Source organism: Vitis vinifera, chromosome 6 (assembly GCF_030704535.1).
Source record: "Vitis vinifera cultivar Pinot Noir 40024 chromosome 6, ASM3070453v1".
NCBI classification, from domain to species: Eukaryota; Viridiplantae; Streptophyta; class Magnoliopsida; order Vitales; family Vitaceae; genus Vitis; species Vitis vinifera.
In genome coordinates this window covers 5,153,354-5,223,962 of record NC_081810.1, presented here as the reverse complement: position 1 = coordinate 5,223,962, position 70,609 = coordinate 5,153,354, and the positions used below count along the sequence as shown (strand labels likewise).

The 70,609-nt window shown below is 33.4% G+C and overlaps 8 protein-coding genes across 15 annotated transcripts in view; 2 read left to right on the top strand and 6 right to left on the bottom strand.

The window, feature by feature from the left end:
* The window catches only part of LOC100258812 (probable histone H2B.1), an 847-nt gene extending 531 nt beyond the window's left edge, over nucleotides 1-316 (bottom strand). Inside the window, exon 1 of the mRNA XM_019220518.2 lies at nucleotides 1-316. This exon is cut by the window's left edge and continues 531 nt beyond it. Coding sequence (XP_019076063.1) covers nucleotides 1-95 — 95 coding nt within the window. The 5' untranslated portion in view covers nucleotides 96-316.
* Nucleotides 317-1,828: 1,512 nt separating this feature from the next.
* Nucleotides 1,829-7,317, bottom strand: LOC100248346 (histone H2B). The gene is made up of 3 exons (XM_002284321.5): nucleotides 6,776-7,317; nucleotides 3,422-3,426; nucleotides 1,829-2,458 (listed from the first exon to the last, which is right to left on the bottom strand). The coding sequence occupies exons 1-3, from the start codon at nucleotides 7,206-7,208 to the stop codon at nucleotides 2,033-2,035; spliced, it is 864 nt and encodes a 287-aa protein (XP_002284357.2). The 5' UTR covers nucleotides 7,209-7,317; the 3' UTR covers nucleotides 1,829-2,032.
* A 4,362-nt stretch (nucleotides 7,318-11,679) lies between these two features.
* On the bottom strand, nucleotides 11,680-16,152 carry LOC100265672 (uncharacterized). Of its 3 annotated transcripts, XM_010652748.3 has the most exons (3): nucleotides 15,616-16,152; nucleotides 12,758-12,876; nucleotides 11,680-12,044 (listed from the first exon to the last, which is right to left on the bottom strand). In XM_010652748.3, the coding sequence occupies exons 1-2, from the start codon at nucleotides 16,095-16,097 to the stop codon at nucleotides 12,774-12,776; spliced, it is 585 nt and encodes a 194-aa protein (XP_010651050.1). In that variant the 5' UTR covers nucleotides 16,098-16,152; the 3' UTR covers nucleotides 11,680-12,044; nucleotides 12,758-12,773. The 3 variants fall into 3 exon arrangements, with proteins under 3 accessions (XP_010651050.1, XP_002281389.1, XP_010651051.1); XM_002281353.4 differs by lacking the exon at nucleotides 12,758-12,876 and having other exon boundaries at nucleotides 15,616-16,148; XM_010652749.3 differs by lacking the exons at nucleotides 11,680-12,044; nucleotides 12,758-12,876 and adding an exon at nucleotides 12,883-15,035 and having other exon boundaries at nucleotides 15,616-16,151.
* Nucleotides 16,153-21,150: 4,998 nt separating this feature from the next.
* LOC100243217 (ras-related protein RABE1c) lies at nucleotides 21,151-31,184 on the top strand. Its single transcript, XM_002284329.5, has 9 exons — nucleotides 21,151-21,454; nucleotides 21,603-21,698; nucleotides 28,632-28,704; nucleotides 28,798-28,898; nucleotides 29,901-29,966; nucleotides 30,212-30,309; nucleotides 30,573-30,635; nucleotides 30,715-30,807; nucleotides 30,914-31,184. The coding sequence occupies exons 2-9, from the start codon at nucleotides 21,626-21,628 to the stop codon at nucleotides 30,995-30,997; spliced, it is 651 nt and encodes a 216-aa protein (XP_002284365.1). The 5' UTR covers nucleotides 21,151-21,454; nucleotides 21,603-21,625; the 3' UTR covers nucleotides 30,998-31,184.
* A 1,181-nt stretch (nucleotides 31,185-32,365) lies between these two features.
* LOC100260456 (uncharacterized) lies at nucleotides 32,366-37,415 on the bottom strand. 3 transcript variants are annotated; one of them, XM_010652751.3, is made up of 6 exons: nucleotides 37,184-37,415; nucleotides 36,800-37,018; nucleotides 33,165-34,178; nucleotides 33,017-33,082; nucleotides 32,743-32,941; nucleotides 32,366-32,604 (listed from the first exon to the last, which is right to left on the bottom strand). In XM_010652751.3, exons 2-6 carry the CDS (start codon nucleotides 36,800-36,802, stop codon nucleotides 32,540-32,542), a joined length of 1,347 nt encoding a protein of 448 aa, XP_010651053.1. In that variant the 5' UTR covers nucleotides 36,803-37,018; nucleotides 37,184-37,415; the 3' UTR covers nucleotides 32,366-32,539. The 3 variants fall into 3 exon arrangements, with proteins under 3 accessions (XP_010651053.1, XP_010651054.1, XP_059593434.1); XM_010652752.3 differs by having other exon boundaries at nucleotides 36,800-36,990; nucleotides 37,184-37,386; XM_059737451.1 differs by having other exon boundaries at nucleotides 32,366-32,941; nucleotides 36,800-36,990; nucleotides 37,184-37,391.
* A 4,266-nt stretch (nucleotides 37,416-41,681) lies between these two features.
* LOC100265533 (zinc finger protein ZAT11) lies at nucleotides 41,682-42,597 on the bottom strand. The gene has a single exon (XM_002284348.5). The coding sequence runs from the start codon at nucleotides 42,315-42,317 to the stop codon at nucleotides 41,838-41,840; it is 480 nt and encodes a 159-aa protein (XP_002284384.1). The 5' UTR covers nucleotides 42,318-42,597; the 3' UTR covers nucleotides 41,682-41,837.
* A 4,753-nt stretch (nucleotides 42,598-47,350) lies between these two features.
* Nucleotides 47,351-58,284, top strand: LOC100255377 (methyl-CpG-binding domain-containing protein 7). The gene is made up of 6 exons (XM_002281378.5): nucleotides 47,351-47,660; nucleotides 50,772-50,861; nucleotides 54,778-54,915; nucleotides 57,292-57,381; nucleotides 57,496-57,732; nucleotides 58,068-58,284. The coding sequence occupies exons 1-5, from the start codon at nucleotides 47,370-47,372 to the stop codon at nucleotides 57,712-57,714; spliced, it is 828 nt and encodes a 275-aa protein (XP_002281414.4). The 5' UTR covers nucleotides 47,351-47,369; the 3' UTR covers nucleotides 57,715-57,732; nucleotides 58,068-58,284.
* A 1,219-nt stretch (nucleotides 58,285-59,503) lies between these two features.
* Nucleotides 59,504-67,792, bottom strand: LOC100250208 (protein ALP1-like). Of its 4 annotated transcripts, none has more exons than XM_002281389.5 (3): nucleotides 67,529-67,792; nucleotides 67,111-67,261; nucleotides 59,504-60,817 (listed from the first exon to the last, which is right to left on the bottom strand). In XM_002281389.5, exons 2-3 carry the CDS (start codon nucleotides 67,217-67,219, stop codon nucleotides 59,772-59,774), a joined length of 1,155 nt encoding a protein of 384 aa, XP_002281425.1. In that variant the 5' UTR covers nucleotides 67,220-67,261; nucleotides 67,529-67,792; the 3' UTR covers nucleotides 59,504-59,771. The 4 variants fall into 4 exon arrangements, with proteins under 4 accessions (XP_002281425.1, XP_010651057.1, XP_059593432.1 ...); XM_010652755.3 differs by lacking the exon at nucleotides 67,529-67,792 and adding an exon at nucleotides 67,357-67,528; XM_059737449.1 differs by lacking the exon at nucleotides 67,529-67,792 and adding an exon at nucleotides 67,439-67,510.
* Nucleotides 67,793-70,609: the final 2,817 nt, after the last annotated feature.

Genomic DNA, 70,609 nt, shown 5'->3' with positions numbered 1-70,609 from the left:
GGCTTCTTCTCCGCCGGCGCCTTCTCGGCCACCGTCGACTTCTTCTCCTCTGCCGGCTTCTTCTCGGCGGGCTTCTTCTCTGCCTTTGGCGCCATCAGATATTCTAGAGAGAGAAAGCGGGGGTTTAAAAGGCGCAAAGAGAGAGGGATGCTGCTGTGGATCTGAGAAAGATTGTTATGTAAAACTCTGATATTGTCATGGATTATATAGACCCGTGTACTGGAGTATCATTGGTTAAAGGCGTTTCACGCGGATCGATGACCTGGCGCCATGTGAATCGTTGAGTCTTTCTGAATGATTATGCCAATCGACGGTCGAGATGCCGTATACATTTTTTATTGAGAAGTGGAAATTTCAAATTTTCCTATTGGCGCCTTCGTTAGTCGCCGTCCATTTCTTATGGCTTGGAAATAAATTTTGCATTTTTACAATAAAAATTAAATTAATATATTTTTACTACTTATTAATTTTGAAGACGAATCCACTAAAAATTCAATTCGAAAGCCCTATAAGAAATTGCCTATGTAAATTTCATCAGATTATTTCTTAATTTTTGTCACATAAGTTTCAAATTTTACAAAATTAAAATTCAATATTAATCTGAAAATTTGCATCTTGGTGTTTTCCAGGTGGTTGAATGAAAAGTTTTGAGTTTGATTTCGTATGTCAAGTAGAATTAGAACTTTTTGGGGATTTTTGTGAAGTGGTTAAAGTTGAGGTTGATTTTTGGGGCTGAGGATTTGATTGTATGAATTTTAAGGTTTCAGTGTTTTGGACGGACTGTTAGGATTGACGCATTGTGGACGATCAAAATCCACAATTCGTGAAAATAACAATTTTTATTGTAATTATTTGAAAGGATTAAATTTTTTTGTGTTTGAAAAAAAATAGATAACTGTGTTGTTATTGATATCAGGAATTCAGGATTGGGTGGTAATGGATCATTAAAATTAAGATATTTAAAAATATATTATTATAAATTTAATAAATAATTTTTAAAAATATAAATTAAACTGATTTTTTTGTACAAGTTTTTTTTTTTTTTTTTTTTTTTAAAAGCAATGATGAAGAATTGAAATTAAGGTATAGAAAATTAGAATATTTATATAGGTTAAATGAATTATAAACCAATTATGCTGTAAACACGATTATATTTATCATATCAACAAATTATAATTCCTGATATCATGAATCAAGCAAGGCTATAGTCTGAGTTTCAGAAGAACTAACATTTGTATTTGGGCTGGTGGACTGGGCTTTGAAGCCTACAGCCCATCTCTCCCTCTCCTAAGTCCTAACCAAAATTCCACAATTAGATCCCACAATCTATGGCACTGGGTATGTTTTTGTGCCGGCCTACACTGGGAAAGGGGATTACTTTGGTTCAATTAATCTGAGGAAGTGAGGATAAAAGAAATTCAAACTAATTTCGTTTAAGATTTTTCCACCCAGACGAATCTCAGAAAAAGAAAAAATGGAAATTGATTTAGTTTCATACCTATTAAAGTTTGGGAACTGAGAAAATGCAAGATTCCTCCAGCTCTGGGCCTCCGGGACCTGGCCTTTTGCACGCGGGGAAAGACTGGAATGAATGCAAGCCACGATCCCATTGCGACAAAAGTTATAAAAACAAGTGTCGATGAAAATACCCGTGTCATGAGTGGCACTAATCTTTATAACACCTCACTACCCCACCTGGATTTTCCCTCTTGTTCCCTTCGTACTAAAGGTTCCATCATGGGCAGGAAATATCTACAACACCGATCTAAGCCAGGAAAAATATCATTCTACTCATTTCTGATGCTACTTGATGCAAAAAAAAAAAAAATATGAAAAGCGTTAAAAGAGCTTGTATTCATATCTGCACTAAACACATGGATCCACCCGACCCGAATTCACATCCGAATAACAAACAAGAACATCCAAAAGAGAAAAAAAGAAAAGGAAAAATCCTTAACCCTAACCCTAACCCTAGACAAGTTGGGAATAAGTTTCTGACATGATAACCAATCAATTGAAGCTATCTGCTGCTTCAAGAACTGGTGAACTTCGTTACGGCCTTGGTTCCCTCCGAAACAGCGTGCTTGGCCAACTCGCCGGGAAGTACCAATCGTACTGCGGTCTGGATCTCCCGAGAAGTGATCGTCGGCTTCTTGTTGTAGCGCGCCAGCCGCGATGCCTCCTGGGCAAGTTTCTCGAAGATGTCGTTGATGAAGCTGTTCATGATCCCCATGGCCTTGCTGGAGATCCCGATGTCAGGATGGACCTGCTTCAGCACCTTGAAGATGTAGATCTTGTAGGTCTCAACGCTCTTCTTCGTGCGCTTCTTCTTCTTGTCACCGGCGGCAGCACCGGCCTCCTTGGGCAGCTTCTTGCCGGCCTTGGGCTTCTTCTCCGCTGGAGCCTTCTCGGCCACGGTTTTCTTCTCCTCCGCTGGCTTCTTCTCGGCGGGCTTCTTCTCAGCCTTGGGCGCCATCGCGAATTCTAGAGAGAGAAAGCGAGGGATTTGGTTGGGGGAGGCAAAAGCTAGAAACAATCGCGAAAGCTTCGAAGACGGGTTGAGAACTTGAGAGGAAGAGAGGGTTTGCAAACCCTTATATCGAGAAGACCAATGACCTCGTATTGGCCCTCGAGCCTTCACGCGGATAGATGACCTGGCGTTGAAATGAACCGTTAGATTAAGCAAGACCACTACATCATCTATCGACGGCTGAAACTGAATCATTTTCTTCTCTGTTTTTAGTTATTTTCCTTTTTGGCATCAGATTGATGACGTTGCTCACCTTCACAGTTCAAACTTCAAAACCCCTGAAGCTAATAAAGAGAGAGGTTAATTAAAAATAATAAATTGTTTATCAGCATGGATATATTCCTTCCAAAAATAAATAAATAATAAATACTAATCATGAATAATTCAAATACTTGATTCTATGGAATATCTTTTTATTTAAAATATAATTTCACATTTCTATTTTTTTATTTTCTAATTTTAAACCAATCTCACAAATGATGCTCTTTTTAATTTTAATTTTACATTGGGTCCATGCTTTTTTATCATGATTTGACATGTCACCTTGGTCCATGCTCTCTATCTCCTCCATAAACCTTAAGATTAGACTTTTCTAAGGGTATTCTCAATTGATACTCTCATCATTTAGGTTATGTTTGGTTCCCGGAAAATACTAAGGAAAGAAAAAAAAATGCAAAAAAAAATTATTTTTTCATGTTTGGTTGTCATATGAAAAATATCAAATAAAATCAAATATAATTAAAACTAATTAAAAGCTTATATATTTTTAAATTATTTAATCTTTATATTAATGAGTTAAAATAAATAAAATGAGTTTGAAGTAATAAAAAAAATAATTTATCAACTTTTAATCTATTTTTTTATTTTCCTTCACTTTTTCTTTCCTTCTACTTTTCCTTTATATTTTCTTTCCCTTGCATTTTCCTTCAAATTTTCTGGGAACCAAACATAGCCTTAAGGTATTATACCATTCCGAGGGTCTTCTCTATCAAGACTCTCATTATTCTTCTTTATACTTTCGAATCAACCTTTACAATCACCAACAAGGATTCATTAACTTCTCAAACAAAAGCTCTCTTAAATACAAGGTTACGGCGTGGCAATTTGTATTGATCAAGTATTTTATTAAATAGGTCAACCAAAATACATATAGATTATAATTGGGCTTAAAATATAAATTTAAATATTATAAAATTATTAAATAAATAATAAATTATATGAATCTATTGAACTTATTTAATTATTAGGTTCTCCTATTTAATGGGTTGTGTAAATCATACAAATTTAACTCAAATATAATTACACTCAACCAAAACCCGAAAAAAATATTTTGGATTCTAATTTATGTTGATAAATTGTACCAAAATTTGTCACACCTATTCAATGTGTATTGAATAGGTAAAACCCTCATCTTTAATCCTATATTGAACATGTCAACGGCTTGGGTCAATTACTAGCCAACTATTTAAAAAACTTAAAAAAATGTTGTATAAGTGATTTTTAATGATTCAAGTTGATTCAAATTGAAAACTTTAGATTGAAGAATTTCTTTTGACAATGAAAAAGTATGTCAAATATGAATTTTTATCCTTGAAATAATTGATCCTCTTTTTTTATATACAAGAAAATTCACCAATAATGTATAAAATGAGTTCTTTTAAAAATCTTTATAAAAATATTATTCTTTTTCATTCCAAAAAATTTTAAATTTTAAGGCCTCATTTATTAGCACTTTGACATGACTTTACAAGAAAATTTATTTTTTATATAAGATCGAAAAAAAAAAAACCATAACATTAGGTTACATATAGCATTTTTTTGTTGTCTAAGGGTGGTCTTCTTATTTGTCTCACTTAGTAAACAAAGTCATATACTTAATATGAATGAAGGTATATTTATTAGTTAAATATTTAAAAAAAAAAAAAAAAACCTTTAAGTTGATTCTTGTAAAAATCCCAATACATAAAGTAAATTGTTTTAATATTTAAGATAAAACTAAAAAAAAATTACTTTTTTCCATTAAGGTAAAATTGTTTAAGAAAAAGTAAACAATCAATTTTAAAAATAACTTAAGTCTTAGAGCAAGTTATTGTAAGACAAGTTAAAAAAAGTAAAAACACACAACATAAGAATTTTTTTTGTTGAACATGTGGCCTGTGAGTACTGTATAAGGATTACGTTATTTTTCCTAGAGTGTTTACTAATAAATTTTGATTACCACAAGCTTACGTGGAAAATAGTAATAAGTTGTTGACGTGTACAAAATGCAAAAATTGCTGAAGTATTCAATAACAGCTGTTAAGTAAATAAGTGGTAAAATTGTAAAAGTGGTGATGAGAATAACATCACTCGGTTTGTAATTCTTCGGCATCGCTATTTTTTCTCCACTTTTATGTCTTTTATCATAATAATAAAGTGCCGACTGATAATCGAAAGAAGAAAAAGTGAAATAAAAAATAAAATTTTTACATATATAAGAGCCCAACCCTACCTGTAGTTCCTACTTCAAGAGCGCCTAAAGGCCTATTTGATTCCTGTTTTTAAGAACCGTTTTCTATTATTGAAAATAAAAAAACACAAAAAACTTATTTAAGAAAGGGATATGTTTTTATTTTTTGTGTTTTCTGTGTTCTCGAAAACCACTTTTTTTAAAACAATAAAAAGATATTTTCCTTATTTTTTTACTGTTCAAATAATAGATTATTTTTCGTATTTCTTTTCCTTTTTTTTGTGTTTTCTTAATTGTTTTTTATGTTTTCACAAAGATGAGTTTCATCCAACCACCACACCCTCGCCCGTAAATTTTTTTTTTCTTATTAAATTATTAAAATTAATATACTTACACTTGATAACAAAATCATCATTTATTTTAAAAAATTATAACTAATGTAAAAATTTCAAAATAGAATAATTTTTTAAAAATTTAAATGAATTATGCATATAAAAATTATTTATATATTTATAATATAATGTTAATGGAAGAAAACACTTTATTAATTAAAAAAATAACTTTCAAACATGCTTTTTTTTGTTTTTGTTTCCGGAACAATTTTCGAAAACAACCAAACAAAGGCCAAACCTTGGTTAGCACTTGGGTAGGCCGAGGTTGTCGTAAAAGCTCATTAGAGCCGTTGGTTCCACTTCCACCCATCTCCCATCTCAGAAATCCACCAGAGGGTAACCGAAATCTGGATAGTCGCTCTCCAAACTGGTAAAAACCAGTATCTTGATTTATTTGTTTATTTAGAGGGCCTAAATCTTCCCCACACACGTTCAACAATTCAAATTAAGATCATAGCTTAGCATTTCCATCTAGTATTAGTAACAATCATCCTTGAATAGAACACCCATTAATGCTGATACTCCCCCTCAACCCTCCAGTCAAGAAAGATGTAATTGTACCATACGAAAATCCATGGCCACTTGTGAGCTCAGTCTCAACTTTGAAGGCATTTGTTGATTTCTAGAGGAGATTTGACCAGACCTTAGTAATAAACTTTGCCCAATTTAATGGTTTCAGTCAGGTCAGAAAATGAATACCCCTTACCCAGGATGAAGATTACATTTTGAATACAAGCGACCTCCTATATCTGTAAGGGATGACAACATGCAGTGTTTTTTGAGCAAAGCGATCCGGTTACCAAACTTAGCATGACTAGAAAGACGATAAAGAAGCCAAGGGTGAGAAACAGGAGATGGGGCAATCAAACGCATAGAGATTATAAAAACAGATCTTTATTTTCATTACCTGCACATCAGGCCTTATTTTCCTGCAGACAAACTTCAAAATGACACAATCAAATTAATCCAACAATAACCATTAGCAGGTAGCAATAGACAGTACGAATCTTAGCAATAGAGGCAAAATCCAGTTTATGCATTCAGTAAAACAATTGGAGATATAAACCATCAACAGTTACAGTAGGCACCCAAGCACTGATTTATTAACTGCGACCAGTCCTTTGCAATTCATAAGGAAATCAATACCAGAAAATCATCGATTATGAGCTGCACCTAGTGTGGATTGTATTACTCCTCAGGTTTTCCTCCCGAATACACCCATCTGGGCTTTCACTTCAAAAACCCTTAGTGCATTATGTCATTCACATTACCAGCACTTTGATTTTAATCATCGGGATAAAAAGACAGAAAAAAAAAAAAAAAAAACCCTAACCTAGACAAATTGAGAATGAAATCTTCCAACGTTACAACTGGCCTATTGAAGCAATAGACGGCTTCAAGAACTGGTGAACTTCGTTACGGCCTTGGTGCCCTCTGAAACGGCGTGCTTGGCCAACTCGCCGGGAAGCACCAATCGGACGGCCGTCTGGATCTCCCGAGAAGTGATCGTCGGCTTCTTGTTGTAACGCGCCAGCCGCGATGCCTCCTGAGCAAGCTTCTCGAAGATGTCGTTGATGAAGCTGTTCATGATCCCCATGGCCTTGCTGGAGATCCCGATGTCAGGATGGACCTGTTTCAAGACCTTGAAGATGTAGATCTTGTAGGTCTCAACGCTCTTCTTGGTGCGCTTCTTCTTCTTATCAGTGGCTGCGCCGGCCTCTTTGGGGAGCTTCTTACCGGCTTTGGGCTTCTTCTCCGCCGGGGACTTCTCGGCCACGGTTTTCTTCTCCTCCGCTGGCTTCTTCTCGGCGGGCTTCTTCTCAGCCTTTGGCGCCATCGCAGATTCCTAGGATGAAAAGATGAGGTTTGGTAACGGTTGGGGAAAACTGAAGCGAAAAAATCTCGAAGTCTTCAGTGATGGGGTGAGTGAAGGAGAGGGTTTCTGAACGCCTATATGAAAGAAGAGGGCTCAACTATTATTGGCTCTTGCGCCTTCACGCGGATAAGTGACTTGGCATAGCATGGACCGTTAGATTACGTGAAGCGACTCTACTCTCTATCGACGGCTGAAACGCAATCATCATTTTTCCTTTCAACAGTTGGATTGATGACGTGTTCTCTGCCCCAACGCAATCGTTTTTCTATAATTTCTTTATTTCCTTCGTATTTTCTATGAATAAAACATAACCATGATATCTTTGGTTTTCGGAAAAATTTCAAAGAAAATTAGGAAAATAAAAAATATATATCTAAATTTATTTAACTTTTTTTTTAAAACTTTTCTATATATATAAATTAAATAATTTAAAAATATATAAATTTAGTTACATCTAATTTTCTTTTATATTTTTATAATAGAACAAAATAGGATAAGATCAATTTTTAATATTTTTTTTTTCCTTTCTTTATATTTTTAAGGAAAAAACATAGCTATAGTAGGTTAATATCAAGAAAAATATTATTTACCAAACTACATTTCATGGCTAAAAAGGTTTTTAAATAAAAACATGAAATTACAACATTAACTCAATTATATTTTTATTTTAATAAATTTAAAGGCATGTAAAATGGGATCATGATTGGAAGATAATCCAAAAAATATATAATACAAAATAACTCAAGTAATGTTAATAAATAATTCGTCCATTTCAATGTCATTTTGATACACTTTTTATTTTTTATTTTTAAATTTTAACAATACTAATAATTTTTATATAAACTATAATATATTTTTTATATTTACTTTAAAAGGATAATTACTTTTAAAATATTTAAAAAAATGAAGGTATTACAAAAAATTTACCACTAAGCTATTTTTCACATTGACTTATCAAATCGCCACTAATTTCATTTTATGTTTTTTTACATGTCAATGTAGTAAATAATCAATACCTTTTCATCGTTCAATCTCCAAACATAATTTTATCCCCATAAGTTCGTCCCAAAATCATGTATCTCTAAAATGATTAAATAATTATCATTTTTAATGTCCCTATGTATAATTTATGATATTGACATGTCAAGATAAAAACTTTAGTGATATTGACATGTCTATTTTGGTTTTTTTTATTCAGTTAAAAGTGTTTTGTTGATATTAATCAACATAACTAAAGTAAATTAGTTATCAATAAGTTTAGTTTAATTAATATTGGTTGATGTTAATGAGTTACTTTTACCTTAATATAAAAAACCAAATATTTTTATTTTTTCAATTCAACCAAAAACAAACATTACCTTCGATAATTTCATGCCAACATGACAAGTAATTTTTGGATTCATTGTTTGTTTAACTACTTTTAAGTCTCCTATAAGTCTCTTGTTCATATCTGTCTTTCAGATACGTTATTCGATGCTTATATGAAAGACACCTCACCCACTCGAATGAACATTCACATATTTTTCTTGCATATATCTATGATAATATTCTTAATAAGTTGAAATATTATATTTATTGAGTCTTTCATCTTGCAAATAAAGCATAATAAGCAAAATTATCGAAATGATAATCTTTTTTGCATGTCCATAAGTACTCTGTCTCATACTTTAGTTTCATATTTTGTCAAGTATGTATGCAAATTATTTCTTAATTGTAATTAGAGTCACCTTTTTTCTTAAATCCATTGCACATCGATAACTCAACCTTTATCACTTATAACTTATAAGTAGTTTCAGGTAAATTTCCTTTGAAATAATGAATATTTCAGTACATAAGTGAGAAAATAAATGGTTAATCTAAATAGATAAAAACACCAAAGAGGGAGGGGGAGTTGAATTGGAGTTAAAAAATTTCTCTTTAATCACAATAAAATTAAGCATAATAAGCACAAATATAAAAAGATAAGGTTACAGAAAACAAACTCAGATTTATAATGGTTCGATACTTCCTTACCCACATCCACTCTCCTCAAGCTCCTAACTGAGTAAGGGTTCCACTTACACTTGAAGGTTCAACCAAGCTTATAATCATTTTTTACACTTGGATTCCGACTCCAATAGACTCTTACACAATCTCTTCAAATTTCTACTCACTTGAAGGTTTTAATATTTAATTAACAAGTTTGAATCTCTCAACCTAGCTTAACAATGGCTCAAATACAATTCAAGACTAGGATGAATCACAAAGGTGCACTAAATAATATGCAAATAGAGATTCAATGTACTAAAAAAAGAATGAGAGTTTTTATGGCAAGAACAAATAGGTAAACAAATAAATGCATGTGTTCTCTTACTCATAAATAAAGTAGAGCTCTTAATTTATAAGTTTTAAGCATCGAGAGCCAAAAAACCAAAAAACGGTATTGATTGGTTGAACTAGGGGTTGACCGGTTCACTAGCCGTTGGAGCATTAACTGCTTGGCAGGTGACCATTACCCTCGATCGGGAAGGCAAATACCTCGACTAGGAAAGAATGGCTACTGGAATAGAGAAAATGTTTTTTTTCATATCTCGACCGAACCTCGATCGGGAAGGAGTAATCAGTCGATTGATACCCTAATCAGCTGAGCAAGTTGGCTAGTGTCTGGATCGATTCACCATTTTTTGGCCCGAAAACCTATCTTTTTATAGTATTTTTTCTTCTAGCACTTAGACAAGGTTTTTAGGTAAAATAATATGTCAATTTTGAAACGTTTTGCCTAAGATTCATTTGAGATAACTTGGATTTTGATGAAAATGTAACTTTAATGCATAAACCGAGTTTCCAAATATGCATAAAATGATATGAAAATCCTAAGTACACCCATGCATTCATCTTACATATATTTCCTATGATTAAAAGGTCTTTTAAAAGTCTTGATCTTGCATCTATTAGGTCATTGATGGATTTCAAATTAACACTTGAAATTTTTAATAATTCAAACCAATTAATAACTTAATCATGATTTGTTATCATTAAAACATGATTAAAAGAACCTTGGGCTAACAATAAGGTTTTAATTTATTTATTAAAGTATCGTTTAACTCTACTCAAAATCCTAATATTATAATTCTACAAATTGCAAATAAATAGGTTTCTAAATGTGTTTCATAAGCGACCTTTTTACCGCCTTAACTTTCATGGATCTAAAATTTATGTTTTTCATGTGTGAAAATAATAAAATACTTAGAATATATTCATCACATCATAAAATAATCGTCATCAATATCAACATAAATTATTATTCCTCATGTTTAGTCTAATGAAACCTGATTTTAAAGTTGTTTATTGTTCCAACCCAATTGGTGAGAAGAAATTGGGATTAGAGATTAATATAGTTAAGAAGGCTCTACCAATCAAGTGGTACCACATATATATTTTTTTGTTTCATTATTTCTACTCCATTTTTATTTGTATGCACTTATGCATCTTAGTTTTATTTGTTTTTATCCTTATTCAATTGCCTAAATCTCACAATACACATTCAATGTGTCAAAACTTTTGTTCATAGGTACCACTAGATTATCTTAACATTTTCCAATATTAAATTATATCACACAAGTTGAGGGTAAGAGGCTCAATAATGTCTAAAAAATACACGCCAGTGATGGTGGATTATTGTCTTATTCAAGATAAAGAACACCCATTGATTGTTACATTATAGTAGTTTATTTCCAAATAATTTTAGGATTTTTGAGTAACTAATAATTTAACATAATATTAGAGGTTTAACAGCCAAATTCCGGATATCAATAATTATTGAGTACAATTTGAAACACGATATAATATGAAAAAACCACTTAGTAATTCCTAGGTATAAAAAAACCGCCTAATAACTCTTTAGTGTCAAAAAACTATGAATGATGTATCAATTACAAATAATCCACTAAATATAGATATAAAAAGTAGCATACAAATTCACCTAACCGAATGTGCCTATTTCTCAAGACTTTTTGCGAGCTTAACCTAATACATCAATTGTCAACATATCACATATTCTCCTAGAAGGGGTCCAATTTGACATTGCTAGTTTGAATAATCCATGCCAAAACATTTTACATGCAGACATTTAGATGACATAATCAAATTAATCTGAAAACAAACTGGGTAGAAATAGTAATCCTGCAATGCTACTTGTTCATTCTCACATAAATTCAACAGATACATCCAGTTATAATGGCTGTTAAATATTACTCACCATGGATCTCATGATAGAACTTCGTTCCTTTCCACGAGAAAAACAGAAGTAATCCTCTCTGATAATTCTATGTTTCCTCAAAAAACAGATGAAAAGAAGTAAAACTACTTGGATCAGACCCAGTAGAGATTTTCTTTCCACCCATAACAACGGAAAAGAAATAAAACTACTTGAGCTCAAACAAAATGGAGACTATGATGCAATCAGCATGTAGAGCATTGATAATATAACAGTAGGCAGACAAAGGGATAATAATAGTATCTAAAATAGTTATCCTTTTCCTGTTCCAAGAAAGTAACTTAACACTCAAGATACAGGTGAGAAAAAGAATTTGAAGTTTATTGAAGATGACACTCTTTTATCTTTCATTTCTATAATAACCGGTGCTGATACATGTACTCTGCAATTCATTGGCTGCAAAATAAGCCAAATTAAAAGTTATTTTCAATCCCAGAAAAATTCCTCACATGAACAGAGGCATATAACCATCTATGTTTAGAACAAAAGCCACAATCAGAAGGTCCAGATCCCATGTGTTCTCACATATCAGGTTCTAAGACCTGCCAATTAAGAAAAACAATAAAATAATTAGTTTCCAAATAAATAAATAAAAGCTTTCAAGATTGCATCATAATGAGCCATGCAGATAACAAACAAAGGAAGTACAAACATGTCAGCTGTTCAAAGCTAATGGATGACGTGAGGCAATTAAAGATTACATGGAGCAGTTATACAGCAGTCCATTACATGATATTAACTTGGAAAAATGACAGGATGTACAATATCGACAGAGAATAATGTCTCAAGGGCCACAGAATCCATATAGGCAATAGCAGATGGTTTTGATACAAACAACCCTTTAGATGTCACAAGATGGTAGCCATGCCCCGTTAAAGCATAGAGTATGCATGCATACCTGTGTATGTGTGTGTTTGAATAGATTATGAGAAATAAAGATTTATATTACCAAATTTTTTTTAATGAAATTGGTAAATAATGAAAAATAGCAGTTGTACATACTATGTTGGTAAATACAGAATCCAGCGTTAGGGCCGAAAAAAAAGCCCTGCATCGAAGTTAAATCAATCCCAAGAGTATTGAATAATGGAATCAAACAAAGATTGTGCATGTCGTTGTGTATCTCTGTCAAAGAAGAAACCTTGTAGATAGTGGATATACTGATCTGGTGGACTTTCCTAAATCAGCAAAGCAGCAAAAGGGCAGAAACCTAGTGATACAGAATATAGAATGATGACAAGGCAAGACGACATACTGGATATACTGATCTGCTAGAATTTCCTAAAATCTCCTGCTTCTAGATTGCAAAATGATCCAGTTTTGGTTGCAAAAGCAGTGCGTTCTGGCAAGTCATCATGGAATCCCACGGCCATCCTAATATTATCAATTAGGAAACACACCATCATTACTGAGCTTGGATCGTGATTGAACCAAAGTAATAAGATAAGACTTCAAGGAACCTTACCATCAAGTTAATTATTGATAATATTTAGCCAATGGCAAACCAGTGAACTTTTACTAAAGAATGCCACTTAAATTAAAATCAACCTAAATATATGTTAACAAGTGATAAAGCTACAAAGTTCGGTAGAAAGTATTTAGGGAACTCAAAACAAGCCGGCTTAAGGCTTTTCATGGGATAACTTATAAGCTCTTGTACCAGCTTCTTTAGTAGCTCAAAGACTTGATCCAAGAAACTATTGGCTTCTTAGGCAACATTTTTTAAAACAGTTCTAAAAAATTAATTTTTGAGAACAGTTCTTAAAAAGATTTCTCAATTGCTTTGAAGAACAAAAATTCCCTTTAGAAACTCTCTGAAAGCCCTGCACATTTACATAAAATGCAAAAGTTTCCAGCCTACTCTCCATTTTCTAATTGTTTCTCAAAACACTTCAAAAAAAAAAACAACTGAAAAATACTAAATTGGTTCTAAAAAATTAGGGTATTTTCTGAACAAATTCTTAAAAGATTGTTTTCAATCCAAAATTTGCCAACATGTATTTGAAGTTGGAAAACTATTTTTTGTTCTAAATAACAGAAATTTGTTTTTAAGAACAATTTTCAAATGGGCCCTATGACTTCCCTTTCCCTCTCTTTGCTATATAGCATACAAATCTAATTAGCACACAAATCTAATTAATGGTGGATCATAGTGCCCACATCTCGTTGGAGGTTGTAAAATTTGACACTTATCTATTTGAAACCTACCAACATGGTGGACTAAAGGAAATTTTCTTGTAATAAGACATCCTGTACAATGCTTCATTTAGCATCATCACTTAGTGATCAGTTTTCCAAGTTTTCAAGTGTAATTAAGAAATGGTCCAAATCACTCATAGTTCTAAAAGACACAAAGTGCACACAAGGCACAAACTTCCCTTGGGGCCTAGGTACAAGGCGTAACCCAATGTGGGTATGAAGCCAAGCACAATCTAGTGTGCATGTCAATTTTATAAAATATTACAAATATCATCAAACATGATGCAAAATTGAATCATAGCCACAAATAATAAGAAGAAGAAGAAGAAAAAGAAGGAGAAAAAGATTTCTAGCATTCAAAAAATTAATGTAATTATATAAAATTGCAGTGTGCTGTAGAACAGAAGTGTAAAAAGGAAAACAAATAGATGATTCAATGCATCTCTCCAATAGAGAAGGTGCTACAAATAGGATTTCACTGTACTTGGGCCTAGGCATGCCTTTAACAACAAAAGAATCACCATGTGTTTCTTTTAGAAAGAACAGTTGAATAATAAAGTATAATCTAAAGTATTGGAAACACATTGTTAGGAACATTAAAGAGTGGTGAATTTGAATGCAGGGAAAGATATGGACACATGAAGGAAATCCATCGCTTTAAATTGGATGAGTGAAAATGGGGACAGTTTGGTTCATAAATAGAGAAAAAACGAGAAAAAAGAAGCAATGGATGATTGGACAAAAATATTATTCTTTGTAATATTGCAATCCGATTGCAACAAGATTGTTTACAAATACAAACAAGACACTCAATGAGTGAAAGAGCAAAAAAATTAATGAAGAAGATGAATGGTTGGATCCAAACATATAGAGAAATTTTTGTTGTTGAATGATTGTGGAAGTTCATCCATTTGGAAGTGAAGTTTCACTAGGGTAACGACTCCAATAGCAATAAATGAAGCCAGTTGAAACCATAATTCCAGTTATAACTTGAGAAAATGTTTCACACCAAATCTACATTTCCCATTTCAAATATTTGACATCCCTAAGTGGCTAAGGAGATGTCCATCAAAATCCAACTCATCCAATATAAGTTTATAGCCTTCCACCTAGAGTAGTTAAAATTCTCAGAACACATTTGTATGAACCATTGATAGAAAGAACAAAAGCCTCAATCACCCACTGAAGAGTAATTAAATTTGAGGACAAAAATTGCAAAAGTACAATGCAATAGCTAAAGGACTTGCCACAATGAATTCGTTTCAGATCAAATTTCTTGAAATGGCTCTTTCTATCACATCTCATTATGCAAAATATGGCTATATTGCATTGATCTGCAAAAAATAAAAACAATAACAATAGTCTGCATATCTAAATATCATGGGCTCAATCTATTTCAATGATTAAACTTCTAAAAATACTCCCACAAAAACAAAAAAAAAAGGGGGCACACTATGAGAATTCCCATCTAATCACAAACAAAAATGTCTAGAAATCTTATTACTACCCTATGATAATGGGCAACGACTATAAAAGAAAAAACTAAATTCAAGCGCATGTCTAAATATCATGGGCTTAACCTATATGAATGATGAAACCTCTAAAGATACTAAAAGATGAAAACCCCCATGAAATCACAGATAAAAAAATGTTTCATAAATCACATTATCATCAAATGGTAATGAGTTATGACTAGAAATAAAAAAACTTAAATTCAATAACATTGTTCTCATGCAAAATCATAATTCTCCCAGTTGCAGAGCTTATTAGCATCCACAACCCACAAAATAATGTAAATCCCCAACAATAATTTCCTCAATTAACCTTTCAAAGCATCAACTGATTCATTCAAATCAATAAATAAAATAAAAAAAAATAAAAATAAAACCAAGAACAAAGAATCAAAAGAAATACCCATCTGAGGTGGTGAAATTCATGTTCCTGCACAAAATTCCACCGTCCATCGAATTAATCCCACCAATCAACTCTCTCAACCCCAGACCCACATCTCCCTTCTCGTCGCTCTCATCCGAAAACACCCTCCTCGTCATTCTCTCAAAGTAGTTCCCATACACATAATCCTGAGTGTACCCATGCTCTCCATTGTACGACATTATATGCCCATGCCACTCCCACACTCGGCACTCCGACTCTGCCTCGTCCTGAAACGACACGCAAATGTAGTGCTCGCCAATGGGGATGGCTTCACCGGAGTTGGGCTTCAGAGTCTGGGCCTTGCCCCTCGTGATTGCCTCGATAATCGCCTTCTCGATCTTGGCTTCTTCAATGGCGATTTGCCCAGTGTTGTCGATGGGGTTGTGCTTTGGGATTTGAGATGGAAGATGGTGTAACGGGCGCAGAGATTGGAGGAAGGTGGTAGTTCGGTCAGAACTCATATTTGGTTTGAATCCCTGCTCCAAAAATGGATTCTAATGGGTTTGTCTTCATTTTCTTTATTAGGTTTATATATAAGTCGGTTTGGAAAGCTAGTAAAACTTCAATAAACACTAAATTAGTTGTGGAAAAGGATACAATTTTTTAATCTTCAGTGTAGAATTGTCCATGAGTTTAAAAATAAATAAGGAATTTTTAGTATAGAAGAATAATTGCATGGACCCGAATTTTTCACGTGTTTTTCCTTTATTTATCTTTTCGTTAAACTTTTTCATAAGTTAGATTTCAACGTGCGAACCACGTCAGTCATTAAATAAGAATACAAGTGAAAAGTGCGGATTCATAAATTGACATTGATATTTTATTAGTTTATATATAAGTCAATATAAGAAAAAAAAAATTTAAAGAAATGTTTTGAGAATTTTGAAGGATTGTTTATAATTTATGGTTTATTTTTCTTTATTAACAAGTTTTTTTTTTGTATAAATAAGAAATGTTTAGTCTGAAATTAAGTTTTTAGGTTGCATTTAATACTAATTTCATATAGAGCTGCAGTATGGGATAATCCATTTAAAGATGTAATTTGGAAGTATAGGTTTGATGTAATCCCATGTTTGCACAAATTTTAATAATCATATTTAATATTAATTTTAGACTTGGATTATAATTTTTTATTCAAAAATTTATAAGTTGGGGTTATGCTATGTGCCTAAATTTAATATTTCTATAATATTTATAATTTATATTATCATATAATGATATCTATTTATATACTTTTAAAATAATTTTAGAAGAAATTATTCAATTTAATTATATTATATAATTTTTTTCAAAACTTTAATAGACTAGTTTTACTATTTTAGTATTATTTTGAAACGTGGTGTCAAATTAGCTATTTAATATAAATGTATAGATGTGGTTTCCATTTTTTTAAATAAAAAATAATAATAATTTTTATATAAAATATAATAACTTTTAAATATTTATATTAAAAATTTAATGGTTTTGAAAAGTTGATTAAAATTTATAATTTTTAATTACCTTGAATTTTAAAATATTTGAAAGTTATTTTTAAGGATAAAACAAAAGTTCATACTTTTTGTATGAAAGTTTCTATTTTTTGCATAAAATTTTATATCTAAAAAAAAAGTGTATTAAAAGAAAGGTTAAAAAAAAATATTTCTAGGTTGTTATATAGTCCATTTTAAAATAATCCAAATTTGACTCATATAAGACTATCAATTTTGCTAATGAGTGTAACGTGACTAAATATAGGTAAATTCGAATTTAATGAAATATCATAAATATAAAAAATATAGGTCCTTGTATTTTATGGAAATAGGGATGGAAATATAGAGATTTCAATGATAAATTTGAAAAAAAAAATTAAAATTAATCAAAATTTATAAAAATATTATAAAATTTTTAAAGAAAAAATAAAAGTGATAATATACACATTAAAATTGTTTTACTATAAAAAATGATAAATTTATATTTGATATAAAATAAAATGATTTATGTAATTATTTATTTGTTTATAAATGTTTATGACTTATTTATTAGTTTATATTTGTATACATTTGTTTAATTATAAATTTATTCATTATAAAAGTTATCATAATGTTTTTATATCATAAGATAGTTAAAATTTTATTTTTATATTTCATTGGTTTTGACAAAAAAACTTTAAATAACATACTTAGTATATATATCTAATATATGTGATTTAAAGTAGCTATGGACAACTTGCCTAGGTAGCGAGGGTTATGTTTTGCACATCCAATGTTCAAGCCTATATTTCGATATAATCTAATATCCTTTAAAAATATTGAAAAATCGATCAAACAATATTGGTAGGTAGGTAGAGAATATCTAAGGACGTAAGACAACTCTTTTTAAGGAACTTGGTAAAATAGTTCAGTAACTTCGGTCCAATCTAGTTTCCATGGTATATTGGTATCCATGGAGAATTGTTATGATAGACTTTAAGGTAATAAGTGTTACCGTTGTGTATTGAGGAGGATGGAAAAATTATTTATTTTTTTAAAAATAAAAATATATTTAAATTTATTTTTATTTTTGTTGCAACCACATGCTTCCCATGCTTTCTTCTTCTCAATACACTGGTTAATCATATACCATCTTTTTATTGTTTGTCAAAGTATTATATGCAATATATTTAGATTCTACATTGATGTGAAAAAATAAAATGGTATGGAGAAGTGATGTGGCAACATGCTCAGTTTAATAATTTGCAAACCCCTATTCCATGCTTAGCTTTAGATATACTTTATTTTAAGATTTTTGGTTCGGGAATTTTTGTCTTGCCACTGTTTTAAAAAACATTTTAAAAATATATTTAAAAATATTAAAAACATATTAAAAACATTTTAACTTTCAAAATAGAGTTTTATTCTATAAAAATAGAATAATTTTTAAAAACTATTTTTTAGAATCATTACCTAGAAGCCTAAGGTTTTATTCTCAACTCACTCTTATCATTTTTGATCAAAAAGATGATGTATTCATATAACAGGCATACAGATATAATCATAAAAGCAAAAACACAGATTCAACATAAACATAGCCACAACTAGTCAATACTACCTCTAAATGATCTCCTCTCCTATATCATGGGCATGCAGATAAAAAGAAATCAAAACAAACCAAAGCATCACTTTCCCACAAAAATAGATTTAACTGATGATGATGTTGATGCTTGAGCCACAACTAGTCAGTGTAGATGCATTGCCAAAGGATCTTTAGTTGCCCAACTGGTCAAAATTTATGTCATTTCTTCAGTGGCCCCGGGCGAAAGTCGAAGCTGTCCCCCTTGTCGTGTCCATCGATCTCGGCATCTCCGGCGGCAGGCCCCATCAAAGCTGGATACAGAGAGTGAAGAACTTGAAATCGAGGGGGAGAGCAGAGGGAATGAGGGAAAGGGGGGTGGGCTGGCTTTGAAGGAAAGAGTGGAGACTGGTGGGAAAGGATCTTCCAAGCATATGCTTGAAGCATTAACTCACTAGTCACTTCCCATTCTTTTTTTCATTTCTTTACTTAATTTTATGCTTATAATGGGATGTGGGATCTATCCAAAGTTGGATTCTTGTGATCGGATTCCCTGTGATTATTATTTTTTGCAGTACATGCAATTTAGCCCTTAATAGGTTCGTACAATTTGTACTGAACTTGCAAGCCATCCAACAAATTTTCTGACTTAAAAGTTCATTTCAGAGAATTTAGGCCTCTCTTGGAGCTTGGTGATTGGCTGTTTGCTGGCTGAACCCAGCCAGTAGGCTACTTACAAGTGGCTTGTCCATTTGTTTTGATCGTTACTGTTGGAATGGTTAGAGCCAATGGAGGACCAAATAATGGGCAACATGTCAGGGCCAGGGTCCAAATGGCTAAATGAGTATTATATCAGCAGAGACCAGGTGGAAGGTGAGGTGAATCAGCATCTACAATATTCTATATAAAATGGCTCAATCATGGTTCTTATTTTTAATTACAGGGTACTTGACAGCCATGTAATGGATTTTCCAATGGCCTTTCAATAATATCGTCATCCATGGTCTCCAATCATGATTCGTACAATAAGTGGATCCAGCTCTATTTTATTAGTAGATTGTTAGTCTTCTTATTTCTGCGTTAAGGATTGATGAATAGAAGAGCATTTAAGTTTTTAACATTTGAATGATAACAAATTATGTTTAATTCCCGGGATTATTAAGGAAATAAAGAAAAAGAAAACTAATTTTTTTTTCTTATTTGATTATATCACGAAAAATACGAAAGAAAATAAAATATAATTAAAATTAATAAGAAAATTATATATTTTTTAAAAATATGGAAGAGTTAGATATATAAAATAAATTTAAAGTAACATATGAAAAATAATTTAATGATTTTAAATTTTTTTTCTCACTTTTTGTTTACTTTTACTTTTTATATCTATTTTCTTTCTCTTATATTTTCCTTTAAAAATTTTAGGATCCAAACATGACCAAAAGAAAAAGAGTAATGATTTTGGGAAAATGCTTACCCCATGTGCGGACAACTCAATTCTTTCGTTTTTTTTTTTGTGCGATTATATTCTCTTTATCATTATATATTTGTTGTTTATTGATTACCCAATATCAATTATACTATCAATTGATGAATTGAGTTTTGACATTTTTATGTGAAAATCTATCGATATTTAATGCAAGAGGATTGAACATTTTGTAATATTTGACATCAAAATTATAATTTAGACAATACATCCTCTACTAATAACTTGACCATTATAATTTTTTTTTTTTGTTAATATCCTCCAACATTACATTTTTATTGGAAAATAATATAATATTATGGGGATATCTATGAAACAAAAACTTTATATTATTAAATATATGTAGATGAAATTTAGGTAGTAAAATAAGAATACAAATGAATGAAATCAAAATATAAAAGCGTAAATAGGTGACATGATCTCATTAATGATGTTTTATCCCCGAATAACAAATTCGTTGAATTACTCAACATGGCTTCTTGGAGTTGGTACGTTGGAAAAGGCAACGGACCATGCATTTTAAGACTCAATCAACAAAAACCCTGTCTCAGTCTACTTAGATTATGACAGAAGAATAAAAAATAAGAGGAGCAGAATGGACTCGAGTCATTCATTGGTCGAGAATAAGTATACTAAAGACAAGTAGTTTCCTTAGATTGAAAGCAAAATGAATTGGTCCGAACACTTGTGAGCACCTAACATTTTATTGCTATCTGTCTCAGACCATGTCCTAATTTTGAAATCATTGACATTTTGTAATTATTTTTGCTCCTGTCCCCGCCGTTGGATTAATTGACCATGTGCTACGTTTCACAATCTCAGGCCATGCTCCCGACCTTTTTACACTTGTGCGGGATTATACTGTAGGATTCCCACCATAGAAAAAGATTTTCCACGCAACCAATCATGTTGTGGGCGGTTCCGACTTGGTTGAAACGACATCGTTTTGCGCCTTCTGACAGTTGTAATATGAGGTCGATGCGTAGGACGCCAGCGCACAGGAACCAAGCCTGGACCCAACTTCAATTCACACGACGCGAGAACAGTTTATATACTCCAAGGCCCAGATTCTTCACCAGTGTACTGGCGACACGTGGTTATTTCGGCAACATCGTCTTCGCTGGTCTGATTTTATTGGCTGGAGCCGTGTACACCCAATTCACAGAGAAGTTGCTAGTTTGCGCAGGGGGGACAAGCGGCGCACGCTAAAAAAGGGGGTGTGGGAGCAATCATAGTGCGCATCTTAGCCTCCATAGTCGGAGCCTGCACGTCGGACCTGAACCGATCAATCCAAGTCGTCTCCATTCGGTAAAAAGCTTCATCTCTCTCTCTCTCCCTCTCCCTCTCGATTCCTCCATGTTGGGTCACCGTTGAAGTTTCGGAGAGTTTCTCTCTCTCTCTCTCTCTCTCTCTCTCTAACTTTCTGCCGATTTGTGATTTGGTTTTTAAATTTTAGGGTTTGTTAATATATATTGATCGATGGCTGCTCCACCAGCAAGGGCTAGAGCCGATTATGATTATCTAATAAAGCTTCTTCTGATCGGAGACAGCGGTACGTGGCTAGACTGGAAGCCATTTTCACGCATTTTGTTTTTCTTTTTGTTTCTCTTATTATCTCGAGAACCAAACGGGGATAAAATGTTCAGATCGCTATTTAAATTTGGAATTTTTTTTATTTTTTATTTTCTGGACATTGGTTGTTGTTTGGTGAGGATTAGATGAATTTAGGATCGGGGAAGATTTGATTATTGTTGGGTTTGGTTCAGACTTCAGAGCTGGCTGTGTGGTGTCTTTGCGGATCTAGTTTGGTTGACTGTTCAAATTTTCTTCACCTAATTTTTGAGGTTTTTGGGTCAAAGAGCTTTGAACGTATTGGGATTCTTGATTGTTTGACCTCATTCGGTGTTTGATGCTGAATTTCTTGATTGCCTTTGGTTACCTATTTTTGCCTTGTAGAACAACGAGTTCTGAAATGTTGGGTTTTTTATTTTTATTTTTTTTGTTTATCTGGTATGCGTCATATGTTTCTAATTGGCATGAAACTTTATGGGCTTTATTCCTTCTTTACACTAAAACCATAGTGTGTTATTTACTGACTATGATTGAACGAAAATTTCATTTTTTCCCCTAATTTTTGATAAGTTGAACAATTAATTTGTTTTAAACTTTTTGGTCGAGCGAGATGTGGCTGGATGGTTATAAGTTTAGTAGATCGAGTAAGGGAGGTTGGGTCTCAAAGTGAAACAGAGTTTGGCTTAAATGATTGTTTTGGCCTTTGGAAGTCTTCTATGGAAACTTCATTTTGTGTTTATTTTGAGTTGGGGTCATAGTCACTGATCTATTCGAGTCTGAGGTCCTGGCATGATTCTTTTCACCTGCCTGGGGTCCCAGGGATTGGTCATTTTCTTCAGAGGCATCGACTTCATGTGCAAGCTTCATTTAGTTCTAATACTTTGGCCCTTCAGTGAATGATATAATACATATGTTTGTTTGGTACTGAAGAAGAATTCCATAACGGAGTAAGAGAAACTATCATGTAACAGAGTGTGATGGTGTTCAACCATGTTTGACATCATTTGCATCCTTTTAGGGGATGTTGCATTGGAGTTTTAGGTTGGGCCATCCTAGGCTATGGGTTAGAGCCAAGGTTCTATTAGCAAAATACTAAAGAAGAAAATCAACAAGGATGATGGGGGTGCTCTCATTCCTCCATCCTCTCTTCCCCAACTTCATTTGGTGCAGCTTTTTGGAAGTTAGAAGTGCTTCCTGGCTGTTAAGATGCTCGAGTAAGCATTTTAGACTTATCGAAAGCACAGGTTGCAGTTGGATGTTCATGCTAACACATTAGTCTGTGTACTTCATTGAATGCATTCATTTCTAGAAATCCTTGTAGGTTTCTAGAAATCCTAGGGCAAGAGTCCTTTTTATCAATTGGTTAGGTTGCCATTAAGAAGAGGATTTTTGTGTTTTTTCTTTGGTGCACACTTGTATGCTTCCTGTGTACTTGGTGTAGCCTTTTTTTTGGCTCTTTAACATATCTTTTGCTCTTTTGCCTATCAACAAAAAAATAAAAAATAAAAAAATCAAGGGAAGAAGTTTGAGATTTATCGTAATTGGAATACATTTTTAACTAGCTGTTTGCTAATTGGATGTTATTTTTCATAGGTTCAATTGTTTGACTATTTTTAAAAAAAAAAACTTATTTGGCACTGTTTTGGTGATATTAGGTTGAGATCCTATGGTAAACTAATCTCAAACTTTGTCAAAAGTTGGGTCTTAAAGCTGACCCCAAATACCTCGGATGGGCCTTGCTAGTTCTGGTTCTAGTTCCAGTTCTAGTATTTTCATTTTTTACTTTTTTATTTTTTATTTTTTTGTTTGTGTTGTTTTTTTCTTTTTCTGGTATGTGTGTGCACATGTGTATATATGGGTGTTTCTTAAATCCTATCTGCCCAAAGAAAGATACTTTAGTGGGAAACCCGTCCACTATCCCTCCTTCCTAGCAAATTTATTCCCCTATTCCTGCTAACATCTTATATAGTAAGACTTAGCTGAAAACTCTGCTCTTTTCACTTTGTCCCTTCTCATACCATGTGTCCTTTGCTCTGACCCTAGCACCATAGATCTTTCCCAGTCGCTCATCAGCCAACTCTAGCTTCCAAACTTGAAATTGCTTAATGAAACTAGGACTCCAGAAAGAGTTATGGTCAACCCTGCCCTTACACCCCATTACCAGGCCTCCTTATTTGTAGCAGTAACCAAAAGGTTCAAGAAGGACTCTATTTATGGTCCTTTATACACACCACACACCCAACAAGAATCCGACCTCATTCACTTATCTTGAACAGTGCTGACTGTTTCCCCAATCTGGCTTCCCAATTATATTTCTCCCCATAAGAGCCTCTCACCTCTTTAGTAACTCAGCCCCTTCCCTTCCAACATACCCTCATCTTGACCTGAGAGAGGAACCCCAAAATGGTCTTCGTCACCAGAACGAACAAATAAAGAGAATGGAGATCTCCTTGCCTGATATCCCTTGAGCTGTTGAGAAGTTCTGTTAGAGTCCCTTGACGAGAATAGAAAACTAGGCTGAAGATTCACAATCCAATATGCATTTCCTCTATCTATTCTCAAAACCTGGCCTCCTCAAAAGAAAAATAAGAAAACTCCAGATTGTATCTGTTGGAGAACAAAAAAAATGCAAAACTCCAGATTGGATGATTTTACACCCTATGTCCAACTTGGAAATCAGTCCAGACATAATATTTAATTTATAGTTCATACTTCATTCCAATAAAGGCTTGTATCTAAGATTTGTTCTCCCTCCACAAAAGCACACTGCAGCCCTAGCATTTATTTAGAAGACACCAGCACCCCTAACAACTTCCACCAATCTGTTGGAGCTGAAATCCCTGAGCTCTTCTGGGCTTCCTTTCTTTGGGACGAGAGCAATAAAAATAAGATTCAGATTTCTTTCAAATATGCTTTTACTTTATCGTTCAAACCCTTAACATGCTAAAAAAACCCTACTTTCCTTAACCTAATCCTTCCTAGATTCTTTGTATTCCATCTCTTCAATTCCTTTTTCAAAGTTATCAGCTTCTTGGCTGGTATGAACTTAGAAGACACCATGATGGGGAACATTGTTGGGAATATCCTTTGAAGACTTATAGAGAGGGGGAAAAGTTTATTCCAATACCCAAACCTTAATTTATGACACCAATGATGATTTAAGTTCCTTTTAAGACTTACCATGGTTAATTTAGGTTAAGTTGAATATTCTGTTTAGCTTCCATTTAGGTTGTAGTTTCTTTTTTTCTTTTTTTTCAAATTTTTATTTCTTTGAGTCTTCTTGTTATATTGGTTAAGTTTTAATTCCTTTTAAGTCATGTTTGGCTCTCGGAAAATTTGAGGAAAAGTAGAAGGAAAGAAAAAATGAAGAAAAATAAAAAATATATTTAAAGTCAATAAATTGTTTTTATATGGTACTTCAAACTCATTTCACTTATTTTAACTCTTCTACATAAAGATTAAATAATTTGAGAATGCATAATTTAATTTTTTTTTAATTATATTTAATTTTCCTTCATATTGTCCATAGTAAGACTAAACATTAGAAAATCATTTTCATTAACATTTATTTTCTTTTCTTAGTATTTTCCTAGAAACAAATAGCATTAGTTTTTAAGTAATATATATTTTTTCATATATATATATATATTCCTATCCTTATGAGGAAGGTAAGAAATTACGGAAGTTCATAAGAGCATATATATACCAATGTGACTATATCATCCTTTAAGGTGGAGAACTGAAATTTTAATAAATTTCAACATTTATTATATTTGCTTTGAGGGTATGCTTGTCTTCTAATTGTGATCATTTAATAATCTTGGGTGTGATTGCCTTATTCATAAATGTGATTGTTCAAGAATTTTGGGTTTAATTGCCTAGGAGCCTTGCTGCAATTGCCAAGATTCTATTTTCTCTTCTTCACCTAAGTGAAATTGCTTAGAAAACCTAGATGTAATCTATGTTTTAAAAGCTATTGAGACTTATGCCTCAAGGCTCACCTCAAGGAAAGGCTCTACAAATTAGTCTTGAGGCTATAACCTCAGTTAGGGTAATTGAGGCTTATAACTTTGAGGCCTAAGCCTCAAATATCCAAAGGATTTTTGGCCTTTGTTTTGTGGGCTTTTGGTATATATTTTATAAGAGGCTCAAGTCTCAATATTTTATAAGTTTTAATGGGTTCTATCATCTATGTTTTTGTAGACTTTTGATATAGATTTCATGAATTTTGTATTGGGTCCCTACTTGATTAAAGCTTTTACAAAATAAGGGTTTACTTAACTTTTAAATGGAAGGTAAAAAGAGAGATCGAGAAGAATAAGAGAATTGTTGATTGTCTTAGTGGTTGATCTCATATATAATCTAATTATTGATAGATAAAAAAAGATATCATTACAATTGACTGATGAAGAAAAAGAGGGATGGGTGCTCATTAACACCAGTGGGGAGGATAATATAGCAATTGGATATGGTTATATTCCTTAAATGATCCTAATGGTAGTAACAGTATTATTGAAATTATTTGGTAAAACCATGAAAGAACGCTAAATTTTATGAAAGAAAAATGAACTAAATTAGAACTATTAATAATGAAAAATAAACCATGAGCTAAATTTTATAAGAGAAAAATAAACTGAATTATAACTATTAACAATGAAAAATAATTAATTTTATCATTATGAAGTTTGTCTTTTTATTATTCAATTTTATTGTAATTTTCTGAGTTTATTTTATTTTATTTTATAATATTTATTTATTTATTTAAGTTAAGACTAACACCTCATTCTGCCTCGAGGCTTATGCTTTGCCTCATTTATGCAAAATGCTTCAAGACCGCCTTTAGCTTTTTGAAACATTGGATGTAATTATCTGGGAGGCTCAAAATGTGATTGCCAAAGATACTCTTTTCTTTCATTTTCTTTTATCTTCTTTAATCTCTTATTTCATTATTAAAAATAATATATATATATATATATATATATATATATGTATGTATGTATGTATGTATGCATGCATAACAAACAAACTTATATAGTGCTGGAACTTTTACACTATGGCATTACTGTACTAGCAAGCCTCCCATTACACTCTTATAACTTCCTCTACTAACTCCTCTTCTCTAGCTACATGTTTGCAAGGCTGAAAGTCTTTTTGGGTGTGTCTTTTGATGCTCGGTGTATACTTCGGTGTTCTGTTTGACCCAAAAACCTTTACTTTTGTGTGCTGGATTTTGGCTGTTTGCAAGGCTGAAAGGGTTTTTGCCTACTGCCATACCACCCAACAAGAAATAATGGGCCTATTACCTGATAAAACCAGGAAAAAGTTGTTCTAATTGATATTTAAGAAGTGCTCTCCCACATAAGAGACTAAAAATTTGTCTAAACGCTGCAAATGGAAACTCATCATTATTGGACCAAGTGAAGATGCCTTCTCAAGGAGAAGGTCCTACAAATTGTGTCTCTCAATAAAGTTGGGAACCTCCTCTTAGAGGAAGAAGTTCTTCCAAGAGACCTTGAGGTTCGACTCAAGTGGCAAAGGGCTACAGTGGGAATGTGGGAGGTTTTGGGTTCAAATCCCATTTGGGGGAAGGGGGGTGGGTGGTGGAAGGGGAGAAAGATGAGAAGTGTTACATATGGAAAAAGGAGTTGCTCTTTTAAGTCTATTTGAAAAAGCAAGACAAAAACAATTTTTTTTTTAAAAAATAAACGAACTCCCACTCTACCTGCCATCTTCCTGCATATCCCTCACAATGTCCTTATCACATCCATCTTAATCTCCTGTAAGCAAAAAGCATGAGACCTTCACCCTTTCAGCATAGGTTGTATCCTTCCCTGTGAAACTTACAGATGCAAAGAAAGTGTTGAGCTTCATGCCAGCTCCAGAAGATCTCTCCCCCTTATGTTTTTTTCTTTTTTACCGTCTCCCTTTTGAATAATTTGTTGAAGAGGACATTTCTTAAGTTCAGTCATCCATCTAGAACATCCCTCCATTCTCATGAAAATACTTTTGAGAACAGGAGTTATAGGGATGTATGTAAGAAAAATGCATATTACTAATTACAAATATGTACTCATTGTGTAACTTATAAGGTTTGAGCACTGTAATATAAGGTGATTTATGACATCTGATGGTGGCATGCCAACTCAGAACATTTGTTTTAAAGATTATAGACTCAAGGCAACAAGGATTATTTGTGAATTGGTTAAACTTTGTTTTATTGGGGTTCGCTTTACATGGTTCTGTTTTTCTTAAAATATGTTGCTTATATATGATTGATCGAATTTTGAGATTGAGGAGGAACTTTGAGCTGGAGAGTGTATGATCTGTTAATCACTTTGCAATTGCACTGCTTCTAATAATTTGGAAGCCACATTATTTTACACATGCAATTAGGTGATTGGAAACAACCATGCTGGGTCGACATATATTTCTTTTTTATTCTTAGATTGTGAGATTGAATGACCTAATGAAGAAATAATAAAGGTAGATTATTATGGAAAATCATTTTTTTTTGTTTTTTTTGTTTTTGTCTTCCTCTTTCTCTTTTGCCCCTTTAACCTTGGCTTCTGGTATAGCGGGATCTGAAAATTAATGCATGAGGTTCAATCTGGTCCAGAAGTTTCAAGTATGATTGATGAATATTCTTACTTGAATGCTTGGGCATGGTAACAATCTATTATCAAACTCTTAGTGGAAGAGTATATAAGCAAACTTTAGCTCCTCCATGATGCATATCGGCAAGTTCTAGTTATGGATTTATGATACCCATAAGCAGAATTGATTGACCTGGACTTTTTCAACCTTTTGCAAATATTCTTTCTCTTTAAGCAAAGCTGGGAATCTAAAGCCTTTGATTTAATGAAAACCCAAGATTGCTGTATGGATTAAAGTGTTTCTTGCCATTACATTGCAGGTGTAGGTAAGAGTTGCCTTCTTTTGCGTTTTTCAGATGGGTCCTTCACCACTAGTTTTATCACCACTATTGGGTATGTTTTCTCCAAGTTTCAGTGAAGAAGTGCACTACTAAACTTTATCCCTCCAAAAATTGCTTCTAAAGTCACAATTTCGAACTTATGCAGTATTGATTTTAAGATAAGAACCATTGAACTTGATGGCAAACGGATCAAGCTCCAAATCTGGGATACTGCTGGTCAGGAGCGGTTCCGTACAATCACAACAGGTAGGTTCTCTTATCTTGATGGAATCTGGTTTAATTTTGATAACTGCTTGATGCAGTAGTGAAAGCCATCTTCCCAGCTTGTGGTTGGTTGTATGTCGCTATGTAGAAGAATAAATTGATGGATTGTTTCTGAATGTTGTATTGTCCACCTTAGGAGATCCTCCAGGCTGAAAACCAACTTTTTAAACAACTCTAATATCTTATGCATTTCACTCCAAATGTCGAGAAAAATTGTTGGACGTTCTTGAACTGGGAAGTGTACCAAGCAGAATGAAGTGATGAAGGAGGAAAATTGACTTGTTTTTGGTTTTTGGGAGGGGTGGGACAAGTAAAGTAACTGGAGAGGAAGGTTAAGAGTTGAGTGTGGCAGTAATGGGCATCTCCAATACCTTTTAGCAATGGAGAGGAACAATTCCCACACTGGGAACAGCTTGGAAACATAATACCCTAGCATAAAAGTTGGCTTGGAAGCAAAGGCACTAGGAGATGATGCAGAGGTGTGACATCTGGGCATCACATGGTATCACAAATTGTTGTTAGATTGTTTTAATGTTAGTCTTTTGAAACTTTCCAGAGACTCTCCAACAATGGCAGGAGGTTTCATTTAATAATTGTAGCATCAGTCCTTGTGGCACCACATTCATGCTCCATAGTGCACAGGAAATATGCAACCTACAATCTTATCATGAAGTGTGCTAGATCAAGTTGTTGGAATAATCCTGTTGGATGATATATTGAACATGAAGTCTTTTGGGTTGGGCTCTATCAGAGTGTCAAATGCTAAGTGATTTTTACATGATTACTGTGGCAAGCATGTTGGAATGTGTGATGGTAGGCAAGTGAGTCAGTGCTTCCTTGTAGTGGTTCTCCTCCAACCAATTGCATTCTATGTTGTGTTCTGCTTCTATGATGTTTGATTACTTATATTTTCTCTAGTTTGAATCTAGATCACATATTTGCCCACATGTAACTTCTTTCCTCCCTTCCCTTTAATTTTGGCAGCCTACTATCGTGGAGCCATGGGTATTTTGCTGGTGTATGATGTAACCGATGAATCATCTTTCAACAGTACGTTTCCTTCTCACTTCCATCAGTTGAAATTCGGGAAGCTGTACATATTTCTAAAGGACTATGTGTCCACCTATTTGATCCTCTGAAATTCTACTGCTTACTGTCTTTCCCACTATTTATGCATATTGTTTAAGGTGCTTTTTCTGAAGTGGATGGTTGAGAAACCACATTGGTTTTCAAAACTATTGGATATTTTGATTTCTGTATTGATTTTTATAAAACTTGCTTCTTACAATTTTCAGATATTAGGAACTGGATTCGAAACATTGAGCAACATGCTTCTGACAATGTTAACAAGATACTGGTAGGGAACAAGGCTGACATGGATGAAAGCAAAAGGGTATGTTCTGGTGTCAGTTTTCCCATCATGAAGTAACATTTTAGTTTATTTGTCACATTTGATATACATTATTAAGTTTGCTGGTCAATCCTACATACTGGCTTTGGAGGGTAAAGTTTATTTTTGCTTGGCATTGGGAAGAAAACGTTAATGCTTCTTTGTTGAACCAACAACTTCTCCATTTCCCGCTCCCTCTTTTGCACGCATATAGATCAGTGTTTTTCACCATTTTTGATCGTATCCTTTTGATAAACCCTCTTCAGGCGGTGCCTACCTCCAAGGGCCAAGCACTTGCTGATGAGTATGGCATCAAATTCTTTGAAACTGTAAGTAGAGCTTGTAGAAACATTTCTATTTCATGATTGTTGATACAATGTGTATGCTGAAAGATCTTGTGTACGGCAGAGTGCAAAGACGAATCTAAATGTGGAAGAAGTTTTCTTTTCAATTGCAAGGGATATAAAGCAGAGGCTTGCGGACACTGACTCCAGGGCAGAGGTATTTGGTTCTGAATGAAAGTGAAGATAAAAGAGATAAAACTAAGTAATTGGACCTCTTAATTTTCAAGTATGGAGAACTTACTTCTTTGGTTCTACTTGTGCAGCCCACAGCAATTCGGATTAATCAACCAGACCAGGCATCCGGGGTTGGTCAAACTGCCCAAAAATCGGCTTGCTGTGGTTCTTAAAGAGGTAAGATACTGCTGAATTGGTGCCTGAAGCAGCATGTTATCTTGGAAATCAAAAAGAAGAAAACTAATTCTGATGACGATATAATGGTTGCTTGTAATTTTTTGCTTATTGTGATTCTTTTCAAACTTGCTTTAGCGTGTGAAAGGTAGTTTCTTATTATTTGAGAAATTTATTTTGCTGCAAGCCCAGTTCCTATGTTTTTCCTTTCTTTCTTGCTCTTTTTTTCCCTCTTTCATTTAGCACTAATATGGTTAATCTCTCCTTGTAGAGGGTACATGGCAAATTTGATTGTCTAATTAAAGAATGTGACCAAATATCTCTGTTTTTTTTTTTTTCCCAAAACAAATGGGAAAATACGGTCACATTCTTCTTTGGTGCAAATGGTTGAGGGTATCTGTGATGGGAAACAATCTGAAGGAGTTGTAGCCTTCTGGAACTACATGACATCAAAGCTGTCTAATGGTTGCAAAGGAGGTCTTGAAAACAATTACAGCATTTAAAAAAAAAAATTTATTTAAAATGCGAAAATTGAAAAATTACTTTGGAAATGTCATACTTGTTTTTGGGGAGATGATTCCAGTTTAACTATCAAATTTTAAAATTATCTTTGTCATAAATCCGACATTGTTTTTACAATTACTATCTGTAATTGTAACAAATGTTTTATTTAAAAAGGGGTTAGAATATAAAAAAATTCGTTGCTCATGCAGGTGATTACTTGATCAAATTGAGCCCCATCAGTAATTGTATGGGCCAATATTTAAGTGCAGCCGAAATTTCAAAGGCCAAGTATGTCCTTGGACATGGTTGATGCCTGATGTGGTAACCCTAAAACCAGGAAACCCTGTATGCAGTGGAGGTCATAAGGCGACTTGTCTTCCATCTGATCTACTGATCCTTGATGCTCTCCCAGCTCTTTTGCGCTTCCTCCCCACCTCCAAATCCATTTCCTCCTGGGCTCGTTCTTTTCCAAGCTCCACTTATTGTGGGGTAGCTTGATAATTTTAATGAAGAAACTTCCTTCGCACAGGAGCTTCTTGAAGAGGTACCAGCCACGTCAATGTACTCGTTAACTGGTTGCCACATTTCCTTTTCACTCATTCTCAAAGAAAAACCACCCTTTCATTCGAACAAGTTACATGCCAAAATCTTGAAAAGATCTTCCAATTAAACAAGTTTTAGTAGTTGGTTGGAAGAAGGAGCCCAGACTGAAACAAAGTTATGTTATAATAATATATCAGAAATAAACCCTAAATAAAACATCCCTGCCAGTCATGCATTGAACAGCTTAAACCCTGGGCGCATTCTGTTCTTTCAGGTGGCATTAACCACACATCTTTACCAAGATACCTTCCAAAACAATATTAGCAAAACCAATCATGCCTCAAAATAACAGAATGCATCGCTTTGGCAATGTCAAATGGCACTTCACAGTAAACACAGAACTTATTAAAAAAAAAAGGAGTATTTGCTTCAATGCACATGAAAGAGGCTACCCTATCTTACATTCTCATCCAGGCTCATTAACAATACTCCTTTCATAGATTCAGTTCCTCCTTTCCATAGATACGCTTAAGCTCCCGTGTAGCTGCTTGAAATGATTCTGCATAAGAGGAACACAGAAAGAGATAGAATATAGTACTGGCACTAACACATGGTGGGGAAATCAATGAATTTCCAATTATTACAGGGAAGGAGACAGTAAACTTCATGGTTGTTTTGATAGTAGAATTTATGTTACCTTTCCAAATGCGGAAGGACTTCTGATTAATCGGAGATCCAGTCACTGTTTGAATGGCATCGAATAACAAGCTCTCAGGGGTGCTCCTTAATTCTTGGACAATCTGATAAATAGTCTTCCCATTCTCAAAGTAAATGTGATTATTTGGGTGTTTTGTTTTGCAACCAGCATGACGCTCAAATTCATAAGCGTTGAGTACCTAAAACATAAACCATTTGATTCATCACTACGGTCTAGAGAGTCAAGTCAAACAACGGAACTGGGGATGACTTACCTTGTTAAAATTACATGACTGACACCCACAAAGATAGCCAGAGCCTTTTATGATTCCATGAAGCTCCTGTTTATGTGCACAGATGTAACCATGACACTGAAATCACAATTATAATGAAGAAACACATACAAAAAGGGCCAAAACTTACCTCTCGTGACAAGGAGACATACTTCACAGGTACCCCATCAAGCATACCAGTTGATATCAAGGTTCTGACGTTTGACGGGAAGCTGTTTGGAGCTTCTTTCTTAGACATCTTAAATTCTGATTTATTTTTGGAAGCAGACTCAGGTCTTAATTTAGCTAACTGCGCAGAACTTAAAGTTCCATTAGCATTTGATGCATCCAACTCTCTTTCACTCTCTGTGTCTGATATTTGAACTGAAGACTGATATAAGCCATAGCTGCTTATGGGCCTGGCAAAGGGGATATTATCAGGTTCATCATGATAGCTACCAAAAGATATGGTATTGGCATCCCCCTTATTATAAGGGTGACCCATTGGTATATCATGGTCTCCAGTGTTGTATGTGTGACCCATTAACTTGTCATTCTCATCCTCCTTATAGTAGGCTGCCCCTATTGACATAAAACTGGTATCACTCCCCCTGTCATAGTCCTGAACTGTGGGTATATTACTGTGAATTTCCCTATCATAGCTATGTCCCTTTGATGCATTCTCACTACTATCAGATTCCCTAACCTGATTGACTTTAACTTTTCTAATTCCACCATAGCTGAGACATGTTTCAGGGTCTTCAATAGCATTAGATATAGACAAACCAACAGATGAATCATTTCCAAATTGCTCATCGATGTCCCTGCTTCTTGAGCCATCTGTTCCAACAGGAGAGATATTCCTTTCCGTGAAATTGACAGGCCTAGCTGTCTCAGGTCCAAATAACCGGTCAATGAATTGGTTTGGAACTGAATGAAAACTAGAAGTGTTCTCCCATGGAGAACCATGTGCATTCGAAATTCCGGAAGTTGATTTGCTGCTTGTGGAATGTACTGCTTGCTTTTTGTTGGGAAACAAGCCTGGTTCAGCAATATCTGCAAACCATTGATGAGACCGCTTTGGTTCAATCCTGGAAGGGTTGTCAAATGTTGTATCCCCATCAGATAAGTGTCCAGCACCCTTTGGCATCCAAAAACCCTTGTTCTGAAAAGAATGCCATACATAATCCTTAGTGGTGTATCCTGACACATTAAGAGAAGTTGATCTAATCTACGTGGCTAATTCAAAAGAGAAAAAAATGAGAAGCTGGAGGGAGGGAGGGGGCTTGGAAGGAGAAGAAAGAGAGAGATCCAGATAATAACCAAAACCATAAATGGGTTATACAGAGGAATGATTTGTGTCAGTATGCAAACTCCATTTTTTATCAAGGTTTTTAAAAAACCCACTATTGACATTCTTTCTAATTTTTGGCTGGTGCTGGGGAAGAATAGGCAATAACTTATAATAGTTCTACAATTTTTTTAAATATTATATCACTAAGATATTATTTAAACAAATGAATAAGTAAGAGTAATGTAATATCATCTGGATAACCTTACCAGACACTGTGACAAAAATTGAAACAAAAAAAAAAAAAGAGCATAACAATCCTGATCCCTTAAAACATTAATAATTATAACACCTTTATAAAATCAATCGTCCAGAATATGAATTTCAGGTCAAAGCTAATGGCCAACCCTGATTTTGAGAAGAGAGAGACCCCCTTTCAGAAGAGAATTAGACACATGTCTAAGTAATTTGCCAATGTGATGAAAGTAAGAACTTTATTATAAGGAAGACTTAACATCTAATCAATTCACAACCACAAGAAGCTAGAATAGGCATGCATATATATAAACACACACAGCTGGGCACAGAGACAGCACAGTGCCTCTTTTGGAAGAGACTAAGCACATGCTTGCATAATTTGCCTAAACGTTGAAAGTAAGAAGCTTCTGTTAAGATAAACATATTAATTCAGCTTCTCCAAGTAAACTGTTAATGAAACAGAGGACTTTAAGTAATTTCTAAACTCATGTACAAAAGTATGAAAATCCAACGAAAAAAAAATTATTAACATCTATCAGTTCACATCCAGAATCAAGCTAGATTAGGTGAAACATTTTAGTCTTTCCTTTTCAAATTAAAAACAATCTCAGTTGACCACAACTAAGTTGTCTTGATATCATTCTAGAAAAAGAAAACATTTTCACATTCCCTTTAAGTGGCAACAACTTCACTGGATCATGAGCAGATCACATCAAAATACCAGACGTGCAAGGATTATGGTTAATTTAAAATATTGAAAATTAGGCTGGTTTAATGGCTGCAGCTCTAGCAGCATGGCTCAAGTTGGACATCAATCCAAGCCCACCCCAACTTGGCCTAAGGTTAGATGTTTCAGCTAATGTCAGGATAGACTGGTTTGATTGAATTGCTCAGATTAGGAATTAATTTCCTCTTTGATTTGTACATTTTCATTAATTAATAACTCAATTACATGGTTAAGAAGTTAAGCACACCTAAAGAGTGATTTTTACAAAATAATGAATCTATAAATAAGACTTGAAATATATTGCAAGGATAAGATGAAAGCATGTCACAAATACTGAATAATGATGGTAGTAATTTTATACAATAAAAACAATTCACACTGATTTTATGTACTAGATGTGGTAAAAGAAAAGTTAAGATAGGCCTAACATTCCTAAAAATGTCAAATGACACTGGTAATTTCTCAGAAATTCAGCTTTTTGTACATTTTCAAGAAACATTGAACATATTAAATGTTCATGGTCATGTGACATAAACATGTATAAAATGATAACATCAATACAGGCAGAGTTCCAGTTCGTCAATGCCTAAATCCAAGCCTCATAAAACCTTAGGTCAAGATAGAATTTTACCTCAATTTGGTTTTTCTAAGGTGGAGTTGAGTTAAACCCATTTGAGTTGCAACACCACCGATCCACTTCTAATGAACCCAAAATATATGGTTAAATCTACAACTGAGGCAGCTCAGGCTGGGCTAGAGGTCAATGCTTCAATCCAAGACCAACCCAACCTGAAGTTGGGATTTCTCAACCTAGGTTTGCCCTTTTGGATTGAGTTTGGTCCGGTTGGGTTCTAGTTATCTCAGTTGCAATCCTATATATATGGTCTATACACCTAGTTTCTTCTAGTGCATTTTGCATTAGCATAATATTTCATATATGCAGTAAACAAGTTCTAGACCAACATCAGTTGGTCATAACATGAATGATGAGGCCTCATCATTACGTTTGGGACCATAGTTTAGTTTATCAATGCCTTAACTACTTTTTGTTAGAGCTTATTTTTCATCCAACCAAATCATCAAACAACCATGTAGCATTTTACTGCCTTTACACAAACCTACCAATTACATAATTATAAATAAATAAATAGAGGTCTAAAGAAAAATGCTATGTTTGGTTCGTGTAAAATTTCAGGGACAATGCAAATGAAAGAAAAATATAAGAGAAAAGAAGTGAAAGAAAATAAAAAATATATTTAAAGTTTATTACTTTTCCAAATTCTTAAAATTTATTTCATTTATTTTTCTTTCTCTTTTGAAAATGTATAATTTTAATTATATTTTACTACTTTTCTCTAACCAAACATTACATAAATGTTCCAGTGAAAGTGTGAGATAACACTTCCTCAAAGCAGTTTCTTTTTTCTTTTTCGTAAAGCAATCATTTCAAATTAAGGCGCAAAATTGAAACTGTCATAGAAATGGTTCAAATAAGAAGCTTTCAACGTACCATTTTGGTTTGCCCCTTATACTTCCGGCAGAGAAAATGTTTAGTGATTCCACTTTTCCCTTTGGTCTACCAGGTGTGAAAATGATAGTTTCCAAATTCGAAATAAATTAAGTCCCCTCCGTGCACGGATAAAGCCATTGATGCACGCTCCTAGCTATATCCACGCAAATGAGTGCGAAAATGAACATTGTCTGCAATTGTTCCGCAAATAGTCACACCCTAAAATGTGAATTCCACCAAATTTCAGAAGAAAACTACTTGTTCAGAGGAACTGCTACAAAGCACATGGTTCATATCTAATTTTGAGGCCGAGACATACCACGGAAATTGTTGCCCTAACCCTAGAAACGAATATGCGTTAAAGAAGAGGCCGGCGATCCGTACCTTTGGCCGGAAGACCTAAGGAGCAGCTGATATTAGTCGAAATCCGATGAAACTTCTGGCGACGCTGTAACAGCGGAGAATGGCCGGCGATCAGACGGAGCGAAGGGCGGGAAGTGCTAGAGAGAGAATTGATATGGTGTGTGGAGGAGCACTAGATTTTTTCTCGCCAATCAAGTATAAAAATAGTCTCGACATACATTTATCATAGCCGTACACATGCTTTTCTATGGATCAATCAAGTCCGTATAATTTGTAGACTAATTTTTCTGAGCTATTTAGGTCAAGTTGATGTAATCCAAAGGTATCAGCGATTAATACGTGTCAAAATCCAATTGTTCAGAATGGAAAAAAGTCAAAGAATGCTTTGAACTCATTGCTTTTGACACGTATATTGTTTTAATCGGTGGGCTTATGTGTGGGCCCGGCCTCTAATGATTATGCAATCTCAAAGTTTTTGTAACCGCTCAGGTTTTTAATCAAAGTTTTTAAAAATGATCAAACAAACCAAAATGTTCATACTTTTTATAAATAAAATAATTAATTATGATAAAAATTAATTAAATATATTTTATTTAACATTTATTAAAATATCAAAATTAAAGTAGTAAGAATGATTTTTTTTGTTGTGAAGATTAATTTTATTTTTGTGATAAATAAAATATAAATGAAAAGTCTTGTTATCTTGAGGTACGAATTTGTCATTTATTTTATACAAAATATAAACATATTTAATAAATTTTATTTTAAATGATAACAATTTTTTATTTATTTTATATATATTCTTCTTATATTTATACTTTAAATGTATTTTTGTTATATTTTTTATAGTTAGATGACAAATTTCATACATTCATCATCATTTTTTTTTTTTTTGCATTTTAGTAATATTTATTTTATGCCTTAGTCATATTTTTTTGTACTTTTATTATTATTTTTTTATATAGTCATTTTTTTCATACCGAAATTAGTTGCATATTTCTCAACTTAGTATTTTGGTATCTTAATTACATTTTTATTCCTTAATATCTTAGTCAAATTCTTCATATCTCAGTCATATTTTTTTATACCCTAATCATTTTTTTTAATACTTAAATCAAAATATTTTTTTATACCATAATATTTTACTCACATATTTTATACTTTAATCATATTCTTCATATTTATATTATATTTTTCATTCTTTAATACCTTGATAATATTTTCGATACCCAAGTTACCATTTTCATACCTTAATACTTAGGTCATATTTTTCATATAAGTTATATTTTTTGTACCTTAATATTTAAGTTACTTTTTTGTTAATATCAAAATCATATCTTTGTACCACACCCATATTATCAGTATCTTAATGCCTAAATCACTTTTTTTCATATCTTAATCTCTACACCGCATTTTTCTTATTTTAATACCTAGGTCACATTTTTTGGATTTAGGTCATATTATTTGTACTTCAGTACTACAGTCACGATTTACTAATACCCAAGTCACATTTTTTGTACTCAGGTCACATTATTTGTACCTTAATATTTATATTATTTTTTAATATTTAAATTACTAGGTCACATTTTTCATACCTTCCTACTTAAATCACTTTTTTGGTACCTCACTACCTACCTAATTCTTATTTTCATGCTTTAACTTAGGTTATATTTTTGGTATCTTAGTGCCAAAGTCACTTTTTTAATACCTTAATATCTAGTTCATATTTTTTTTATGCCTTATTACTTAGATTAGTTTTTTCATATTTTAATATCTAAATCATATTTTTTGGTATCAATATCACATTATTCATAACTTATTACCTATATCACCTTTTTTGCATCTTAATAATTAGGTTATATTTCCATACCTAGGTCACTTTTTTAATTCCTTAGTATATAGGTCACAACTTATACCTTAATACTTAGGACATTTTTGTATCGTACATAAGTCATATCTTTCATAATTGGGTCATATTATTTGTATCTTAGTATTTTGAACATTTTTTCCATACATTACTTAGGTTATTCTTTGTATAAAGATCACTTTTCCTTTTTATTATTATCTTAATAGCTAAGTTATATTCCTCGTAATCTATTTTTATTATGATATATTATTTTTCTTTAATTTTATTTTTATAAAATTTCCAAGATTTAGATAAAGAGATAGAATGTGTATTTCCATATCATAAATGAACAAAAATATAACAAACAATAATAAAATATTATTTTTACAAAAATATAAAAATGATTTTTCAATTAATCGGTCTTGAGTCTTAAAATCCCCATACTATGGTTCCTTGTGGTGCAAACTCGATACTGCATTAAGTTAGGGAGTTGCGATAATAGCTTTGCAACCTAAAGCATGTTGCCCTCTTAGGTGCACAACACTAAGTAATCTGAGCCAACCCACATTATTGACTAATGGTGGATAATCATATTTTTTAGAGACACTAAAAATACAACTCCATGAATGAGCAAAATGAAGGTTGCATTAATGATAAAGATCTTTGGGAAAATTGCTAAAAAAAGATTTAACATGTGGGAGGGTGGTCATAGATCATCTGTTTTCATTTCCTCCCTATGGAGCACAAAGTTACTTAAGGAAAAAAAATCTCTCTCTCGACACCTCAAATCAAGTTTTTGTTGCAACATGCTATGTTTTCTTCCCTATAACTTGTAGGTTGATGGGTCGCACACCCGATACACATGTTTTGACTTTGTATATCCATAACTCAAAATAAGTGACCTAACGGTAGCAATTGGACTAAACATACCAATAGTCACTAGATTCATAGGAAGGAAAGGTATTGGGGAGAGAGCTCCCAATATTTTCATTTACAAACCTTTCAATATATTACTAAAATCACGATTTGTATGCATGTAATTAAAATATAATAAATATTTATGCTTAACAAATATAATTATATTTTTTATGGAACATATAAAATAAAAATAAAATATGTATATTTATATTGTGTAAATTTTGAAATTAAAATATGTTAAATGAAATGATTATTTTAAAAATGTGAATATAATCATATGGTTGGGACGTATTTTTTATTTATATTTTTAAAAACAAAAAATAACCTGAAATTCTATTTAAAATATAATAATTCTTATAAATTTATCTTTAAAAGATATTAATTTTTTATTTAGATTGTCGACATATTATTGAGATTGAGGTGATCCCTTGGTGCTTAATTTATAAAAAGTTATAAATAATTAGAGAAATGGTGTAAAATCACTGTAAATTGATAAATGACAAAAATAAAATGAGCAAATTCTTAATCTACGTTACGCCGGGTATTGCGCGGCTCAATGATTAATTTTTAAGACGCGGCAACAGAATAAAACGACACCGTTCCACCCGAGAAAAGAAGTGGCAACCACTTCATACCCTTGATTTCCTAGATCTTGTGCTTTTGTTGAATGTCAATCGGCTTCCGGTGAACTTTCCGACAATGATACACCGGCAGTAAACAGACAAGTGGGTAGCAACCCAGTTGACTCAGGAAATTTTTTAAACACGTCATAACTGAACAACTTGATGAGATTACGGTTTGGATGGAACTCAAATTTTACTCATTCCAATCCGGCTGCACATCTTCTATACCTATTAATTATATAATCTAATATCACATCAAACTCTTTAGTTTTAATGAGAATAATGTGGAATGACCCGTCTGGTCTTGCACGGCATTTAAAACACAGGTTAAAAGAAATTTATATTCTCTATCGTGAAATATCACATTATGTTTGAAAATCATGTCAAGGGAAGTAAGAGGAAAAATACCAAAAAATACAAAATTTTTGGACAAGCATCATAATAATTGAAACAATAAAATCTACTGTATCAATAGACTTTAACAACGACTCGAACACCAACAACAACCATTGGAATATGATGACTCATTTTTTTCTGCATGGACTTAGAAATCTACTAACCTTGATGATAGCAATTCATGATCACTTAGAGAAAAAAATCCACATATTACTTGGAATTTGAATCTTGATTATTATTTAGCCATAATAAAAGTTTTGTTTCTCATCACTTCTTATCTTTAACATATCGGCCTAATCAAATTTGAATAATAAAATAATGTTCGAAGATAACTTAAGATAATGAGTAGAGAATTTATCGAGGAAGATTCGATCATTAATTAATTATTATTTTGTAAATTATCTGTATTAATTACATATATAAAATGCTGGTATAAAGTACATATAAGTTTATATATGGTGTAAATAACATCCAAAGGAGGTGTATATTCAGTTTATATAATAACTTTGTTGAGTCTTTTATACGAAACCTGATCATATATGAAGAACAACCCTTTGAAGAAGCTTCAAGGAGAGCTTAAACAGTGATTTCAAAATTGTCTGATATGGATTTATGGGAGAATTATATGGATCATGCCTAGGTTAAAACACAATCAACCTCTGATCTAATTTGGCCAGCGGGATTTGCATTCAATGATTTGCAAAGGTCAAATAAATCAAGAAAAAAAAATCAGAAATTTATCAGTAATCCATGTATATATATATATATGTGGATAAAGAACCACTCTAATACGAAAATCTATATCTACAAAAGATCAAGATCTCTATAAAGAATCATGAATCTACCAGTCTCCATAAATACAAACGAATAAATATAAGTCATGGCCCAAAAATTACAAAATACAATCCACCATATGAGGCACCTTCCGGAACTGAATCTTCAAATCATTTTCCCAGGGAGTTAAATTCAAGTCCAAATCCAAGGACAAAACTCTCTCGTCACTCGTCTTCTTCACAACCGACACCGGCGTAGGGTTATGGATCTCAGACCTGTGCCTCCTCATGTGGCCGCCCAGCGCTTGCCCAATCGCGAACTCCAACCCACAAATGGAGCACTCATGAGTCTTGGGCTTCGCAGGCGAGGTGGGAAGCTGCAGTTCGTCGCCCATGAGCCTGGGCTTCTTGTGGCTGGCTCTGTGACCGCCCAGCGCTTGAAATGAAGGGAATTTTCTGTTACATGTCTTGCACTCGAACACACGACCCGGGAGCTGGTTGGTGGATTCGGATTTTCCCACCCTAGACAGGAGCATCAAGCAGTTGGCCATGGCTAAGGCCTCAACCTCATCGACTCCATCAACTCTGCTTCTCTTCATATTATAGTATGAAAGCAAACCAATGCTGAATGGTTAATGGAACGTGGATGAAAGAAAGTTGCTTGCAGAGTGCGGTATTTATAGGAACCAGAAATGGTCGAGAATGACGAGTACGACTTTATGAGGTTGTTGATGTGAGGGAAATGAAATGACAGATGTACCCTCGCTTGAATTTCTTGTGGGCTAAGTAAGCAGGAGTTAAGGTGTGCATAAATAATGGACGAATGAGGGGCAGTGAGTGTAGCGCCGCCAGGTGACATGTTTGCGTGACCGCGTAATTCAAGGGAACGTAACCACTGGGAAGGAGGAGTTTTAATTTGAGCTTCTGGGCCACGAATCACGACCGTTCTAGAAGGGTTCTCAAAAGCGCGTAAAAGACACTTTCCGCTGTCGTGGGTGTAAGGGCAGTTGAAGTGTGGGGTGGGTCTGAACTCTGCTTGGGAGCTTCCCTCTAGTCTCCAGTATTTTAGAGTCAAAGTTGACACGCGCTCTGAGAGCACGTATGCGATGAAGTAAGATCTTGAGTTTGAATAAGAAGGGAGAGAGATAGAGGAGGTGAGTCAGCAACAGAAAGGAATTGTATCAAGGAGGAAACGTGGAGCACAAGTTTGTGCAGTCCCACCAAGACACTGTCTTATCTCACTCGGAAGATCCACGCGGTTCGGCAAAAATTAGGTAGGGGCGATTAAGCTTCCTAATATGGTTTCACACTCTCCCAGTAGGAAAGTGATGAAAAACTTTCCTTAATTGATGTCCCCAGAAAAACCTAGGAATATTTTATGTTATCAAAAATGCTTGCATACGCGTATGTGTCAAGAAGTGGGTGGATTCAGTTACCTAGCCACACTTGAAAGTTTGAACCACATCTGACGTGAAACTTCTTGAGAAGTTTCCTTACACTCCTATTGAAGTAATAGACATGGGTTAAAAAGCTTCACATTTTTCCCATGAATGCCACGCTTTCCATTCATTAAACTTATATGCCTTTCATTGTGTGACCCATGTGATAAGCTGAGAAAAATGGAGCATCTTATGTCATAATTTTCTCATAGTGTGAAAGGGGTTTTTCTGGTTTTTCTTTTTTCTTTTTAGTTTTGATAAATAAATAAATTGTTTGAGCATGCATCATCCCTTATGTCATTAGATTTAGATGAAAATAGGAAGCCACAATGAACAAAATTCTTTACCCTTCTAACTTTGTTTTTATTTCAAAGTGAATTCTGAAAATTAATAAAAATGAAATCAATTTTATTTTCATTTATTAATATGATGGGATTATTTTCTAGAACATGAATTAAAATATTAGGTTTTGAATCACTTCTTCTACACGATCCGGTGATTCACACCCATTCTTATCCCATTCATGATTTACATCTATTTTATTATTTTATTTGCATTCCTAATATATCAATCACGTAAAAAAAAGCAATCTTGTAAAAAATCAATTGATATTTTTATACAAATCTCATTTGCTCAAATTTTTAATTTGATTTTAAACTACATAAGATTGATTTACTCTATTTCACAACTTTTGTGGTACTAATCTAAACTGAATAATCTGGGATAAACATTTATATAGATAATGACCACTAAATCAATTTTTCCATTGACCCATTTTAGAATTATGAAGCTTCTTACGTATTAATTTGTAATAAGATTTTTCCAAGGAGGGATCTTTATCTTGGACACGTTAATTGTATTGTCATAACTTATATATATATAATATTCAAAATGGTGAAGAGGAAAAGGTGGAGTCATATATATAAATATATTTGAATGAGAAAAACTTCATTGTTAAAGTCAAACCAAAAGCTGAGTTAGACGAGCAAGACTTCTAACTCTAATGAACTTGTTACTATCAACGAATGCTGGTTTCGTTGTTAATATCTGTTGATACGGCAACTATTTTCGTTTCCCAAAAGCCGCAGCATTGCATTTGCAGCCGCTCGTGGGACTGAATCCTCATTTCATGAAGGCTCTTCTCATGTTTCCACTTAGCCATCCTTCCAGGACGCAGACTTCCCAGAACTCCTTTCACATGATCATTGGTAGACACGGTAGGAGGAAATTAGCTTGAAAGCGTCATGGTTCAGTTTCCATGGGGTAGCAGTCAAAAACGGTTTCTGCCGAACCTTCCTGGAAATTGTTGCTAACCTTACTTTTTAAGTCTTTTATGTTTACTTTTTATGAACTGTCCACTTCCCAGCAAATTGGTCTATTGGTCTATTATATCCTAAAAGTGACGATCCATGCCATTCCTTTCTTCTCCAAAATTTCCAGACAACTACCCTTATGTTGAATAGTGCGAGAGGTTTACGACTTGTATTCTAAGAGGAAAAATATGCTTGCCTGTGAGTTGATATTATATGAATGTGATGGCGTCACTGTGAGACAAACTATGCGTAGATGGGAATGGGAGACTCGTCCATTCCCATTGGTGATTGGTGAGAGGGCCGGGGTTTATGCAGGAAGTCAAAAGATTAGAGTTGGATAATGAATGTCCAGACTTCACCTAACAAAGCTGCAGGCTTTCTGATTCAACAAGTTAAATCATGGGGTTTGAAGTGGGAAGGAAGATATTAATAGTAATATGAAAGGAACGTGCCGTCGGATCTAAACCTTTTAGTCAATGGAGTGGAGGGTTTAGAGCTTATCGAACCGTCGGCAAGGCAGCCAACCGTCAGCAGTGATGCTAAAACCCTATAGTGTTTAGGGTAAACAAGTTGACGTATCTGGATATGCTTCAAATTGCTTCTTCTTCCACTTCCATGTTGGATATATCTGCCAACTTCTAGGCCTATTGCTTTACTGGCAGTAGAAGAAAAGTACAAGTTATTTTGATATTGATGTTCTATTTAAAAACTATATTCTATAGACATATACTTCTAGACATTCTATTTAAAATTTTTTTTTATCAAATTGGGGTTTTTGTATAAGAGGATTCCATGACAATCACTTGGAATGTCTTTTTCAGTTTCCAACCCCAGGCTTAATCTCATTTCTTCTCCTTCCTGTCTTCCATCCTCTTTCCTTGCTTCCTGATTGTTCTTCTCTTTTCCTTCATCCTATCATTCTTCCCAACTCAATTTTGATAAATAAATAAATAAATATATAAAATCCATGACTATGATGGCAGTTATAGCCGACTCCATTTGCTGATAGTCCACGGTTTGATTATAAACTAAGAGTCTTTAAAAAAAAAGGGAAACATAAAATCTTTAATTAATGATTTTTATAATAATAAAATCGATAATTTTGGGGATAAAAACCCATTATGCTTTGACAATCATTTTCATAATTAAAAAATTGATTTTTAATCTTAAGGTTTTAAATTGGACTAACTTGATGCATTAAAAATTATTTATTCAACATTTTTCCATCACTCGCAATTATGGTTCTCTTCAAGCATTTTCAATCAATTGACATTTTGCTTTCAATGATCACCTGCAAATCTCCAACAACTAATCTAGCGGCCAACTTTTGATTAAGTTGGTAAATGCGCCTAATAATTTTTTTTTTCTTTTTGATATAAAATATTATAACTACGGTCATTGAAACTCATTGACGATAGACTCCAACAACTTACAAATCATTATTCATTGGGTCCAAAACTTCTCTTAATATTTATTGTGCATCAAACTCAAACTTTCATACTTTTTGATTGAACTTCAAGGTTAAAATCTTTTCACTTGTATATCTAAATTTAAAAAAAGTTTCATTTCATCCCTTTTTATTATAATCTTGTGTATAAGATGTTGAGGGAACAATGTGAGAGATTTATTGAAGCTTTTTAATGGCCAAGGATAGCATAAAAAACTTGTAGAGTTTTCTTTGTGTTTGAGAAATCAAGTTTATGTCTTCGAGGCTTAGTTAGAAGACTCTTAAAGGAATAGTTAAAAAAAATTATGACTTCAAAGAAGCCCGTGAGTATGGATATAGAAAACATTTGTTGAAGTATGATAAAATTTTTGTTTGCGTGCTCTTTCTTACTCTTATTATTGCATGTTATTTCATAATTTGGTAAAAAATTCACATAATAATTATTATTTTATTTAGGTCCGAATTATACAATGGAGCTTTTGTTCTTGAATCAATCTTCTCAATCTTTATTGGCTCTAGGCTCTTGATTTTTTTTTATTTATGAATATATTCATTTAATTCAGGAGGAATTAGTTTGATCCTTATTACACTGCTTTTTATGAAATGATTCATAGACCTTACATATTATATTGGAATCATATATCATTGGGGTTCTTTTTATCTCTTTCTCTCACACTTCTTCCATTTATCCATATCATTCTAGGTTTCGCTTCCCAAACTCATAATCAGATTGGTTTGGTGTTTTTTTTTTTTTTTTTTTTTATGCAAAAAAAAAATTTAGTTGCTACAATGATATGACCAGTATATCATATCTTGATTGGTTGTTTAGATCTTGATAATGTGAAGCGATGAGTTGGTTATTAATTCTGTAATTTTGAGTTCATACTATGTATGGCCCGGTCCATTTTATGTTTTGAACCCTAATCCTACAAAAAACCAATGAGTCACACACTAAACATAACAATTATATCAAATGGTCAATCGAATCTTTATTTAACCTTATAGAACCCCTTTAGTGGATGGTTGCCGTAGAATTGTTACATGCCACATTCACATTTCTTTCTTTTTGATTTACATTTTTAAAGAATTATAATTATTTATATTGCAAATTTTCTTTCCAAATAAACATCTTATTTTTTAATATCGATATTATCCTGTCATGTTATAAAAATTACAAAATATATAACAAGTAATTAGGTGATATAAGTTATTTATCTATTTTAGAATTAAACAAAAATATTTTATCCAACAACTTTTTTTTTTCTAAAATATTATTTTTTCCAAAAGACATATTTTTGAATTGTTAAGGTAATATTTATTATTATTTTTAATAGTAAACATTGTATTTACTAGTAATAATAAATTAAGGGAGGGGCAAGTGAAGGGAAACATGTGGGCCAACTTTTATTTTCAAAACATGGGAAAGACTAAAGAGGACATGCTCCTCAAAGTATGGTTTCAAGTGGAAAAAATTGTTATATTTTGGCAACACCCCAACGGGGGAGAAGAGGAGGAGACGCAATGGCGAGACACAAACGCAGTGGGGGAAGAAAGAAATGCCGATTGCCGAGAACGCCGTTGCCACTGAAGATTCTGAGACCAGAGGAAGAAGATGACCCACAGCCACAAAGCCGTAACAAAATGGCCATGCAAATTGAGTCTTCCACCTTCAAGCTTCCCCGCGATTGGGTCGTCAGGAAGGTGCGTCGTGCCTCCGGCAAGTCCTGCGGCCTAATCGACAAGGTAATTTAGGGTTTTATGTCGCTCTTTAATTATTCCATACTCTTGCCTATGGCCATTTGTTTTTCATTTGTTTTTCCTGTTTAATTTTTTTTTTCTCGAGTGTATTCTTTAGATGATGTTTGGGGATACGTTTGTAAGGCTTAATGTGGGTAATTTTTTTACGGTCCTGTTTGCTTTCTGGGAAAAAGTAGGAAAGGAAAGGACATTGGCTTTTTAGTGAGGCCAGTAACGAGGATGGTGAATTGTCCAGGTCTATGAGAAGAGAGAAGTAGTGACTAGTGAGTTGGTTCGGGCTAGTCACATTGGGATTTGAAGCCTTAGATGGGATCTTAGGTAAGTTTTTCTGTACTGTCACAAAATCAGGGCCTTGTATAGAGATGAGGGGACAATCCAGCTAGTCTCCGTGGATGCCCAACCAATGGGAGATCCCGGAGGTCTGGTAGGCCTGCACGTGCATGCATTAGCTAATGGTGTGCCGAAACTTGTCCATTGGACATGATGGATCTGCTCTTTCTTAATTAGGCGAAAACGGGTTCAACATGTATCCAGTTTTCCTGTTTTGGCAAGCCTATAAGGCTAGAAGTCTGTGCATTAAATTGAGACTCTGAAACTAATCCCCAACATGCATTTAATCTGCATGGTTTTGTTTGGCAAGCTTGCAACTGTATGGTTTTGTTTGGCAACATGCATTTAATCTGTTTTGGCAAGCCTATAAGGCTAGAAGTCTGTCCATCAAACCTAGACTCTGAAACTAATCTCCAACATGCATTTAATCTGCATGGTTTTGTTTGGAAAGCTTGCAACTGAATTCATGAAACCAAACCTCTGGAACTAGTTTCAAATATTTAGTGATGGAGGACCGAGTTCACCAATGAGGGGCAACAAGTCCATATTTGACTCTTGATTTCTGCTCTTTAGCCTGCTTATATACCATGTTGTCAGGGTACTATGCCCACAGAAAAGAGGGGTGTTTTTGGGGATTGAGGAGATAATTGAAGTGGACCATAAAGTGGTGTTAGTTTGAGAGCTTCGCTTATTGAGAAAGAGGGGCACAACCTTTTCCTTGACAATGCAAGGGGTGCTTTTCTTCTATTAAGGGTGGAAATGGAGCAACAAAAAGGGACTAATAAGACTCAAAATTTCTTGCTTGTTTCCTCAGCAACAAAATCAAAGATAAGAAAAATCACCAGGACTTACTGCAATTTCTTTCTCTTCCTTTCTTTTTGGGTGTGGGGCGTGTGGGTAGGTAGGTTGGTAGTGGAGATGGGAATCTGCCAGAATTGACTTGGCAGTGTCAAAACAACTTCCATGTTAGATCCAGTGTATCCTATTGTTATGTATTTAGTAATACAATTCATTCCAAATAGACGAATTGTGCATTAATCACCTGAGTTTCGGCTGAAGAGTCTGCAATTTAGTCAAATGTAGATTATTGTTGGATTATCCTGTAAAATCAGAAATTAACCAATCTTAGTGGGTTGATTTGAAAAATGTTGACTTGTTTATGCATATAAAATTCCATATAGAATGGTTGATTGCTGAACTGATTCTGGGAATGTTGATATCAGTTCTTATACCCTTTCAGCTAGTACTGGAATCAAAGCAATATTGATGGTGATTTCTTCACTTTGAACAGCTATTGAAATCCGACAATCTTTGAACCACCATAACTGACTCACTGGTCACAATTTATGATTTTCTGTGACTAATTTTTTTTTTCTCCCTTAAATGTATTTTGAATATGAGATTTGAGGACATTGAAACCAATATTACAGCACAATGTTGATTTTGTTTTCTTATTAAGCTAGGTTGAGTGCAAGACCTGGTGATGTTAAAAGAAATTCCTTCTAATAGATCGTGTGGAGTCTATCATTGGTGTTCTACCAAAGTTCTTGCCAATTAATCCAAACTAAAGGTTTAAGAGTGTCTGTATAGGCTGAAGCACAAACATTGGTTTAGATCACGTATCCCTATGGATGATCCATTTTTCTTACTCAAGTACAGAATAATGTTATAGTCAATGTGTTTGCAGTTATAACGTTTTCTATCAAAGCAGGATGAGGAGAAGGGTGATAGCATGCAAAATCATTTTACTAGTTTGCATAAAATTTGCTGGAACCTAGTTTCTAAAGATATGAAAAGAAGGATGTTCTACCATGTGCTAAATATGGTAAATGTAAATATTGAATCAATGTGTGATTAAAAAGTTTAAATTGACTGTCAAAGGGAATTGAATGGTTTGTTGAAAAATTTCCCTTAAGAAGGAAATTCAATTTTGCAAGCATTTGTAGATGGTCTTTGACCTCCCCCACCCCATCTAGAATGAAGCGACTCCTCATTTTCTGCTCTATAAATGTCTCCAATCATATCCAGATTCCAGACTAATAAAATGCTGAGCTGCATTTTGAGCCTACCCCAAACATGTAAAAACAATGGAGTCTTTATTTTTTATTTTATTCTCTCCTTTTTATCTAAGGGGTTGGGAGAAGCACAAGAACACAAATTTTAAGGATAACTGTCTTGCTACATAAGAAACTACTTCTGTGGGCTCATATCTTATTAGGATTTTTATAGCTTTATACGCCTGAATTCAATGATGCCAATCTCCATTCACTTTGCAATGAGTTCTATCTTTTAACTAGTTTCATGCATGCGTAAGTGAAGGCACTTTCTGCTCAAGTAGTTTTAGATCAGTGCCTTTGGAGTAGGCCATTGTTGGTGTTCTTCTGTAAGACTGCCACACTAGAATCTTTGGCAGCCTGAAGTGGATTCTTTGGTGGACCTCCTATATGAATATATTAGTGGCTTCTATAAATATTAATAATACCCTTTTGTGGTGAAAATTAATTATGCATATACCACTAATGCTCCTTTTTTGGTAAACATCAATTATACATATATCACAAAAATCCAAAATTTGCATACAGTTTTAGATGATGGATTGCAAGGAGAGTTTGAACTTATATAGTTGGCTCTAATATACATTTTTTTGTTCTGGCTATTTCACTGTGGTCTATATGTCTTATCTAAGTTTGGAATATTTAGTGTTATTTCCCTTTGGCTGTTTTAAATTTTCTATTCAAATAAGAAATTTATTGTCTTCTTGTGCAGTATTACTATGAACCAGAAACTGGACGGCAATTCCGTTCTCTCAAATCCATTCAGAAATACCTAACAGAAAAAATGGAAAATACACCCAAGGTATTTGAAGTAACTTGATCAGTGTAGTTTGGGTTTTAAGAATTAACTTAGTTTCCAGGCGAAGATCAGACAAATTAGTTGCTCTTTTCTTACACTTGGATGAATTTTCTCTGAGAGTTTGTTCAACAAGCTTTTCTGCAAATCTGGAACTACTCTTTTGCTGATATAAATATTAGTTTATGTGATAATATAGTGTTATCATGTGGGTTTGTTTGCTGATAAGTTTGAAGTTGTATGAGTTATAGCTTATTCTTGAATGCTGTTTTAGATCAGAGACGGTAAAGAGATGGGCACGCATCTTAGCTCACAATAAGCTGTGTGCAATCTCAAATGAGATTTGCAAGTAGCAAACCAAGATGGACCTGGTCCTAGGAGACTTCTTATGGACTGTTCCTCTCTCCCTTGTTTTGGTCTTTGCTTACTTTGATTTATGATAAAATTTCAGGTATTCAAGTTATCATTAGGGCATTCTCTTTTATCATCTATAAACTGTCTCCTATTTAATGTATTTATTCGATATAGAAATACTGTTCTGACTCATATGTTTGTCTTATGTGGACTTAAATATTTGAGGTTCAAATTTCATCACATTTTCCCACACACTGTTTGTCATGACACTTGCATTATGAATTTATTTGAATAAATTTGAAAAACACAGAATTGTTGTTGTAGATCAGCAATGTTTGTCCTCATATCTTAAATCCAAACCCTTTACTTGAGCTTTTCCTAAACCTGATGTTTCTTCCTGATTTTGTTATATGTATTGCATTACATTTCAAAATCAAACCTAAGGAGACTAAAGAGTTGAGGGTCATTGGTCTTATAGTTTTATATTCTCCTATTCCCATTTAATGTACATGATATCTCTTGAAATTTTACTAGTCCATGTGCTCAACTAGTGATGTCATTTGCTTAAATTTTGAAGGGTAATCACTTGCAACTAAATTCCTCTGTAAATAACCTAAAGAAAATTGAAATGAGAACAGAAAAAAGGGCCTTGATGAAGTGCAGGCCTTTTGCCATTTGAGGCATGTGAGACAGCTGAAATGCCATGAATGCAGCATAGATGAGCTGTCAATACAGAGTCAGTTTCTCCCTGTTACTAAAATGTAATAGATTTGTGCATACTCCATTTTCTGTCACTGTGACAATAGAGAAGAGATTGGATCTACTACTTTGAAAAATCACACTTATATGTGATTGATTATCTCAATTAATGAATTCTCAATAAGTTCTCATGTACCAGAGATATAATGCAATTAACCAATGAAGATCTGTATGTTTAATCATTGTAATCATGGTTAATCTCAAATTGATTATGCTCGTGATGTGAATTATAAACCTAAAACCAATCACAAACTATCTATCAAGAATTATCATTTGTGATGAAAACAATGTTCTGTGTGGAAAACCTATACATGAGGTCAAAAACCACAAACCATCATGACTAGGCAAAACTTCTCAGATCAAGTATTATCAAAGTACAAAGATTTTTGTCTTACTGAAACTGAGTTCCTAAGATAAATCATTGACCTTCTTAGCCTCACTCAAACTCTTTTGCAATTGATTATTGATCCACCAATTGGATGAAGTCTTGATAAAGAGCTCAAAATATCTGTGAGATTTCAACTTTTCACCAATATGTTGAAGTCTGTTCAACTCAAACTTTGACATTACTTTGAATTGAATTTCCGACCTCTCTTCACATTGAATGAGCACAAGGAAAGAGGATTAATAACCTGGATAGACTAAATATTTCTATCCTAAAATCTATTGGTAGACAACTAATCATGAAGTTTCTTAATAAATAAAATAACTATTTTAGATCCATATAATATAAACTATGATAAGATGTTAAAAGCTAAATATGTCTCAAAGCCATAAAATATAAATTATCATTAGTTACCAATCCAACTTAAGTGACAACCCGTAAACTCAAGTTTTAACATTCAAAGATACTTCAGCAATTTAAAAAGAGTGATAAACCCCCATTTGTTCTTTCTCTCTCTCTTTGTACACACACACACACACACACATACATATTATATTTTAAATAAAATAATAGCTAATATATTTTAAAAATTATAATAAATAAATTATAACATGCAGGATTGGATTTCAACTAATTGTCCACACCTTCTATCCATGCTAACGAACCTCAGGTTTGATGGGTCATGGAAACCTTATCTCATACCCATTAGCTTGACCTTAGCTGAACCCATCATCTGGTCAGCCTTCAATGATCTCGAAAGATTAATTTACAATCTCTATCAAAGCTCTAAAAGATTGGAATCCTGTCTTGTGTAATGTCGAAACAAAAATGATCTCAAGACTGGCATTATCTTTGGTCATCAAGTTGAACTTGATCTTTAACCAAACTTCACCAATCTTGAACCTAATATGATGATATCATCATGATTGATCTTATGAACTTAAGTCAGTAATTTCCCAAGTGAATGATTGTGATGAAAATGGTTATGGAAAGCCAACATACAAACCGTACATACTCGAAGGTTTTTAAGTACAAATATGAAAGTGTACTCTTAGTTAATGAGTTTAAATAATCTAACTTTGATGCTCTTTCTCCTAGCCATTCTCATACACTTTTGAAGAGTTGAAATTCATCACTGCTATAAGTTTTTTGATGGAAATCAGATGATTAAAGTTGTTAAAATTGTATAGCCAGTATAGCTTTTATACAAGTGTTTAACCAAATGTAAACTGTTATATGATCAGATGTTAATTATTCTTTAATACCAATGTGATATACTAAAAATGTAAATAAAAAGACAAATGCCTTTTCTATTAGATATAGGCCACAATGTATACCAGGCTAACACCCTCATCATATGCGACCCATACCTATACTTGAAGTGATAAATTAGTAGTTATAGATTACATGTAAATAGGAGTGACTTGAATTTGAAACATCTTGTTAACCATAGTTTTGATATCTTATTAAGCTATCAATTAACTTAAAAGTTTAAGATGTTTAGATATGAGCCCACAATATATACATGGCTAGCATTTTCTGCTAGTATTATGTCTTGAGAAATGATGCATTTATGAAAATATACACAGAATATCATTAAAACCAGAGCAACATCATTTTTTTCACTATTTTTTTTGGTTGAAAATTCAAATGAGATCCACTTTGCTTTAATATAAAAAAAATATTTGTCTTGGCAATTTTTTTTTTTCCCTTTTACATAGGCAATTGATGAGACATTACTACATAGTGATTTGTTGACTTGGTCATGGCACATCTACATTAAATAAAAATGAAATTAAACTAGGTGGTAAACTATCATCTATCTAGAATAAATAGCAAAAAAACAAAAAAATTGTTAGATTTGTCGTAATGTTTCTTTTAGAAAACTCCTTGACAAAATTAGGGACAAATATGATGGATTTTACGAAAGAGTATAGGTAAACATTTATGAAATTTTTTTCTCCAAAAATAAAAAATAAAAATAATGGTATCCAACTTTGTGAAATTTCTTTGAATGAAAATCATTTTCTTTTGCAACATCCTACTAAGACAAGGCATAGAGCCCCCTTTTGGAATTGCTTCCTGTTTTTAGTTTTAAATGGAAGTTGACATTGAAGCCAAAGTCATAATTTTTGAAGGATAATATCGGTATCATAAAAGTTTTTTTTTAAACATGAAAGAACTCACATAAACCCAAATAGAGCTTCTATAAGAAACAACATTTTTTTTTACTTCCATATTAAGTTTTTTTTTAGTCATAAGCTCTTTTAATAAAATTAACCAAATAGGCATAGAAGATCTTATTGAGATTAAAAAAGATCTTTTGGCTTCTCATAAGTGAATTCAAACAAGACCATACTTGTTACAACTTAGAGTTACCGAACTATAACATTTGATATACCCTTGAAATCATTGCCACTACAGATTTTAGGACCAGACAAAGAAGAAGAAGAAGAACAACCTCATCAAAAAATGGCCATGCAGATTATGGACCCTAATCTTGAACTCCCTGATAATTGGGTTTTTCAGAAGAGATCCAGTAGTTCCGGCCAAATCCACAAGGTACTTTTGTTTTTCTAAAGAAAAAATCATTATTTGGGTTTATATAGCTTTAGAATTGTAGCATAATTGTGTATGAGCATTTACTTTTAGTCCTTTTCCCCCCTTTTTAGATGGTTAATGGTGAATGTTTTGTGACTATTGTGGGTTATTCTTTGGATCATGTTTGGGAATACTCTTCTTCAAGGCCAAATATACACAATTTGTTGAGGTTCTGGTTGTTAATTTAGAAAATATGGGAAAACAAGACATGTCTTTAAGAAGGTGTTTAGTAAACCAACTTAATGACTTGATAATTAAATCATTCAGTATGTTAAGTATGTTTAATAAAATAACTTAATATTGTAAAATAAAGTTCAAAATAACTTAAAGTAACAAGTCAAATTAAATAATTTTTTCTAAATCCCAAATATTCTTCTCCTTAGTTGCTAGGATACCCAAATTTTCTTACTATTTCAATGTATTTGTGTTAATATGACATGACATAAGTGTGAATGTGGGATTTGCTTAGTTGCTTTGATTTATTTATTATATTCCACTTGCATAGTATGTTATTACATTAAAGAAAGAGAGAATTTAAGAATTTTAGGGATAAGGAAAAATAATAAAAGATAAAAGATATGAAGTTTTTATCAAAGATGTCTTTACTTTTAATAGATTTCTATTTTTTTTTCTTTTTATTATCATATCTTCATATCTATACTCGAATTTTGGATCCTTTTTATCTAATTTAAATATCCTAAATTTTGGAGTTAAAAGAATCTGACTTTTAGATAAGTGCCTACAATTGAGTCCAAGCAATATAGTTTGGGTGTTTCTGTCTCTTTATTCCTTCCTTCTCTTTCATAATTTCATTACTTAATATTAATGAATGTTAATATATCAATTTAATAATTTAGAAACAAATTTAAGTTGATTTATCAAATAAAGTTAATATTTAAAATAAGAATTAAATAATAAGTTTTAAGTTGTATGCATTAGCTTTATCAAAAGAAGTGTGAGTAGTGGATCTTTGGACCAAATGAGATAAAGGGGTCACTAGAAGTGTGTGATTAGGAGTTCGATGACATAGTGCTTCTCTTTTCTAAACTTCAACGGAAGGTGATGATTAGGGAAAGAGAATATCAGATGGTTTGGATGGATTCAAGGAATGAAACTTTCTCCATTAAAGCTCTATATTCTATCTTGGAGCTGGGGAGATCAATTCCTTTTATAGTGGGAGTAATTTGAAATTCATAAGTGGGCTTCTTTGTTTGGGAGGCTAGTTAGATAAAAGTTTTAACTTTAGATCCTCTTCAGGGGAGAGGGTGGTCGTTGGTAAATAGATGCTTTCTTTTTCAAGTCAAGGAAGAATCCATTGATCACATCCTCCTTTACTATGTCAAGACAAGGGTTTTATGGTTGTTATTGTTTTCTTTGCTTAGTGTATCTTAGGGGATATCTTCTATGGTCAAGAGACTTCCTTGGATGACGTGACTCCTTTTGGGAAAATGTGAAAGAAAGGAATCAAATATCATTTGAAAATGAGGAACATTTTGATCAGAGTCTAAAAAGCACCTTTCTTAGTACTCCTCTTTTGTGGGTGAAGTTGTACATAAATGAAGGCTCAATGCCTTTGATTGATTTTGTAAATTGGTTGTGGTCTGAGGGAAAGTTTTTTGTGGCCCCTCTTTTTTGGTTGTGCCTAATGGCAGCTGCAGTATATGGCCGTGAACTTTGGTGCACTATTACTTTTGACCCCTTTTATAATATACTCATTTTATTTGCCTATGAAAAAAAAATCTTTAAGCATTGAGCACCCAACTAAGATTCTTAATAGTAATGGAGGTGTAACTTGGGTAGGTTGTCTAAACCCAATGTTTGGTCGGGTTTGGGTAATAATTTTTCATACTTGGGTTGAGTTTTCCTATCACAAATTGAATTTGGGTTGGGCTTAAGTAAATGGTTTAGGCAATTCAAGTCCAACTCAAACCTGATTTAATATTTTTAATTTATATAATTATATAAATCATATTAATTTTGTGTACTTTTCAAATGATTTTAAAGGAAAAAATGTTAAGTTTAATCATATTATGTATTATTTTATTTTTCTAGAAAGATAGGTGAATTTATTTTTCTTATTTATTATTATCTTGAAATGTTGTGTCATTTACTATTTAAATTGTGGTATAAGTATATAAAAAATGAAGTTAAAAAAACTATTATGGGCAGGTTCAACTCAAACCAATCTTACTTAACACAAATTTAACTTGTAACAGTTATACAACCCAACCAACTTGAGTTTAACTTGAATGTATGAATTCAACTCATGTTAGTAGGGTATTTGCTGTTACTTTTGCTGCAAGTCAAAACTTGAAAAACTGTTGTTCTATTCTGCAGTACTACTATGAACCTGGGACTGGACGACAGTTCCGATCCCTCAAATCTGTTCAGAGACACCTAATAGAAGCAAATGATTGTACACACAAGGTATTGAAGTCAGACAATCAACTTAGGCTTAATTTCAGAATTTAACTTGTTTGCCAGGTAAGTTGATTGCTGTTCTATTATGCTTGACTGTATTTTAATCTGCTTCTTTTTCAGCCTTCACAAAATTCTGATGCTTCGAAGAAAAACAATTCTAGCACGAAGGTGAAAACTTCAACTTCCCATTTTATCAAACCACCAAAAAAAGTTAATTGGGTTCTTACTGGTCCTGGGGGAGATGTATGGAGCCCTTACATAAATGCATCAGCTGTTCCAGAATCTATAAAGCAGACATGGGCTAAAATATTTATGTTACATGTCAACGAAAAATTTTAGCTGCACCAACTTTCAAAGGTAAGTTTCATACTCCTAATTCTTGGTTTCCAAAATCTAACACTCATCTTTGCTGTTACTTTCTATGGATACTGACCTAGATTACATTTGCATAGAGCACATTCATCAACAAGCTCATGAACATTTCATTTCAGGGGAGTATGAACCTCCCATGGAAAGGAAATCATAAGTGCATATCATATTTCATTTGAAATGAATACCTTTCGTTTTCTGTAGCATCTGAAACAAAGTGTTGCATCAACCCAGATTTTATTTTCATTCTACGGATGAATCCAACTCATTGATACAGACCTCCTCATTGATCCTACTGATGGGTGATGTTATTGGTTTTGCAGCTAACGACTACCATGGAATGGATCGAGGGTAGAATTTGCAGGTTTTGAAGGTCAATTGAGTTTGGATGGGGGGGAGGTCCAGGAGTGTGCAGTGATTTTGTATATAGTGGTAGGTTTGCTAATCAACATTCTGCAACATTACAGAATGGATCATCTTTTATTTTGCTGGTAGTGACTTCTTGCAGTTGTGAACAATAAGAAATGGATTTTCTGATAATTGAAATCCTAAAACAAGGCACCAATTCAATGCTCCTAAACTGGAGACTTCAACAGGACACTTGAGATCAAGTAAGATCTTAAAAGCCTATTTAATTTGAGACTCTTTATCAGGTTTTCTTTTAATTATTGCTCTGAACATCCTACAAAAAATAATTGAAAAACACCTTGAATATCTAATATGGGCGCGTCCAAATATGTGAAACCCATGAAGACAGAGGTGGACCACTAGCCCACTACCCCTTTTGTGTCACCATGTTTGGCTGTCTGCCCCGTACGAATCTGGATTGCATTTGCAGGGTTGCCTGTCTTTTCTCAAAGGTTTAAAATTGGTTTATTTGAGAAATATGATTCTTTAAGATTAAAATGCCCCTCACCATTTTATTTTTTTTCCAAATATGAGGATTGTTTTGTCTTTTTGACATAAATATTTCTTTAAAATTTGGATTTTCATGTATTTTTAAGAAGGGATATTTGATTTTGCTATTTAGGAAAAATGATCCTCACTTTTTGTTTTAAACAGGAAGAATGATTTTCCTTTTTTGAATAAAATTACTTTTTATACCTATTTTGCATCAAAACACTTCATGTAAAATAAGATATTTTTGTCCATTTAAGGTTATATTTAATATTTCTTTAAAAAATTTAGCCCAAATGGGAAAGGTATGGGAAACCAAAAATTTATGGGTATTTATCAATTATCAATTAAAAACAGAAATTAATAATAATAATATTAATATTTTTTACATAAAATGTAATAACTCTTTAAGATGTATTTTAATATGATAATGATTTTTAATAATAATTTCATATTTTTTTAATCAAATTTATTATATTTTATATAAAAATTACTACTCATTTTTAATTTTAAAGGCATAAACATAAAGGTGTATCAAAGGAAGACTGGAATGCACTTTCTCCAAAATTTGGTCACTTTTTCTTGAGGTGGGGTGTGGAGGGGGAAAAGGAAAAATCCATTCTTCCCTTAGGTTAGGAGTGTGAGATTGGGCCTCCAAAATGTTAATAAGCGTGCATGGAAGACTCAAAGCAGAAGCCTCAGCCTCCCTTTGACAAGCTCTCACCTGCATGAAAATTGAGAGAAAAAGTATAACAAATTCCAGCCTTTCCCTGCACATTATGTTGAAGCATAGCAGGAAGAGGAAGTTGGCAACTTGGCATTCAAGAATCTAGAAAAATGAAATGATAGTAGACAAGACAAGTACAACTACAAGGGTCTATAAGTAAATTTATCTAGCAATTACAAAGCAAGTCTTCAAATGTTTGTTTTAGTATAAAAGTATCTGGCATTGTTGTTCTGGCCATTGCCTTATAACTATCCAATCTAAATCAATTACAGTCTAGAAATGGAAATGAAAATCGGAGTTCATCATCTATGACAAGCTCTTGCAAATGACAAATAAAAACCAACAACCTGAATTACCCGAATCAAGCATTGGAAGCAAACAAAAAGAAAGAAAAAGTTTTAACTCAAGGAGGCAATCTTCCAGACAAGTAGAGAGAGAGTTTATCTCTGACAATTGAAGCATTGTTGTCCGCTGATTCGCATATCTGTTGGCGGTAACCCAAGTCATGGTGGTGGGACAAAGGCATCTCGTCCTGCACCTCATCCTCCAAATCGATCACAATGTTATGAAGCAAGCAGCAAACCAGAATAATCCTGGGCAACCTGTTCTTGTCAGGCCTCCACATCACTCCTTGGATCACCTTCCACATCTCCTTCAGCCGTGCCAGTGCTCGCTGTGCCACCATCCTAGTTGCGAAATGCCGCCTATTGAATTCAGCTTTGGATTCTGAGAGCTCTTTCCCTTGATAAGGAGTTACAAGCCAAGGCAGCAGAGGATACCCTGAATCCCCAACTATGTATTCACTTATCTCTGAACCTTCTGCTAGCTCTATCTTTTTGCCGTTTAACCTCTGTCCTTTCTCACACAGCTTGAAGAAATTTGAACTCTGGAGCACTGAAGAGTCCTTCATTTTGCCTGGCCATCCAGTAACTATGTCTCGAAACCTCATCTCTGGGTCCACAATTGCCTGCAAGATCATGCTGTGATGATTCTCACTATCAAGCCACACACTGTTTGCAGAGTCTGCAGAAGGCAAACACATCATGATGTGCGTGGTATCAATTGCTCCACAACAATTTGGGAGGCCTCGGATTTTCTCAAACTTGGATGTTATTTCTGTGATTTCTGGTTCTGTGGAAGGCCATTGGAGATGGTGGAGTGCCCTTTCTTCCATTATCTCCACAAAACGCCAGGTTACTTGGGATACAGTTGAATGGTTCAGACCAAATGCATCACCAATTGTCAAAAGGGAGTCACCTGAGCTAAGCCTTCTTAACGCTACAGCTACTTGATCATTTAAACACATGGGCCTGCCGTTTGTAAAGATGAAGTTCCCTGGCTTGGCCATCATATCTTCTTTGACAAGAGCACATATGTAGTTGAAGGTCTTTCGAGAAATTTTGAAAACAGATTCAAATTTATCCAAACCCTTTGATGAAGATAGAAGACCTGCAGAGAGGAGAAAGGAGAAAAAGAAAAATAATAACAGTTTTCAATATTGTAGTATTTAAACAAGTTTTCACAATGTTCTTTGCAGATCGCTGTTAGAAAGAGCACTAACATTATCACAGCCATAAAGATAAGTTTCTTAAAGTACGATGATACGAATGCTTGAATAAATATAATTTTGTGACATGGTAGTTCAGCTTCAGATTATATCCTGAATAAATGAATCCAATCATAGAAGACGTAACAATGCACATAAAGCAAACATAGAAGAAACAAGTAATGCGACTTTGTTCCAGAAGCCTAGATGAAAACCAAGGAAACAAAAAAAACTGATTGAGAATCATAGGACCAGTATTATCAATTGGTAAATTAATCCAATCGTGCTTCAGACTATATTCATAGATAAAGAAATATGAGCAAACACAACATTGGAGTTCTGTAGCAGACAGAAAACATGATGTGCAGAACTAGATTTAACATCCTAAATTTGACTATGAGCTTGAATTAGCTGATATCTTACTCGTAAGTCATTTCAGTTATTTTTGCTTCTGCAAGACCTAACCTAGTCTAAAGCTAAATACACTTACTAAACATGATGAATACAGTTGCCAGTTGTTGTGTGGGATCAGTTAAACTTGGATTGCTTTTGAGTCAAGGTACTAGATGGGAAATAGACAACTGCATAACTCTTTAGAAGTTGAAATTTAATTCGTACATTAGAATAAATAATTTTTTTTTCTGGATATGGTTACCCAACTGAAGTTGAAATTAGAAACTAGGACTTGTGTCAGCCAGTTGTTTTGATTTTGGTACTGATGATGAATCAAAGGCAAATAGAGAAATAAGGCAACTTAAGTCTACATGATCTCCCACCTTTGGGACCTTCATTTTGCTATTCTGTCTTGTTCCTGAGAGATTTTGTAAAGAACATTTGTAGGTTTCTTGTCCTGATTGGGTTTTAGTAGTGTACAATCACCAGTCTCAGAGGGCCCTGATGTGGCCTCCAAAGAGAACACAATATAAAGACGATTCTCCAGAGAATGAAAGGATTAAAAACATACTCTTCATTCTTCAGGAGCTTTATATTCCTCTAATGTGAATTGACTTTTTTATCACCATCAGCTTCTCAGACAGTTTCTCATTTGAAGGAGAAAGTCTGCTTCCAATAGCCAATAGCCTTGCAAGTGATGACAAACATTTGAATCAGCTGATGATTGGTGATTCCACATAAAAGGTTCTGGTTGAAGGAGATACCCTTGGGTAAAATCCATATGGTTCACTAAAAAACTAGGCAACCTTATCCTCACTACCCTACTAGTTTTAACTCCAAGTTTGAAGAGATAAAAAGAGTAATTATAACTGAAGTACTTACAGTCATAGGCTTTGACATCATATAAGTTAATGTAATACAACCTGTAACCAGATGAAGTTATCGTTTTTACTTAAAACCTACTTCAAATTGGTAGGGGAAAACAACAAAAATTAAGACTCATGAAAGAAAAAGGACCAAGTAACCTCCATTCAGGCATTAACTCTAGAATCTAGCAGTCAAATAAAACCTATGTACAAAGTACACATGACATGCCTCTTTTTCCAGACATTTTCCATGCATGTGACCCGATATATGCCAACAGCAGTGTAGCTGTAGCATCCTTTTTGTGTTTTGACATTGCCATGCTGAATATCTTGACTTTGTGCCCTGAAACAAAACTCATGCCAGTATCCGGCTTACATGCTATAGAACTTTGATTGAAAATGCCCCATATAAGTTCCTATTAAATTGCAACAAAAAAAGCCATGGATATTGCTATTAAGTACCTGGGAGATTGGGGACATATGCATCTGACCACCTATAAATGTAATTCTGTATCTTGAAGTCAAAAGATCAGTAGAACCATCCAGGTGAAGAATAAAATGATTAGGAGGTAGATTATCTCAACTCAAGTTGGAGCTATTTCCCAGTGTTCAAAAACCTGTATTTTCCTCAATGGTTTAAACTTGAAAAACTATCTCTTTGCTAAAGTATGGGCTTCTGGAACTACCTTAGAAGCAATAACCTATTGCTAATAGGATGAACTGTATCTAGGTATTCACATACCTTAATAAAGCTTGTACATTCTCATTTGTATTGGAAAAGTACTAAGATCTTTCTGTCATATATTCTAATGCTTTCAATGGTTTAAAAAGTTGTTTTTCCCCATACAAATCATTGGCCCATGTCAGCAGTTTGTCCAGTAAAATGGCCTATACAGTTCATTGAATGTTCTCAGCTTATAAACACCACTATTTCCTCATGCTATGGATTTTTTTTTCAGTTTGGAATCTGTATGCCTTGAGATTCTCTCCAATCTAGACTTCAAATTATCTCCTTCAAACTGTCAACAGTCAGTGAATTGTTAGGCTTTCATCAAGCAAGACTTTCAATCATAATTCAAAGAATATGTACCATGTAGAGACAAGGGATAGCTTTTTCCTATCATGCTACTGTGCATCAATGTTCCACCTTGTGAGTCTATAACTCTATCAATCATGAAGGAGAAGATTTCAATCTCAGTCCTGGTCTACTCCATATGCTTTTAAATTTGAATGTACTATACAGAACTATACAACAAGTTAGATCACTGAAGTGCATCATTAAGGCTCTTTTTTAAATATTGGGGCTAACTATATCAGTCAAAATCTACCCTCAAATATTGATACCTTGGAAACATCCACAACATCAATTTACCATGATCAATAGGAAATTAGGCTCAGTTATTTACCACCTAAGCATCTTGTAGTACTTATAAGAACTATTCTTTTGCATTTCCTACTGATTATCCTCCTTTTAACCAACCATATTTTCTTGCTATCATAACAAAGCACAGATGATATATGTGCGCTATATTTCATATTCAATCGCTTCTAGCCTCTTCTCCTTGAACCATCTTCCCTACCATGTATGTTTTATGTCAATATTGAAAGAAAAACACATCTAAAGAAATTTCTTTAGAAAATAAAAAAGCAAAATAATACTTATTGTTGAAGCATCCAGTCAACAAATCCTTCAGAGAGCAAGTTCATGGCAAGCTCCTCTTTGTGTATGGTCAACAGTAAGTTCTCAAAACTTGGACATGCATTCAGGAGCTTTAAACATGAAAAACCTAGAAAACAGGTTGTCCCATTAAAAGCCAGCATGCTTCCCATACTTGCAATGGCTTTTTTATCATTTATATCAAGAATTCTTTCAATCTTCTCAGGCAGTAGGCTAAAACATATGCTTTTTCCTCTACTAATCAAAGGGATCTATTGGCAAGCAATTTGCAATTTCATTCAATCTATTTAGGCTTCTACATGATCACACAGTTCAAATACATTCTTGTCTCTGTTTCATTTGCAAAAGAATTTATTCAGTGTGACAACCTTTCTTTAATCCAGAGTAAGCTCCCCACAATTGTACTTTTCCTAGGAAAGTACATCCCGTTCATTTTATATGAATTATTGGGGTTCAGACAAACATCATGTATGACCCAAATATCTTGGCTAGCCCAGTCCAGTGGAAGCGCCTCCAGAGCATAGATGGGGTACTCTGGTGACATGAAAAAGAACTGTACTTTCTTTGATATGCGGAAGAAGATGTGTTAAAAAATGAAAGAGGGCATGGCCTATGTAAATAAGATTTATATGAGCAATGCCTGAGGTGAAAGAAGGAAAGAAGCAATCAGGGAACACAACTGAGAAAAATAGAGACCAAGGAAACAAACAGAAAATCCAGTAGAAGGTAATCCCCTCCCAGCCTATTAATGAAGATGCATTCTTGTGTTAATGCTTTGATTTTAGAAGTTTGAATTAAAAAAAAAAAAAAGAAGGAAAATAATAGGACGCTGTGTAGCCACTGAAATGAATGGAGTGGAGTTGTTGTGGTTGTGAAGCTCATTGAATGAATGAATAGGACAACAAAGTAACACAATTTTAACAAGACGCTAAGATTCTTCACCATACTTAGTAATACAATCTGTACAATAGAAACAAGCATGACCTTAAGAATAATCAGAATTGAAATAAGGGGCATTACATACTGCTTTACTGAGCTTTTTAATGATGAGAAAGGTGCAAATGGAAAAACCTATTAAAACTGGAATGGGATACTTGACATATGAGACGGTTGACTAAATTTGAAGATATTGGCTATGAGCAAGTATGCTTCTATCTCTTAGAAAGCCAAACCATACTGAGGATAGATGTCCCTAAATACTGTAGTTATCAGTTCCCATGCAGTTGCTCAATGACTAAGCAATTTTCAGCAACATATCCTGAGATAGGATCTGAAGGATATTCAAGCCTGCCTGCTTTAATGAATATAATAAACATTAAGATGAGGGAATATTTCTTTTGTAGACTCTGATAAAAATGATGGCCTGATCCTTATTCATAACAATGATATTGTGAAGTTCCTTCAAGAGGTTCACTTCACAAATGTACATTTCAAGATTTTAAGAATAAACTTCAGACAATCTTCTTTTTTCTAAGAAATCTTATGGTTATATTCTGAACACCACAGGGACAATAAACAAAAAGATTCTGCATAACATCTTCCCTCATAGCATCTTTCCTCAAGCACCTAAAGATCCGATCAACCGAGCAGCATATGATTGATGGATCCTCTTACAAGCACCATATGAGGTGCTTCAAATTTTCATGGCAACTGTAAAATGTAAGTTAAAAGGATAGAGACTCTCATAGATCAGTGAGTCTTCACATCCTTTTTTGCATTATAGTGAAGATTCCCTTGGTGAATTACATGGTCCCTATAGAGACACCAACTATATTAGGTCTGTGGCCTTGCAGACAGTGAAGAAATCCAAATGCTTTTGAAGCCCCAAAAACCAACCTCAAGAGAGACTCAAGAGTGAAAATTTATGTGCACAGGAATTAAGCAATGCATTACAATTCCTTGAGTAGGCACATGACACCATTCCTAAAAATTATATTACACATAACAAATAAACTTAAATTCATGAACAGATCAATTTATGCAAGTCAAATTTCCTCAATAAAATATCATAACAGATTTTTTTGTTTCTAATTTTTTAATAACTAAGATCAGCAAAGCAAATAGAAATAAAATCAACCAAAGATTTTAAAAGGGGATTCTATACTGCTGTGATGTTCTCAATCAACTTCAGATAAGAAAACAAGAAAAAAAAGGGGGGAAAAAAAATCAAGAAATGAAAAACCTAAATAGAATCAAATGGACAATCCAATAGAAATTAAAATTAGGCAAAGAAAAACCTTCATGCCTACAAACAAGATATTGCTTCTGGTATTCTATTTTTGTATTCCAATTATTCAGAATAAATATCAGTTTGCAACTCAAAGTATGAGACATCAGATGTTGCCATGTCCGATATGGACTTTAAAGATGTCCATCTAATTTACTTCATAGAACCCAATAATAGAACTACAAACAAGTAAGAACTACAAGAACTTTAGAGACTAGAGAAGCAGCCAAACACCTATCCTGCCTCCACACTGTAGAAGCTTTTAAGGGAAAGTGGTGCTTCTGTCAATTGTGTATATAGGGAGGAGATAAGGATCCCCAAAGTGTGCACTCTTCATTCTACATGATCATTACCAAAAATTGGATTTCCAATGTTATTCAAAGCAACCAATAGAGCAATACAATTAATTCAATGACAAAGTCAGGCAATCTGTAAAAAACTTCCAAGACAGATCTGTTTCTCAAAATTCGTCAGCTGCATGCTTAATTGAAGATAGGTTATATTGATTTTATCATATCATTACAAACACATTCTAAAATTGAAATCTGCAGCACATGAATTGCAAGCACAGTATGAGTTCTTTGAACTTCTCTACAGGAAATCTAAGCCACAGGCATTGCCAGATGGAAGATACTTTGTTCTCTTTGATTTCATTACATGCCCATCAATTTATGGTATAAGAAATCTCACATCTCGTCCTTTATTGCATTCAATATAAGAATAAAACCAGAATGTAAGGTAAAAAATCACTCAAAAGTCAGATTAGGGATACCCTAATGTATTTGCAATATATGAATAAATAACTTGAATAAGAGATTAAGCATAGAACCAAACAATTGAGTCAAAATAAAGTTCTGTCATGAACCAGAAACAATGCATCAAATACTGGTAAACCTACATACCCATCACATCCTCAATGATCAACAAGAACAATATCAATATATCATTAGAGAACAGAAAACATTAACTATGAAAACCAAAAGCCAAACAAATCCAGAGACAGTAAAGCAATAAGAATCAGAAGATATATACCAGCAATCCTCTTGGAAAACTCATCCCACCAATCTACAGACCCCTCCTCTGAAGACTCCTCCCTCTTCTCTATCTTCCTCCTCTTTTTATATCCTCTCACAGGACCCATGAGCGCACAAAGACCCAATTGACTCAAAAGTCAGAAACCCCACTAAGGTAAAAAAAAAAAAAACAAGAATCAAAGAAACCAAGTTAGAATTCACCGAAAAAACTGAAACCCATTACTGAACAAAGAACATTCCATACCACAGACAAATAGAAATCATCAGAGAATGATTGAAAGAGATGAACATGCAAAATGGTCCATTGATGGATATGGCATAGTTACAGTGTGTTAATGGTGTGTGTGGCGCGGTGTTTGAAGCATGCAAAAAAGAGAGAACTTGTTGAAATAGGAGGAGAGACAGAGAAGCTTCACCTGTAACTGATGATAAATCTACATAACTCATGTGGGTTGGTGTTTGTTTAAGACAATGTGGCAAGACAAGTGAAAGACATGGACATTTTCAGAGAAGTGCCTTTCTCTCTCTACATATGTAGAATTAAAAGTTAAAAAAAAAAAAAGAAAAAGAAAAAGAAGAAGAAGATATAGGTGGAGCTTTTAGATGTTTTGGTTAAATTATTTGGAGTTTCCTAAATTTGAAAGAAGAATTAATATTTTATCTCAGCCTGAGATATCCATGGGTTGAGCCAATTCAGGGCATACTTCAATGAAATGACAATATTACCATGAGCACTTTTCTTTGTTGTAGCATGGATAATTACCAAGATGATATCAAGGGTTCAACTTCACTCACTCTTTCATTTGCATTTCTAAGCCAAGAATCAATTTTTTTTTTTTTTAGGGCATCAATGACTACTTTGAGTCGATTTGATTTATCTAATACCAACATTTTAAATCCTTTGACACAAAACTCTATAAACTAATTTATTGTGATCGACGCACATAATAAGCATGATAATTAATAATACGTCGCTATAAGGTTATTACACATCATTTTATTAATAGTAGTATTTATTTAATGTATTTTAAAAAATTATTTGAAACAAGAAGAGAAAAAGAAAAAAAAAAAAAAAAGGAATTCAATTTTTGAGGAAGAAGAGAAGAGGAAGGAAAATAAAGGAATCTACAGCTGATATCATAGTATTAGATAGAATGCAGCACATGGAATTTTGGAAACCTTGTACGAATTCAAAGGAAATGAAAGTTGATCTATTAACCTATTTGAGTGGTTGGACCTTTGGTTGAACAATTGAAGGCATTCTAGAAATTCCATAACAGCTAGCCGACCTCTTTTTAACATAATATAGCAGAGAAATTTAATATAGATATCGGTCAAATCTCAGGCTACCAATCATAGAAACAAGATTTCCCATAAATAGGGTTGGTGTAGTTGGGCCATTTGAGATGAACTCTCCCTGAGGTAACCAGAACCCAACACCCCAAATGTTTTGATCATGCCAGGCCCTTTGGGCCATGAAGGTATGGATCATTCTCAGACTGGGCTGAAAATGGGTTCCCAAGGAACCATCACAAATGCTCCCTAATGAAGGAAATTTTATTGGATAAATCAATTATGGGCAGTCTAATACCTTGGATTCTGGTAAATACCAATGTTAGAAAAAGCAGTTCAGTTGTTTATTGGGATTTTGCAGTGGTAGTTGCCTAAAAGAACATGCTTTGTGGTTTTATTAGGTCTAAAGCAATGCATGGGATTCTTCTTTATGGTCTTGAGAGTTGGTAGGAGATTACACGGTTTATCTTTTCAAGGTGGGTGGGGGGGGGGAGGGGGAGGTTCCCCGAACCCCCCAAAGAAGAAGTTAAAGATGGGTGTGAACAAAGAAAAAGGCATACAAATCCTCATTAACCTTAAAAGATAAGTTATTATATACAAGTGAAGACACACAAAAAAGTCATATTCTGTTGGAAAAAGTTGGACGACTTCCCTTCAACTCCACTACAGTGACTACACAATGCTAGAATGTATGAGTCATCATAATGGATATATATCCAGGATGAGTCAGGCAAAAGGGGTTCCCCATTTGGGGTACTATGAGGACAAGTGTTCATCCCTGATTTATATGAAGGTAAAAAACCCTCCTCCCTTGAATCTTAGAAGGAATAGGGTAGGCTTATTTTTCCATTTTCCAAGTGAAGCATGCTTCAAATTTTACCTCCCTTCATGGTTGTTTCATTAATTTCATGACATAATGATGAGTTCAATCTTATAATGTTGGGTGAGTAAGGTTTCAAATGTGATATGAGTTCCAAGGATGGGATTTGAGGATTTGACAAAAACTAGTAACATGTATGACAAATTTCTCTTTTTGAGAAATATTATGTATGGTGAGATTGGATTTTATTGATTTGAATAATGATTTAATTATAATCTCTATCTTATTATTTGATTCTTTCTTTTCTTAGTTTAGTCACGGGTTTGAAGATGGTTGAAACTTGATCTCGAATAGGATGTTTGGAAGATTCATTGAAGTGTTGAAAATTTTAACCCTATTTAGAGGGATTGAAAACATCACATTTGGATTATTATTTTTAATTCTTTACAAATATTATTTCTTAATTAAAATTAATATGTATGGAGAAATGGAACAATATTTTATAGTCGCTTTTAAAATATTATTTTTTGATTTGATATAGTCAATTTAAAATTAACACATTTACCCTTTTTATTTATATAAAAATTAAATATTAATTACAAAAAATATATCTTTGCTATAAAATATGAGATTTTGTACCACTATGGTAACTTGTGGATAATCATCCATAAATATCTTTTGTAACTCCCTATAAAAGGGAGAGACCCCTAATGAAATTCAATAAAGTTTTTCTATGCATTCTATTCTCTTCTTACATTCTAATTTCTCTTTTTTGTTTTCTTCTCCTTTCACTTTATAATTTTACAATACGTTATCAGTATGAATAGTCTCTACAAAAGAGATAAGATTTTTTTCTATTCAAAGAAATAAGAAAGACGTTATTCTCTTTAGAGAAATAGAAAGATGTTATTCCCTTCAGAGAAATAAAAAGACTTTTTCTCTTCTTTCTCACAAAAAGGTATGTGATAAACTTATATAATGATTTTCTATTTTATTACATTTTGATATCTATTTTCAATATATTTTATTTGAATACATAAATATGTATAATTCCTATAACAAGAAGTTATGGGATAAATTATAAATTATAGAGTAAATTCATAACCAGAAGTTATGAAAAATATGTACAATCCCTATAATAAGAAGTTGTGAGATAAATCATAAATTATGAGATAAATTCATAACCACAAGTTATGAAATGTGCAATTCATATAACCAGAACTTATGGGGAAAAATTACAAAATAACAAATACATGACCAGATGTGATGTATATGATCCCCAATTATTTATTTTTAATTATACGGTATAACTGGAAGTTATACCAAACAATATTATAGCCAAAAGCTATGAAATAAATAAATGTTCATAACCTAAAGTTATGCA

Excerpts from the sequence above, each read along its gene's own strand:
- LOC100255377 (XM_002281378.5), top strand. The coding sequence starts at position 47,370 with ATGGTTTCAAGTGGAAAAAATTGTTATATTTTGGCAACACCCCAACGG. Across the intron at positions 47,661-50,771 it reads CCTGCGGCCTAATCGACAAG|TATTACTATGAACCAGAAAC; the intron begins GTAATTTAGGGT and ends CTTCTTGTGCAG. Across the intron at positions 57,382-57,495 it reads CAAATGATTGTACACACAAG|CCTTCACAAAATTCTGATGC; the intron begins GTATTGAAGTCA and ends CTTCTTTTTCAG.
- LOC100265533 (XM_002284348.5), bottom strand. The coding sequence starts at position 42,317 with ATGAAGAGAAGCAGAGTTGATGGAGTCGATGAGGTTGAGGCCTTAGCC.
- LOC100250208 (XM_002281389.5), bottom strand. The coding sequence starts at position 67,219 with ATGGGTCCTGTGAGAGGATATAAAAAGAGGAGGAAGATAGAGAAGAGG. Across the intron at positions 60,818-67,110 it reads GTTTTCCAAGAGGATTGCTG|GTCTTCTATCTTCATCAAAG; the intron begins GTATATATCTTC and ends TCCTCTCTGCAG.
- LOC100243217 (XM_002284329.5), top strand. The coding sequence starts at position 21,626 with ATGGCTGCTCCACCAGCAAGGGCTAGAGCCGATTATGATTATCTAATA. Across the intron at positions 29,967-30,211 it reads CGATGAATCATCTTTCAACA|ATATTAGGAACTGGATTCGA; the intron begins GTACGTTTCCTT and ends TACAATTTTCAG. Across the intron at positions 30,636-30,714 it reads GCATCAAATTCTTTGAAACT|AGTGCAAAGACGAATCTAAA; the intron begins GTAAGTAGAGCT and ends TGTGTACGGCAG.
- LOC100248346 (XM_002284321.5), bottom strand. The coding sequence starts at position 7,208 with ATGGCGCCAAAGGCTGAGAAGAAGCCCGCCGAGAAGAAGCCAGCGGAG.
- LOC100265672 (XM_010652748.3), bottom strand. The coding sequence starts at position 16,097 with ATGAGTTCTGACCGAACTACCACCTTCCTCCAATCTCTGCGCCCGTTA. Across the intron at positions 12,877-15,615 it reads AATTTCACCACCTCAGATGG|GATGGCCGTGGGATTCCATG; the intron begins GTATTTCTTTTG and ends TGATAATATTAG.
- LOC100260456 (XM_059737451.1), bottom strand. Across the intron at positions 33,083-33,164 it reads ATGTCTCCTTGTCACGAGAG|GAGCTTCATGGAATCATAAA; the intron begins GTAAGTTTTGGC and ends GCACATAAACAG. Across the intron at positions 32,942-33,016 it reads AGTCATGTAATTTTAACAAG|GTACTCAACGCTTATGAATT; the intron begins GTAAGTCATCCC and ends TTTATGTTTTAG.